Source organism: Hesperophylax consimilis, chromosome 4 (genome assembly GCF_061612785.1).
Source record: "Hesperophylax consimilis isolate HC1 chromosome 4, BYU_Hcon_1.0, whole genome shotgun sequence".
Taxonomy (NCBI): Eukaryota; Metazoa; Arthropoda; class Insecta; order Trichoptera; family Limnephilidae; genus Hesperophylax; species Hesperophylax consimilis.
Genome location: NC_142839.1, coordinates 36,396,562 through 36,468,650, shown reverse-complemented (window position 1 = coordinate 36,468,650; position 72,089 = coordinate 36,396,562). Strand labels below are relative to the sequence as shown.

The 72,089-nt window shown below is 33.4% G+C and overlaps 1 protein-coding gene across 1 annotated transcript; it reads left to right on the top strand.

Annotated features, from left to right (window-relative positions):
• Positions 1-30,168: 30,168 nt before the first annotated feature.
• Positions 30,169-63,244, top strand: LOC149424637 (trissin receptor-like). The gene is made up of 5 exons (XM_089631084.1): positions 30,169-30,370; positions 40,976-41,120; positions 42,408-42,567; positions 59,138-59,335; positions 63,239-63,244. Exons 1-5 carry the CDS (start codon positions 30,169-30,171, stop codon positions 63,242-63,244), a joined length of 711 nt encoding a protein of 236 aa, XP_089487210.1.
• Positions 63,245-72,089: the final 8,845 nt, after the last annotated feature.

Sequence of the window (72,089 nt, the reverse complement as noted above, 5' to 3'; positions counted from 1 at the left end):
ATATTACTACTATATAAGTGTACATATGCTTTAATTATCATGGATAGCACTTTTTATTAAGAGTGAAAGGTATTAAAAATGTTTTGTCGCTACGAGCGTATTTAGCGAAAGCAAATTTTGATCGAACCAATTATTATTGATTAAGTTTATGTCTAACTCGGCCATTCTCTGAGTTTCGTATCTGGTTAAACCCTCACTTAATATTGCTGTGTCTTCAGCATATGGGATAATTTGAATTTTTAAATCCTGCAGGACTAGGAGGGTAGTGCAATCCCAGTCTGCCATATTACATTATATATGTATACAATGTACACAAGAAAGAAATAATAACAATGAAAAATAAAAATAGTATGAAAAAAACATTATAGGGTACCTATTGGTAACACACAAAAAGTATTACATGAACATGATAAATTAAATGATCGCCCATCAGGGAGGTCGCCGCATCGCCTGCATCCATCGCTCAATAAGTGGAGAGCTCAGCCACTCGGAAGCAGCCACGATGATGACGTTTGTTGATTTTCTTGTCCTGCCCCAAAAGCTGGCTAGTCTGTGGCAAAGTAAGAGAATGAGTGCACCCTCCCTTCTGTGAACATCGTGGAGGCACTGCAGAACCTTTTTCCTAGGGCGGTAAAGTGTTCAAGGGAAATATGATATAAATCGGCTAGAAATCGGAATTACGGCCCTTAATTGCACCCAAAACCATTTCAGGAGTATCATTTATGAGCAGGTCATCATTGGCCGCAGGTGGACGTGTTATTACGGTTGGTTTCATGGTATCTTCTTGATCCTCGCTTAAATAAAAGAAATCTCTGAATTCGTTTGCTATGTTTTCATCCCCCATAATGTAGTTGACGCTTAGTGGAACTTTGCTCTGGGATTTTGGCACAATTGACATTTTTCGTCTTTCTTTCTAAACTTTCGAAATACTTTGCCACGCATAGAGGTACCTATGCTATCCACTCGTGCTTTGTTTTCAGAGTGTTTGCATTTTCGGAGAGCAATTTTGAGGATTTGAAAGTTTGTTTTGTCAAATTTGAAAGGATTTCTTTTTTTTTTATTTCATCTACAATACAGCCTTCTGCAGGCTTTCCGGCTTGAATCCAGCAAAGGAATGCATGCCTTGAATGAAATACAAAGTTGAAACTTGATGATTGTATTATTTTTGCATCCTATAATTGATCCCGTATTATGGCGGAGTTTCTCATTATTTTAAAAATAGTGCCGTTAAAGAGAATTGAATTCTATTTTGTGGACTTTAGTGTAATACTCTCGGTATTACAGTTAAGTGTCTGAAATTTTATGGAATTTGGTGGTTTTATTAATGCCAATAATTTATTAGCCAGGGCGTTGTAAATTTTAACGTCATTTTCGGAGTTCGCCGCCTATTTCCAATATTTCTTGGTCGATTTTGTCTGTTAGATATGATGGGGATAAGATCCAGATCTAGTTCTACAGTTAGTGGGTAATGATCTGACCACGTCGAATTCGATGTACGTATTTAAACATTTTCGACACTTTAATCTGTTTTCAAAAAAAGAATTTTTATTTTGACACATTAAAAACCAGCAAATATAAAAAAAAAGTGGGTGTGTCAAGCCTACGCAAGACAGAAGTGAAACTTCTAGTTTCAGCTGATGCTTGGCGTGGCGCAGTTCGCTGGTGTCTGAGAGAGAGGAAAGAAGAGAAGAGAGAGAACGTTCGTGAGCGGCTCCCCCACCTCAACAAGGTTTCACTTCAAAAATGCCACAGCCGAGAATCGAACCTCGCTTAACTGATTGAAAGCCAACCACGCTGAGCACCAACTGTAAGCAAAGCCGCATAAATTGATTATATTATGTAGGTTCTGAAAATATGAGAGCTTGTTATGTTTTATAATGTTACCTACATCACACCCAAAATATAATATATTTTTAAAAATAATGTACAATGTACAGAAATAGAATCCCACACAAGATCGCGTAGTGCGCTCTAGCGAACGGATATTTTATCAGAGGGAGATAGTTTTAATTTTTTTTTCTGTAAATTATTACATATTATCAAAATAAATAAATTAATTAAATAAATGTAATACAATTATCATAATATACGGATTAGATAATAATTTTAATCCAACACAATAACGCAAAGCGCGCTCTAGCGGAGTAATGTTTTATCACAGTGAGATAAGTGTTTTTATTATTTTGCAATATTATTTTCTTTTAAAAAATGTTCTGACCTACTAAAAAATAAGATATTGAATGAAAAAGGCGTTAAAAACAAAAAAATAATGTGCGATGGCCGAGAATCGAACTCGGATCAACTGCTTGGAAGGCAACTATGCTGACCATTACACCACCAACGCCAGTTGTCGGGATGAGCTAAGAAGCATTTATATGTTACTTCAAAACTTTGACTAGATCAAATGAACTTTAATCGGTGGTGGGGGTACCCGCATTTTCGTTTCGGTCATGAGTCGGTTTTACTCCGGTCCTCGAAATTGCATGACGCGCGTAAAGAAGTTTCACTTCAAAAATAATGTGCGATGGCCGAGAATCGAACTCGGATCAACTGCTTGGAAGGCAACTATGCTGACCATTACACCACCAACGCCAGTTGTCGGGATGAGCTAAGAAGCATTTATATGTTACTTCAAAACTTTGACTAGATCAAATGAACTTTAATCGGTGGTGGGGGTACCCGCATTTTCGTTTCGGTCATGAGTCGGTTTTACTCCGGTCCTCGAAATTGCATGACGCGCGTAAAGAAGTTTCACTTCAAAAAATTGAATGTCAAACTGGAATATTTGACGACGTGGAATGATTTTGTTTAGGCCCGAGGGGTTGAATAAATAAATACAATAATGCCGTTTTTAGAAGGATACTCTCAACGTTGGAGAAAAAAACGTACTGGAAAATAAGTTTTTATTTTTATTTTCTACTCAACCGATACAAATATGGGAAAAATATCACTTTATCGGGGTGTTTACTGCGTACACCCTTAGAGAGAAACGGACAAAGCATATTTTATAAAGGGTATAAGAGACATACCTGGTTTTCTTTGACCTAAACTGATTTGGAGTAAAATATGGAGATGGAATGTTGCCGTCCGGCGTTTTTACTTTATATTTTTTATTCATCTTAAAAAATTAAAATACCGATCGTATTGAAGAGTCGGGATGTGGGGTTGAACCAGAAAATAAATAAAAATTGAATTGTTTAAAAAAACAAAACACCATTTACATTTTTACTTCAAATGAATTCAGAAATTCCTTGTTTAAAATTTGACAAGGTTAGGTAAGGTTAAAGTAAGTAATTAAAATCAATTTGTGGGGGATCTCTCAACGAAACAGCAGAATTGAAAAAAAAGAAAATATTAAGTGAAATGCTACGCCGGCACCTGCGAAGTAATTTTCAAAAGTGGTCGATTATGTTTTAGTATATAATATATTATAGTGAAGGAGTATTTTGGAGTTCGAACTTGCCACTACCAATCAGCCAAACAATATCACTGTTTAACTCATTCTCATCATTATTACCTTTTTGAATTTTTGAACTGGCTGTCAGACTAGAATATATTATGAGAGTATGGTTCTGATTTTGTAACTGTAAATGACAACAATGGATGTTAATAGAATAACGCTAATGTTGCTCTAAATACCAACGACTCTCGTAACATCAAACGTAAATTATGCAGAAAACGATATTTCCCTGAAGATGATAAAACGAAGATGATGTTTTCTGTGTGTGAATTAATTTTAATTGTGTTGGTTGTACCGTTTACTGTTTGCCAGTAGGCTTCAATGCTTTATATTTGCAAAATAATGGTAATATCTTCCGAAACATTGATTTCTTTTGTACCGAAACTAATTCAAACTGTTATCGTCTTTTATTTTCTTCGTATTATCTTTTATTTCTCTTTCTCCATAATCTAATTTCTTGTGGTTTCCACAAATAAGAATAAAAAAAGTAATCTTATTTTTTTTTCGGAAAATGATTTAACAATTATTTTGAACTACTACTATTTCGCAGTTCAAGCGAAAAGTACATAAATGTTTACGATTATTTCTTAGGATTTCATAGCTTACGTACAATTACTTCAAAACTTTTCACCTCTTTTCTGATAAGGTATAATTGATGAAGACTGTCCTGAAATGTATTTTTTTGTAAAACGTATCTGTAAAATTTTGTGGGTTTTATACATTTTAATTAAAAAAGGATAAAAATGATGAATTTAAAAGGTAACTCAATGAAATATTAAAACCTTTGTAAATCCCCTGAAAACTCACCCTAGGTTTTAATTTATCTTACAAAACAAAAAAATTTCCCCTTTTGACACATAGAGGTGATATTTTAAATCAAACATCTAAAAATATTTAATTTATAAAATCACCAAAATCCTAAAATAAGTTACGGCACCCTTTTGAAGTCCTGAAACCTTTTCTCGAAAAGGGGTGTGACATTTCACAAGTAAGCAGAAATCCTTCCAGACATTTTGTTAGGTGCCAGCGGCAGGACGAAAGAAAATAATCTGATTAAAATATATAGTTTGGACAATAATTTATTTCTTGTACAAAGTATTCCTATTATGTTTATTTGTCCTTCCTAAAGTACCCACAATAATGATGAACAATAATAATATGAAAAACAAAATATTTGGTGAATTTTAAAATATTATATAGAACATAATATTCGAAATCCGGTAACCAATAAACTAAATAAAGATAAATCAGGGATGGTACATAAATGCGTATTATTACATCCGTTATTAAAGTCATTTTGCGTCAAACCTATAGGTTCACTAGCAATCAGTTATACATAAAATTTAATGTACTCGATGTTCGTTAAAATTACATAAAAAAGGTTATTATTCAGGTACAAAAAAATCAAGAAATATATCACAAGAAGTCACACCCGAAAGGATCTCGTGGTTCCAGGGAACAATACGGCAAAGTATCAAAGTCATATTCATATCTGGGACCGAAAATAAATAATAAAATCCCTAAAAAATTAAATATTAAAACATGCAAAATGTCCTTAATCGGTTCAATAATAACTTAATGGTTGACTGGCTTGGGGAGGGTTGAATCTGAGAAACTATTAAATAATGACACTTAAAATTTTACATGGTTACCTATTAATGGCTCATTTATTAAATACTTAATATATATTCAATTTCAATATTCAATTATGATAAAAAAATATAACAACGACAACAACACTTTATTTTTACATAATAAATTTTAAGCAATTTTAATAGCATTTGGTTCCGTAGAACGGGCAATCTGCCTAGCTAGGAACTAATATCGACCTTCAACTCATAATAACACTTGTACTTATTTTTAGTATACTTACACAGTTTTTTTTGTTATTTGTTTTTGGGGTATTATGCCGTGTTGCGCTAACTCCTTCTTTAGCCAACGTTTCGGACAGCATTGCAGTGTCCATCATCAGGGCAGATGTCTTATTTGCATTACAAATAAGACATCTGCCCTGATGATGGACACTGCAATGCTGTCCGAAACGTTGGCTAAAGAAGGAGTTAGCGCAACACGGCATAATACCCCAAAAACAAATAACAAAAATACTTTTGGCCGTGAAAATCTTAAATCATATTTAACTTACACAGTTATTGCAATATTATTATCTTGTCATTTTTGCTATATACATGTATCTAATGTTATGTAATAAATAAATAAATTAAATAAAATCACGTCACGGGATAAAAATCCCGTTTCTATCTTTGAATGCCACTTTCTTGCTATCGATGATTCCCCCATTAGAATTATCTAGAAGGTTCGTCTGCATTTTATAGCTGGTTAAGATGTCCTTTGTTACCTGGTACTGTCCATGTAACATTTATTACATATGTCGAAATCAATTCTTGAAAAATAAACAACATATTTTAATCATGCTTACGCACGAGAGTAACATTTACGCACGAATATTGTTTTACATCCGAATTTACCTATAAAATATATATATTTTTTTATGATAAACTAATGTTTATAAGACGAAGTTTTTTATGCATTAATACAGATATTTCAGGCGAATAATTATTGCTTATAATAATTTGTTATAAAATATACTTTAATCAACCCAACAATATATAATAATTTATTTTTGGATTATTGTGCCGTGTTCTATCAAACAATGCTGACCCAAATATTGGCTAAAGAAGGAGTTAGCGCAACACGGCATAATACCTTAAAAATAAATCACTGTAATACTTTTGGCCGTGAAAATCTCAAATTATATTTATTTATTTATATTGGGGTTTTACAGACGATCTCACTTACGTGAGAACAATTCAGTTATAAAAACTCAGTTATTACACAGAAAGGTAAAAGCTAAAATCTGAAATAAAATTTGCTAAAAAACAATACATGGAAAATGTTCAGAATGGGATCAAAGACGACATAAAGTTTTTCTGGAACTATATTAGGTCACAAAAAGTTAACCCAACCTCACCAACATGCTTGATTGAGGAAGGCGTAACTTTTACTAACCCTAACACAATTGTAAATAAGTTTGCTGACTATTTTCATTCCGTCTATAGTCAAGTAACCCCTAAACTTGAAACCAATTTCCCAACAGCATCACCCTGGAACGTTGGAGATATCTCACTCGGATTGACCAACATTCAGGAAATAGAAACTTGTATCCGGAATCTCCGACCTGATAAGGCTACTGGTCCGGACGGTATTCCTCCTTCAATAATTATAAAAATCTCTCCAAATATCTGTGTTCCCCTTGCGTACATATTTAATCTCTGCATCATGTCTTCCACATTTCCACAGTGTTGGAAACTAACGAAGGTCAGCCCCATTCACAAAGCTGATGAAAAGATTGTTAACGCTGAAAGCTGTCAACAATTCCAAAAATTTTTGAAATGATTATCTGTGATAAAATCAGTCCACAAATCACGCCTTTCTTAAGAGGTAATCAACATGGCTTCTTACCGAAGAAATCAACGGTAACCAACTTACTCTCTTTCTCTCGACGCGTAGCACAAGGCCTAGACTGTAGGCATCAGACGGACGTAATTTACACGGACTTCGCAAAGGCATTTGACCGAGTAGATCACGATATTCTAATAAAAAAGATGCATAAAATAGGTTTTAATCAACCCTTACTGACATTTTTTGCGTCATATTTAAAAGATAGAAGTCAGTATGTAAATATAAATGGATACGACTCCCATAAGTTCGCAGCTCTGTCAGGAATTCCTCAAGGATCGAATCTCGGTCCCATGTTATTCCTCATTCTGATTGATGACATTCAGGATTGCATACGTCACAGCTCATGTCTACTATTCGCAGATGACATGAAACTGATGAAGGAAATCGAATCAGATTATGATTATTCGAAACTGCAGGCCGACCTCGATTCAATCATGATATGGTCGGTAGAAAATAAACTTAACTTCAATATTAAAAAATGCGTTGTTATGACTTATAGTCGTTCACAAAATCCGGTATTCTGCCAGTATAGAATGAATGGTGAAGTACTTACACGCGTAAACATCATCAAGGACCTTGGGGTGATCTTTGATCCCAAGCTGACATTTTCAAACCACATAGTCCAGCTTACCTCGGCTTGCTCCAAAACTCTTGGTTTTGTAATTAGAACTTGCAAACAATTCAATAACAAAGAAGCAATGACCTCCATGTTCAACGGAGTGGTCAGAAGGAAGCTGGAGTACGCCAGTACTGTCTGGATACCTTATCAACTTAAATACATAAATATGATTGAACAAATTCAAAAAAAAATCCTAAGGTATGTTTACATGCGATCATACGGAATATATCCGAAATTCATGCATCACGTGGAACTGCTAAAGGAGACAAATTACCAAAGCCTGGAGACTAGGCGTAATGCCGGACTCATGGTATTTGAATTAAAGTTACTAAAAAACCTTATCGATTGCCCATATCTCCTGTCATGCTGTGGATTATTCGTTCCTGATAAATACTGTCGAAATCGTAGCCACGACCTATTCTGTATACCGCAGGGTCGGACAGATGTCATTGCCCGACATAGCATGACAAGAGGTATGACCTTACTAAATGCCCTACCAGCGGATATAGATGTGTTTAATATCACTATACCATGTTTTAAAAAATATATGTACATGTATTGTTAGTTTTAATAAAATTGTACCATAATTGGACTTACCTGTCTGTCGTACAATAAAAAAAAAAAAAAAAAAAAAAAAAAATTACAAAAATCTAATCAGTTACAGGATACATCACTTTTCATAGATCTAAATAAAGATTTTAAAATTAAAAAAAAAAATAGAAATTCAAGATTATAAAACTACAGGAAAGCTCACTCAAATAAATAAAATAAATAAAATAAAAAAAATATTACCTCAAAAAAAAAAAAAAAAAAAAAAAAAATGACAAATGGTACAAAAAAGTAACAGAAAAAAGTGGCACAATTAAAGACACAAATAGAGACAAAAGTAATACATAATATAATCAGCACAGCATATTTTTTAGCAATAGCAGAACATTTTTTCTGAATCCATTTAAATTATCGTTAAAATGTCTACTCCAGCACACTCTATCTTATTATATAGTCGACGAATTTGGGTCAGAGGGCTAAAATTCGCAATATTATAAAACAATATTATTTTTATCCTGTATTTTGAAATAAGTAATATATTTAGATTTTATAGAAACTAATTTTTTCAGATCGTATAGCAAGTCATCTTAAACACCGCGATTTAAACACCAGAATATTATTGTTTTCCAAGAAAAAATATAATAAAAATATGGCACTTGATAATTTTAATTGGGTATTAGGGTATTGCCAAATGGAAAAAAGTTTTTCCAAGAATACAATTTCTATAATACGAATATGAAAGTTTTGATGACTTTCTAACAACTCTGAAAACTGAATGCCTTCCAATTTTATTTATTTTAATTTTATATTTTCTTTCGCAAATTTGCTACCACTGAGCACGACCGCACATTTGACTGTTCAATCACTCGACTCAGTGATCAGGGCCATAATATGCTTATGGCACTCCCCGGAGAAATGCTTGATTTAAAACTACACTTCAACATATATCCAGTAAATTGTATTGTAATGGATCTTTGTTGTCTAGACGACGAAACGAATATGTTAAAATGGCAATATACCACTTTAGGTAAGAAGCACGCGTTCATTTATTTCGATAGCTGGAGCGGAATAATCAACATGGCTGAAGAAGAAAAGGCAATAATATAAAGATTTCCAATAATCACGAAATAAAACATTTAAGCGGCTTTGTTGGACAAGGTACGCGGCGTGGTTAAAAAAGATATGTTTTTATAATAATGTTACAGGATGATGGAGTGTTTTGAGGTCTATGAAAGTGGGTGATTTGTTTTTGGGGTATTATCCCGTATTGCACTTCCTCCCATGAACATCACTCCCGTGAGCTCGGGTACCCTATTAAGTCACTAAACATAGCAACCAACTTGGGATGACCGATGAAAGAGGTGTTGGTAATCCAATTAATGGTTTCCTGTGCGTTACGCAAATAAATATGTATTTACAATTTTGTTTTCAAGGAACGTATCAAACACTCATTAGGCCATTCCAATCAATTCCTGCAACAATACGGGTTTCGTCTAAGGAAACATTATTTTGTTTTATGTTGTGTTCGTACAAACAGGTCTCTAACTCGTCTTGGAAGGAGTTAATAAATTTTATTTTATTTTATTTTATTAATATCAATAGCAAAATTTGTACATTATGTAGGTTTAAAGTATAATATAAGTATATTTTTTGTATTTTTTTCACAGTCCTCCTCACTAGGGTTTCCTGTTCTGAGGCGGCCTGTAGTTTTTCTTAAATTTTTGTATTTAGTTTTGAATTGTCTTTACATTGTCTTCATAATGTTTGTAAGTCGATTATTACTTTGATCTCTAAGCCATGTTTTGACTTTTGTTTTAAATATACTCATTTCGTTTATTTTTTTGGTTTCATTTGGTAGAGCATTGAACAATTTTATAGCATGGAATTTATTATTTCTCTGTCCAAAGGATGTGTTCAAACTGGGAGTAATCAGGATATTTTCGCTTTTTGCCCTGGTTGTGTATTTATGTTGGGCAGTGGAGTATTCGGATATGTTTTTTTTCAGTTTAAATAAAATATTTTTTGAATATAGTTTCTGTACATTGTAAACATTGAAATTTTTGAATATTTCTTCTGTCGGAGTTCTAAGCGGAACTTTCAGTATAGTCTTTAATACTCCTTTTTGTGCTATATTGAGCCGCTCTGTGTGAGTGCTCAAGGCAGACCCCCATCCAGTTATTCCGTACTCTATTTGTGATTGACACAAAGCATAGTATACTTTTTTAATATCGTTTATATTGAGGATATTGCGAATGTTTCTAAAGAAGTATATGTACCTGGTTAGTTTTTTTGTAATTACATCTATATGTGAGTTCCAACGGAGATTATCATCAATTTCAATTCCAAGATATTTGATGCTTTTGGAGTGTGCTATAGTGGGACAGAGGCATGATAAGCCTTGATTTTTTTGATAAATTCCTTAGCATGAATGTAATTTGAGATTAAGGTCCTCTGACGGCTGCCCTCTGGCTGTTTTAGAAAATGTCAGATATTTTGTTTTATTGACATTAAGCGTCAGGGAGTTTCTTTTAAGCCAGTTTTGCAGGAGACCAAGTCCGTGTTCAGCTTCTTTGTAGGTATTTATCCAATCTTTTTCTTTAAATAAAATTACTGTGTCATCAGCAAAACTAATGATTTTTCCTCTTGTTTCTAGGTTACAGATATCATTAATGTATATTAAAAATAATATCGGACCTAGTACGCTTCCTTGTGGTACTCCATGGTTGATTAGGAGAGGTTTGCTTTTTCTCTTATTAATTTGGACGCTCTGTGTACGCTCCGTCATATAGCTTTTTAGTAAGTTTAGTGTTGTACATGACATACCAATTTTTGAAAGTTTTGAAAAAAGTATTTTGTGATCTATTGTGTCAAAAGCCTTTTGTAAGTCTATGAAGATTGCCAAAGTTTTTTCTCCACTGTCTAAACTTTTAGTGATCATATCGGTAATTTTTTCTATGGCGTCACTAGTACTTAAGTTCTCCCTAAATCCATACTGAGTTTTTGATAATTTTTTATTGTCTTCTAAGTAGGATAAGAGTTGTTTTTTTAGTATTCTTTCCAATATTTTTGAAAATGTATTTAGTAGGCTTATTGGTCGGTAATTGTTTATGTCATTTTTACATCCTTGTTTAAATATTGGTATAACAATCGCTTTTTTGAGGGCTGTAGGGAATATGCTATTCGTTATAGACATGTTGACCAAGTATGTAAGTGGTTCGATAAGTTCTTTACAGAGATATTTTATTGCGTTGGTTGAGATTGTGTCCTCCCCTGAAGAAATATTTGATTTTAAAGAAGAAATTGTGTTTTTGATATCGTCAGCTGTAATTTGTTTAAAATTGAGCTGATTTCCTTGTTCAGGTGGTTCGTTTATTTGTACATCTTCATTACATTTTGTAACTTGCTTTGCTAGATTTGATCCTATATTTATGAAAAAATTATTGACGTATTCAAGTATTTGGTCAGGATTATCAGCGTATGTCCTGGGAACATTGTTTATATTCAGCACGTCAATTGATGTAACGTTGGCAGATTTAGAACTGGTTATTTCATTTATTATTTGCCACATTTTCCTGGGATTTTGTTTACAATCTACAATTTTTTTCTTATAGTAGGTTTCTTTTGTACACATAATAACTTTTTTGCAAATGTTTCTGTATCTTTTGTAGTATCTTAACATGTGTATATCGTATGGAATTTTTTTAAGTTTCTTGTGTAACTCGTCTCTTTTTCTTATGCAGTTTATAACATTCTGTGTAATCCATGGTTTAATATGTACATTTTTGTGTGAGATTTTCTTAGTAATTTTTGTGGAATTAGATAGTATGTTATTCTGAAGAATATCTATGAAATAATTCCATGCATCATTTGTATTGTTCATACTTTGCAGTTTTTTCCAATCGGTACATTGTAGATTATGTTTAATGATATTCCAGTTGATTTCTGTTTTTTCTGTTGTTAATGGTTTTTTCTTCATTTTATTTGACTTGTTTATTTTTATTGAAAGCATAGTTGTATAATGATCGGTTATAGTTGAATTAAATACAACAGTTTGAGTAATGTCTTTTGTTTTACTCATTATATGGTCTATGCAACTTTCACTGTTGTCCACTTTTCGAGTAGGAACATTTATTAAGCTTTCCAGTCCATGGGATGCTAGCATCTGCAGATATTGAATTCGCTTAGGGTGTTCATTTAATAAGTGGTTCTTTTAGATTAATCAGGGATTTATTTACTCCGCGTATTATAAATGTGACTCGATAGTCGACCTAACTAGTAGCTGGCTAATAGGAATCTGAAACAGTAAGTTTCTCTGAGAACTTTCCCACTGACCCTGGCGACTACTGGCCACTGGCTCCATCTTGCGGATTTCCATGCAAGCTATTATGCACTGCTATCTGTGCGTGCATATATGAAGCTCTTACTTCCCAACACTTTATAATTTATTGATATATTGAAACATTTTTTTTTCACACTTATTTTATAATTTACCGTTAAACTTTTTATTCCGTATAGAAACTATGGTATATATACGAAACATTTCAGAGAGTAGGTGGGGGTTAACAGGGATGGTATACATAATTCGTTGCCTTGTGGAATTTCACAACTGAATATCGAATTATTTGATATTTACAACCAGGAATAAAATTAACTTCTTATTTATAGATCTGTATAACCGAGGTAATTGCTAGTAATAACCAACTAATTGGAAATTCAAATGTGAAACACCTTATAGTAATGAGGATGGGAAAATCCATACGATTGCAATAAAATAATTTTATACCATCTCCGTCAACCCCCTCCCCAAATATTGGGTATATAAACCGGAGTTTAAGGGATAATTTGTACCTGTCGAAAATTAAAGTAGGTGGAAAAAAGTTAAGAATCTGCCCAGATGATGGACTCTCTAATGCTTTCCGAAACGTTGGCTAAATAAGGAGGTAGGTCAACACGGAATAGTACCTCAAAGTAAGTGGAAAAGGTATACACATGTTTTGATATGTCATTAATAATGAAATTCACAACGAATTGTCAGAAAATCTTTATAAATAATTTTTTTAGTTAAAAATGTTCGTTTGTTAAAAATCTTAAATCTCAATGACAGTTCTTCACTGATTGCTTTGAAATTTGACACATCGTTGTATTTGAATACAACGTGTATTTTATATAACAACTGTGACAGGTAAAAATATTATTTTTTATTTTTTTAAACAAGCGCCATCTGTTGGACGTAAAAGCAACACGCGCTATTGTATCTGCACAGACCAAATGAACCACAGAAAGGCGTGGCGGGGTACAGCTAGTGCTACTCATAAAAAAATATAAAAATATATTTGAATAAATCTCTCCCACTACGGTGTAAGGCGATGGGTCGAGAGAGTCCAGCTGGATAGGTCAAACGTTCTCCCTCAACCAGTCTCTTCCGATTCGATCCATCACGGTAGGTGGGAAAAAGTACCCGCCGTCAAGACCTAAACAAACCTCACCCCATAAGCCCGGGCACCCCTGTTATGTCACCAAACGTAGCAAACTACTTCAGGGTTTCCTATGGCTGGTTATCCAATAAATGGTTCCCGGGATGGCGGTACCCTTAATATTTAAAGTGAGTCCTTAATTTATTTATTCTTTCATAATTATTTTGTATCTTTTTTGCTTTGAAATAGACAATCCCGGCACCCTTTACGTAAAGGATACGAAACGATACGATAAGAGCACTCCTGTCCCGGTGAGACCAGTACACCAGTGGGCACTCTTTTGTTAGGACTTGGAACTCGTGCTCGGAGGATTGGAAGGAGGTTGGAGTTTAATCAAACGGTATACATGGCAACCTAATAAGCCAATATTGGAATTTAGGATGGGATGGAATAAAGGATTAAATTGATTGAGCGTTTTTGTTTCTTCTTTATGGCTTCCTTCTTTTTGCCTCTTCTTACATTTACTTGCCTCTTTTAGGCTCTTCCTGGTTCATTTTGTCTTTTCTTGTCTCTTCTTGTCTCTTCTTGTATCTTCTTGTATATTCTTGTTTCTTCTTGTCTCTCCTTGTTTTTTAGAATTTCTTTTAGTAGAAAAAAAATATTTTTCTGTGTGAATATTTTGATCTGAACCCTCCGCACGAGTTCCGACTTTCGAACTTACCGAACTCAATATTCCGCTACTTACTCCGTCAAATAACCATTTAATCGTATTTTCAATAAAAAACTGAAAAAAAAATCGTTTAAAACATATAAATCAAAATACATAAAAATAGATTGGAATTCCTCATTGCGAAATCTATTCTACGAAAGCAATTACAAAATTAGGGCCCATTGGTATTTAAAATTCCATTGGTTAATTTACCTCAAACCACGGCACGAAACTTTGACGGAAACAGCCGGGAGTGGGAGGAAACACATTTAAATAAAAAAAGGTTAAAAAAATCTATGATACGTTTCATAAAACCCACGTATGTTATATAATGGGTATAGAGGGGCCTTTATTGCTACCTTTTAGCCCATGATAACAATTTAAAGAATAATCATGAAAAATACCCTTACCACACGACTCCCCTAATTAAGATATCTTTCAGGAATTAAATCTACCATCCGTTGTACCCTTAATATACGTTCACTTAATCTAAACTATCTAGCATTTAAAAAAAATAAAACAAACCTATTGTTACTTTTTCTAAAACTAATTCTCTAAAATTGTATTTATTGAATCAAGTTTGTAGTTAATTTGAATATTGAATTATGTTTATTTATATGTTTGAATATTGTTTACACATGGCCTTTTAAGCATTAGTATCTTTTTATATGTAATCTCCCCATAAATATGAGGTCCTGGAACTCATCTTATGGAGTAGAAGAATAATTATGGAAAAATAAATTATTTTACATTATTTCAAATGTTTTATTATTTGGTAATATAAATTAAAATAATACATCTTTTCGGTTCAAAACACAAATTATTTGACGAGATTTTTAAATAATTTTAAAGTTAGTGAAATACTAGTAAATAAATTAATTTCTTCTCCACATGAAATATTTCTGATTAACTAAAAACAAGTACATTAAGTAAGGCACTGTAGATTGATGATAATACATTTATAACGCGCTAATACATATGTATTATACTGGTATTATACATTAATGATCGGGTAATGTCGAGAGATGACCCAGATGAGCAGGACACCTGGGTATCGATTCTCCAATCCAGGCCGCACGCAATTGCCGTCGAAAGTACGTACGTTGGTCGACATTCTTCGAAGGCACATAATTAGAAGCGCCAAACTTCAAAAGTTCACACGTTCGAGTGGAATGACTTCGTCGAGAATCGAGGCCCTGTGTATCTATTCTCCAAACAAGCCGCTCGCAATCGCTGTCAAAAGTACAAACATTGGTTAAATATTTGTGAGTCTCGTAGAAGGTACATACTTACATACGCCAAACGTCAAAAGCCATTCAGTGGGTCGAACCACTCGTAGTTCGAGTGGAATGACTTCGTTGAGAATCGAGGCTCTGCATTTGCAATGTTGAAGAATCGTAGCAACGCACGGTATGAAGCACTGTAATAATTGCAGTGTCCTTTGTACGTTCATTTTGCCTTAAGATATTACGCGTCACTTTTTCAAGTATTGTGTTGTCGACTCTGTTGTCGACGAAGTTTTTTCTCGTCCTACGGGTTAATATATGTTTGCGCTAAGTCAACGTTGTGTGGTCTTGCAACCTCTCTTTATTCTCTTGTTGAGAATTTTTTCGTCATCTTATTATTATGTTAGGTTTAAAGCTCAGCTGGGCTTTTACATGAATTATAAGAACAGAATATTATTTGCGAGATATCGAAAACTATACACTAGTTTTTAAAGCATGAAAGAACGGTAAACTGATAAACTAAACATGAAACAATCTTAGTAAAACATGTAACAGTAACAAAATGGAATATAAACTAGAACAATACTACATATAAACAAATCACTTAAACTACATTTCCAGCGATTCTATAATTTGTAGGATTCAACAAAGTGCCGGTATGGATTACGCTTAATTCTGTAAATTTAGTCAGTAAATACCTACAAATATCAATAGAACCCCCAAACTTGTTGTCAAAATTATGCATTCGATTGGTTAGTGAGTGTGATGATTGTTGGATGTTTTGCAGAAGAATGTTACGTTTTGTCTTGTATTCCTATTTGGTTAGTTATTGCGTGTAGTTAATGATTAGTTAAGTAGTAACAGTTGAACATGTACTGAAATATGATCATCACTTGCAAAAAATATATTTTTTGTAACTACCTTCTTTATAGACCCGACGCGACGTGTAGATCATTATAGGCGTGTAGCATATCGGTACATTTTTGATATAACCTAATACTTTTTATAAGTAAAAATATATATTTGTAGGCTTTTAAGACAGTTAAAATACATTTAAATTAAAATAAAAACTATAGCAGACTTAAGATCATGGGACGACCAGTGTTTTTTGATATAGTGTCCTCTGCGTGCATTTCTGTCGTTTATAAGCATAAACTTTTTAATATAAGTGTGTTTGTCGGAAGTGACTTGCCAGGTAAGTATGTTTTGGTATCTTTTCTAAATAACAAATGTACATCCTAGGAAATAAATTGAACAGCGCCCTTGAGGTGATTTTTCACAAAAACGGCGCTTTACAAATTATACAATTTTTTTTTTTCTTCCGATTTGGTTGTCCGGGTTAAATCTTCCCCAAAGGAAAAACTTAACCCTTCCACTCACTTTTCCACAAATGATCATCTAGTCAATCAACATTATGTAAGTGCATTATAGAAGCAAAATAAATACAAAACAATACAAGAACAACACGTCAACTCACCAGAGATCAAATGGGAAAATAATTCACCGACTCCAGATATTTTCATATCAGAGGGTTCGGCTCGGTAGAACTTCTAACAGGGCCTATAAATCCTACTGATCCCTCAACATAAATATTTAAAAAATCTTTTGTTATCCTACATGTATTCAAAATGACCGACTTTTGCATCTTTATATATAATTTTTTTGATAGATCTAATACGCCTAAATTTTTAATTAGAGAGCTAGGTATAATGCCAGTAGCCGAAATAACGAATGGTAATATTTTTATAGTCTGAGAATGCCAAATTCTTTTTATTTCATTTCCTAAATCTGTGAATTTTCTTATTTTTTCACTAAAAGATTTTTGAATATTACAGGAATTTGGAATAGCGACATCAATGATATAAGTTATTTTTTTAATTTTGTCATGTAAAACTATATCGGGTCTATTATGACTAATCGCTCGGTCTGTTAGTATAGTTTTATCATAATATATTTTATAAAATTCGTTTTCTAAAAATGAATTTGGTTCGTATTCATAATATGGTACTACATTACGGCAGTCAATCAAGTTATGTTTAATTACCAAATTTTGTTGAATTATTTTTAAAACTTGATTGTGCCTAAATTATTATTATTATTATTATTGAGAATATTCACCCCAAAAAAACTAAATTCAAGAAAACATAAATTTATTATTCACATCTGTCATGATCTATCATGATGGAGACTGTTACGCTGTCCGAAACGTTGTTACGTTGGTAAAGAAGTAAGAAGAACAACATGGCGTGAAAATCAAAAAATAATCACAATCACTTTTTATTGTTGAAAATTTTTTGCATTCTTATGTTCGACTGAAGAATTCTAGGATGGTAATATATTAAAATATCTAAGGGCAATTGACCTAAGATGATTCAAATGGCATTTCGGGTCTTTATGGTCGGTTAAGGGTTAAATAAACACCCTTAGCAATGTGTAAATATTTACATGTAAATGCTTGCGATAACCATTTTGTAAATAAAGTCACTAATGAGCAAATATGTGAAATGCTTTCTTGTTATTTTACAACTTCCCATATACAAAACAGTCGTAATAACGGATTTGAGACGATATAATTTACGAATTGCGTAAAATTAATCTCAGCAGTAATTTACGTCAAAGTGAGGTATTCCGTTCTTAGTATTATAATAAATTAACTCACAAACACCCTAAATTTGATCTTAGTGCGTGTTATAAGTTGTATTATAAGTTGCAAGAGTCCAAATTATTACATTTAAGTGTCGATAGCAGACATTGAAATCGAAATGACTAGCACAGGGGCAAGTTACATCTTGGTTTTAAAAAACTGATATTAAAAATATGTTCTGAGTATAAGTACTAAACAAGTTATTAAAAACTAATTTGCTATGGGGATCTGCTGAGTCAGCAGCAGCCGACCGGCTGCCGCCTCAGGGTATCGAGGAATACAAAATAACAGCACATCTGTTTGGCGAAAATTTCGTTTAGGTTAGTGGGAGAACGCGATTTTACATGGCATCAAGAAGTTTTTAGTTATCATTTATTGAACGCCCGTAGAGCTTTTACAGACATAATACAAATATACATCTTATATAGTTCAGAAATATCATGTATATTTAACACAGATATAGAAATACACAGTTTATCCAACTTTTTCTCGTTCCAACTAAATTAATTATTTTTGCTTTGATATAGGAGAAGGGTTTTGAACATAACGAATAGATATGCAGTCTGCACCTAAATGTATTGGCAGTTCGGTAAAATCTCGCTAGTGGTGAGTGTTATGAAAAGTTTCTTACTGGTTTATCACAGCGGAAAAGATTGTGGAGTCTAGTAGGTTTAACAGGGACACAGATATTTATAAATTTGAAGGCAGTCGATAAAGTTATTCAACCAGTTATTTAAAACAAGATAATAATAACGTTTTTAGTTATATAAGTTCTCCTGGAAGAAGGTAGTGGTAATTTAAGATTATACATTAATGTTTTGTAACAGATCAATCACATTTGTCTTAACTTATATTGAACATATAAGAAACTTCCATTGTACTTTCTCCAAACGGTGTAAGTTACAAGCATAAATAGGTGACCATACAAGAGAAACATTTTCTAGCAGCGATCTCAAGGGAGCAGTTAAATAGTTAAGTTTCTACGAGCATCATTTGAGAAATGGTCATTGTCACAACTTTCATTTATGTTTTATCCAGTAAGAGAATATTCTTTAGATTTATGACTCCCATCTGCTTTGTAGTGCTAATTTTAGAGTACCATTTAATTATTACTTGAGATTGAAACTGACATGGGGGATATATTATATAGAGCGTACAGTAATAATATATTCTTGTTTCAAAGATCACAGTCCAATTATAGAGTAGGAGTACGAATACAGCAATGGACAAAGGGAATGCGGAGCGACAAAGAAACAATTTGTTGACTTATCTGAATCTGTGATGGTTGGGCTGTATTTACATCACCGTGCTGTTATTTTGATAAATCTCCATTATTTGATGTTTCACAAACACCAGACCCACTCAGGAATACGTCAAAATAGTAGATAATCTTTCTAGAACAAAATGAGATAAGAAAATTACTCGTTCAAAAAACACTTGTGAAACAATAGAAAACATATTACAGTCATTTATTTTCGATGTATTATGCCGTGTTGTACTTCCTCCTTCTTTGGCCAACGTTTCGGTCATTACAGTATCCATCATCAGGGCAGATGTATCACACCAATATGACACATCACAACATGTGTCATTACTGTAATGTTATCCGAAACGTTCGCTAAAGAAGGATGTAGGGCAATGCGGCCGTAAAAATATATATTATAAACTTTTTTGCCGAGGAAATCTCAAATGATATCCAATGTAATACATTTTTGTCAATGCCCTTAAAAATAAATTGTTCAAGATAAACATATTTCTAATTACACCGCGATTCCAAAGTCCTAAATTTGGAATTGAATAATATTACCCAGAAATTAATAAATAATGAAATTATACACATAAAATGGTAGATATCTGGGACGCGCAATTAGAATGGATTAAAAAATTTGTGACTGTGTATTGGTACTCATGTAGGTATATGTGTAATGTATAACCTTCCGTCACGAAACGTCACTGAGAAACAGCATTTTGTCTATCTTACGCCTACTTATTGTTTTTAGCGAAAAAGGAAAAGTAAGTGATTACGTTGATCGAATTTAAATTATTATTATTTTTTGCATTTATGTTGGTACTTATCTATTCCAAAATTGTTTATATTTGACTAAAGGTCTAAGGTCGTATAACAAGTTTGAAACGTGTTGTATGCAAGCAATGCATCCGTGTGTTTACTGTGTATAGTGTATTTTCGTGATTTTATTGTAGCGCGTCGGGTAGTATGCAATAATACTCTTAGATGATCTATGTACTGGTATTTATTGGGGAGCTGTTTGTAACAAATGAGAGCACACAACTAACGTGCATCGCCTTTTATAAGATCTTGGAAGCATTCCATCTCGCTTGCACTCATCCACATTATTTGTACAGACATCACACTGTGTTTGAGTCAACTCTGGCTACGATACCTAGTATACCCCGCTCGATTGCGTTGCTCCAGCGGGCAACTGTTGACATGGTGCATTAATTAAAATCTACTGTATTTGGCTTACTTTGGTTAACGGATGTTCTGCTAGCGGAACTGCTGTATCCCCTTCCGCCGTGTAATTTTTACTGCTATTTATTAATTTACAACGATAGTTATTTGGTCATTTTAATGTTACCTACTTTATTAAACACTAGAAACACCATAGCCGTCATTTTGACGGCTATCAACTTTTAACTTAAAGTTTATTGTATTAATTTGTTTTTTTTTTCTATTAATGGTTTTTGTTTTAACGACTATGGTGTAAATAATATCTACGTAACTTATATACTTTTAGAATTATAATTATTTATTTCTACAAAGACCGCCGCCGTCAATACAACGGTTAGAACCATTAAGCTTGGTTTTTTTACTACCGTTTTCCTTTAAGTTTACAACATACCCATTCCACCTTGCAAAAATAAATTACTACTTTGTCTGTCTCTTTCTTTCGGTATCGCACATCATTTTAACATGATCTATTTGTTGATTGGTCACTGTCATTGGTGTCAGTTGTTAGTATTCTATCTTAAATTGATCTCTGTGTACGCATTTTAAGTCACTTAATATTCTTTTCGTTAGTGTTTTTGTATTCTTCCAAATGTGTACCTAATTAAATAAAGTAAGCTATTTCATTAATTATTGTTTCATTTATTTAATATTTTACCAAAAATCACATTCACGTGTGATCAGCCGTCAATATGATGGCCAGGGTCTTTATAGGTATGAAGCAGTACCGAGTCGTTGAGTTAATAATATAACACATTCCTATACATCTCTGAATAATATAATTTTAATAATCAAAAAAAAAATAATTTCGAGTTTATCATATTAAAATATATAAATTAAACATAAGACAAATGTATTACAAACATTATTGTCACCTTATTGTTTCGCCTTTTCATATAAAAATAATGAATAGTCCCAAATGTGACCGTTTTCTTTTCTGATTTTTCTGTTTCAGATTTTCGTTTAGAAATCACTAATATTGTCTTCAATATTTAAATATTACAATTTGAGGTTTTACTCAGTAAAGTTATTCCGAAAAAATAAATATTCATTCTAGACTTGCAAAAAAGTCAACATATGTCGCACATAAAAAATAAAAAATAAGATAGGTTTATCTAAAAAAGACGTTGTCTGGATTGCATTTAGTTCGGGTTGAATCTTGCGATCATACATAAAGATAGTTGCCAATAAAAATGTGCGGTGAAAAAATGAAGACAATGTTAGTAGTTCTTATTCGAAGTATGATACAGTTAAAAGTGACCGAGTGGAATAGGGTCCCATTAGCTCAGTCGGTAGAGCACTGTCCCGGAAAGACAGGGGTCCTGGGTTCGAGTCCCAGATGTGACCGTTTCCTTTTATGATTTTTCTGTTTCAGATTTTCGTTTAGAAATCACTAATATTGTCTTCAATATTTAAAAAAAAAATCACTTAATTTCACTTTTTTGCGGTGTATTTTTTAATTATTCTGTGGTTAATTTAGATAGAACATTTGAATACAAAGCGTAGTTTTTCTTGTTATAACACCTTTAAGATAAAATTTCTCACCATAACAAAAAAAAGGAAACAGAACAATTTCTATGAGACCAAATCAGCTGTTCCCGAAAGCGAACAAGTTAGCCGAATGGGTTTATGTGTTTACAAACATTAAACAAGTATTGGTGTAATTGATACATTAGCAGTATTTTGGTGAGTCTTTGACAAATTAAACGAACATAAATGAAATATTAAGATATAATTTTTTTATCATTAAATTAAACAAAAATATCATGATTAATGGCAGTAATAAAAAATTAGGCAATATGTATGTAAATATTTTTACGTTTTTTTAATATTAATATGTGAAATTGTATTTTTTTTATTCTTTTAAGACAAATTTTTCCATTTTTGTTTGTCAATAACTTAATTTTATAAAAAAAAAAAAGTGGGTGTGTCAAGCCTACGCAAGACAGAAGTGAAACTTCTTTTGTTAAACCGTATGAACCACAATCAATTACGTATTTCACTCGTATTACACTCACGACGCAGTATACTAACCAAGCAGCTGATGCTTGGCGTGGCGCAGTTCGCTGGTGTCTGAGAGAGAGGAAAGAAGAGAAGAGAGAGAACGTTCGTGAGCGGCTCCCCCACCTCAACAAGCGCATATGGTGAGAGAGGGACAGTGAACGGTGAGCGGTGGTGGGGGTACCCGCATTTTCGTGTCGATCCTGACTCGGTTTTACTCCGTCCCCGAATTACGCGCCTAAAGAAGTTTCACTTCAATATAATATATTTTTAAAAATAATGTACAATGTACAGAAATAGAATCCCACACAAGATCGCGTAGTGCGCTCTAGCGAACGGATATTTTATCAGAGGGAGATAGTTTTAATTTTTTTTCTGTAAATTATTACATATTATCAAAATAAATAAATTAATTAAATAAATGTAATACAATTATCATAATATACGGATTAGATAATAATTTTAATCCAACACAATAACGCAAAGCGCGCTCTAGCGGAGTAATGTTTTATCACAGTGAGATAAGTGTTTTTATTATTTTGCAATATTATTTTCTTTTAAAAAATGTTCTGACCTACTAAAAAATAAGATATTGAATGAAAAAGGCGTTAAAAACAAAAAAATAATGTGCGATGGCCGAGAATCGAACTCGGATCAACTGCTTGGAAGGCAACTATGCTGACCATTACACCACCAACGCCAGTTGTCGGGATGAGCTAAGAAGCATTTATATGTTACTTCAAAACTTTGAAAATTATTACATATTATCAAAATAAATAAATTAATTAAATAAATGTAATACAATTATCATAATATACGGATTAGATAATAATTTTAATCCAACACAATAACGCAAAGCGCGCTCTAGCGGAGTAATGTTTTATCACAGTGAGATAAGTGTTTTTATTATTTTGCAATATTATTTTCTTTTAAAAAATGTTCTGACCTACTAAAAAATAAGATATTGAATGAAAAAGGCGTTAAAAACAAAAAAATAATGAGCGATGGCCGAGAATCGAACTCGGATCAACTGCTTGGAAGGCAACTATGCTGACCATTACACCACCAACGCCAGTTGTCGGGATGAGCTAAGAAGCATTTATATGTTACTTCAAAACTTTGACTAGATCAAATGAACTTTAATCGGTGGTGGGGGTACCCGCATTTTCGTTTCGATCGTGACTCGGTTTTACTCCGTCCCCGAAAATTCATTACGCGCCTAAAGAAGTTTCACTTCAAAAAAGTTTTTTGTTTCCTTCTTTTTTGTATCGAGTGTAAGATTGTTGAATGCTTTTTTGCCCGGTATTTACGGTGTCTTTGACCAAAGGTCGTGTTTATCGACACAGCTTTTACCCTTTGTTTGTTTGCTCATCTAATTGGTTTAAATATATATATATCTTATATTTTATTTTTTTTGGTTCAATATTTTATTACATTTCATAGTTATCCAGTAATTGGCCTAACTGGGAGGCTTACCCGTGCTGAGGCCTTCATTTTCTAATATAAAAAATAATCTACATAATACATTTGAAGAGAAATAAATATAATCTTTTGTGTTTGTGAGTGATGTTTGTTTTATATTGGTTTTGTGTGTTACGTGTAGGTTTGGTTATTTTATTTTGTGAAATTTTGGTAATATTGTCTTTTTTGTTCTATCCATTTTGTTTCTGAATTTATTTTTGTTTTCCTCATATTAGACCCTGGTTGTTGAAATTTGGTGTTTTGGGTAAGAATGCAGTTAAGTAGTATATTTTGCTTACATGTAGGATGTCAAACAAGTTGAATATATGATCAGTGTCAGAAATTCTATTTTTTTTCTAAGTATTACTTTTTATTAATGACCTTTCTTCTTTATTTTTGTACTGAAAATTTTATGCGAAATTAACAATTTTGATGTCCGGGTTAAAATATATTAGGGGGTTTGAAAGGTTTTCATATTCTAAGAATAAATATCATTATTTTGATTAAGAGTTATTCCTAGATCTATTAAGCAAAAAACATTTTTAAGAATAGAATTATTAATAACTTAAGAAAAATACTTTACAAAATTATGATACCTACCATTACATATTGTTATCATAATGAATTTTATTTCATCACTAGGCTCACAAAAACCGAAAATTTATCAATGTTTTTTATCATTAGCAGCATAATTGTTGAAATCCACAAGTAACCACTTGGCAGCCTCACCCGAATGAATAATTTCACGATCGCATAATTATTTATTAGTTCTTGAAAGGCTCAATAGCGGCTTATTATGTTTCATCATGATTTGTGATGTATTAATCTTGTTTTATGTTATAGAAATGTAATGTTGCGAAAAGCGTGATTGCGATGTGGGCGTTTGAAGGGGAGTTCTACACCCGAATCAGTCTAATTTAAGCTTGGCTTAAGTTACATATTAAATGCCACAACTTTGTTACTGGTGTTTTAAACAAATAACGGATAAAACAATTCGACTTTGTCTCAAAATCAGATCGGACAAACTTTTAAGTCAGTTGTCTCGATGTGGGGGAGCACAGCAGAACAGTGCCACATGGCAACTGTGCCAGCTTATTCAACTGCAAAACATGTTTTAGTAATAAGGTAAGGGTTGTTGCAAAGTTTGAGCTACAAAATTGAGATAAATATACCCCATTCAGCCAAAAAAAGTCACTTTCCATCAAGATAACGCACCGGTTCACACGATAACTGTCGTGATGTCAGCCTGTGTGGTCTAGGAGTAAGGCTCTCGACTAGCAATTCGAAGGGCGTGAGTTCAAATCCCGGCGTGCGCGAGTAAATTTAATTTAATTATTGAATACCCTTGCCTTGCCGAGGCACTGCTTTGAGCTATTGGGACCGTCGGTATCTCCTTCGGTCATATTTAACTGTATCATACATAGAGAGATATAATGTCATATAGAGCAGTGCCCCGGTAAAGCAAGGGTCCTGGGTTCGAGTCCTAGATGTGACCGTATCCTTTTCTAATTTTTCTGTTTCAGATTTTCGTTTAGAAATCGCTAATATTGTCTTCAATAATTAAATATTACAATTTGAGATTTTACTCACTAAGTTATTCCACAAAATAAATAAATTTTATTTGATTCATTTGTGTTAATTCACAATTTTATAATTAAAAATATTATAAGGGATATTTGCAGCATGTTCCAGAGTAGAATATACTCTCAGAATTGCCCTTGCTTAAGACCACCATTCAGAATTGAAACGTTGTTTGAAATAGCTTTGGCCGTGTTTGGTTACCAGATCATCATTTATATCACCTTCATCTACAGTCTCACAACATACTCCGATTCGAGATGCAATAGTCTCACGGACTCCAGACGGTTGGGAGCAGTTGGAACTATTGTGAATTGTTCACATAAAAATGGCCAAAATCCATGAATTGGGCTTCGAGCTATTGTCTCGTCCACCTTATTTGCTACGCTTTGACTCTATGCGATTTCCGTTATTTTTATTCCCCATCTCAGAAAATGGTTAGTTAGAAAGAAATCAAACATAATAATTCTTCGAGCTAATCACCTTAAAAATACAGTTTTTAGTATTCAGATACTTTAAAAAAATATTCAATTTACTTGAATTTTATTTAAAAGTGAACATTCACAAAAAAACTTACAAAATTCACCAGCATCCCGAGGGGTTCAAAAAATATTCTGTAAGACACGGTGCATGTATGTCTGCTTCCTCTAAACTAAGAATGTAATTATTATCATACAACTCTCTCACAAGTGTTAAATACATGAAACACCGTTGCCGTTGCTTTAGGGATTAAAAAGCACCCATTGGCTTTCTTAAAGAACTTGAGCAGTCGTTCTACTAGAATCGTAAATATAATGGCACTTGAAAAGCGTGGACAAACCTGACCCAATTAACCCGAGTACCCCTGCAAAGTCAACAAACACAGTGAATCACTCGGGGTAACCTATGGCAGAGGTGTTGGTTATCCAGTGAATCGACGGTACCCAAACTCGCCTCTAAAATATAAAATTATATTTATGAAATATGTTAAATTTCTCATGAGATAAAGATACTAACTCCGTTGGAGTGTTAGTTGTACGATGACGTATTTTTCCAATCGACTACGTCTAAAAGTTACTTAGCTAAAAATGTAAACGTGGGGGAACGCTTAAAGACGTCAAGTTAAACACGTACGTAGCAATTAATGGTAAAGTGTTTGCCATTATTTCTCCACGCAACTGCCAGCTATATAGACCCAGAGAGAGGTTGTACCATACGTCATCGACGATCGTCCTCTTCTTTCTCACAAGTTGCGTATGAAAACGAAAAAGACAGAAGATGCTTGAGCGATGACGTTACGTACGACCTCTCTCTGAGACTAATGTGTGTATGTGCCGGATTGATAAATAATAGTGTACTTTAATACATGAATAAAAAATCACATTTTATCCGTCAAAACTTATTGAACGAAAAGGAACAGCACGAAAATTCGATAAATTACGATATGCCGGAAAAAACGACGATAAAATTATTACATTTTTTTCGAAAAGGTTCTATTGGGAAATTGAAAATGTTTTAGAAATAAACTGCGCCAATCCGAGGAAAGAAATTGTCACTATAGTTTATCTGGTTCATTTATATCGCAGCCATCATGTCAGTAGTCGCCAGATGGCCTGTTGGGCGGGCGTTTGAAGCAGGACGATTTCCAATGCTCGGATCGTTTTGTGGCTTTATAGCTATTGAGCTTATACAAAATGATTGAATGAAAAATATGTATTTTTTATGATAAGAATGCGGCACAAGAGTCCCAAATGCCCGGAGCCAGAGGCGCTATTGCATATCAAATTGGGGTATGTCGGGCGACTGAAGGAAGTGGGAGGGAAAGGAGACGGGGAAAACAAAGGATGATTGGGAAGTAGAGGAAAATAATTTTAAAGAAGTCACGTTTGAATGTATTTGGGCACAACGATAGTATTGAAAGCTTCAACATCGTTTTAGAACTAGTTTGGAACACCCGCCCGCAGTCCTCTCTTACTCTGGAATTTCCTAAAGATACAGCGACGTTAATCACGGTTCAATTCGACAATTTTCTTTTGATGTTTCTTTGTCTCTTTAAGAATCTCTTTAAACCTGTACCTGTATTTACTTATTTGTGCACGCCGGGTCTCGAACCCGCGATCTAAGGTTCCTATGCGTAGAGGTGGTCGTCTACGCAGTTACCAGAGAAAATCAGAAAATTCTAGTAAAAGCAGAAAATAAATTATATAGGTATGATAAAATTCTGCCTCTTACGAGTAAAAAGATAAAGTTATTAAAATTTCCCAAATTTATTAATTTATTATTTATTTTATTATAACGAAAAATTGTAACCAAATTTTCATCAAACCGCATGGAAATACCAAACCTTTGCATTTGCTATGAATGTTTAACTGTGCGAAGCTTCCTTTTTAGATTATTAATTAATTTTCGGGAATTCGACAGTTTACATTTATTTAAGTTTGTACATAAGTATTATTTGGCCAAAATAAAACCAATTATGGATTTCCTCCTTGCGACTTTACCTCTACTGAGACAGCATAATAGGAATAAGTTATTAAATAAACCAACCAGCGAGTTAAAAAGTTACTCACAAAATATTAACGTCGCCCAAGGGAGTTGAATTACGGGTATTGTATTGCATGAAAACAAACACAACAATGTATTGACAAAAGTATCATTGCAAGACGACATCATCATCGATTCGATGAGCTCCGTGATCTAGCGGGGTCGAGAGTTCGTAACCTGACATTATTACTATTATTGACAAAAGTATCATTGCAAGGCGACATAATCATCGGTTCGATGAGCCCCGTGATCGAGCGGGGTCAAGAGTTCTTAACCTGAAATTATTACTATTATTGACAAATGTATCATTGCAAGACGACATCATCATCGGTTCGATGAGCTGACATTATTACTATTATTGACAACAGTATCATTGCAAGACGACATCATTATCATCGGTTCGATGAACTCCGTGACCGAGTGGGGTCGAGAGTTCGTAACTTGACACTATTACTATTATTGACAAAAGTATCATTGCAAGACGACATAATCATCGGTTCGATGAGCTCCGTGACCACGCGGAGTCGAGAGTTCGTAACCTGACATTACTACTATTATTTAAACACAAATTCACCAAAATTTAAAACAGTAAATCACTTTACGCCACACAGAACCGACTGAAGCTATAAATTCAGAATTTACTAAATTAAGGCTAAGAGAGAATTCTATGAATGTTAACAAGTTTTTGAAATACTTGTCTGCTTTTAGGTCTAGGCTTATCGTGTGATTTGGGATCTTATGTTATTGCCCGTCTTTGAGGAATGAACATTATTAGTTATCAGATATTATATTACAACCCGTTGCTTTTACATTGAGATAAATTGAATTTTTTTCTTCATAAAACAACATTATGTGTTAAAAACTGAATGCAGAGAATTGATGTTCTTTTTCATTATAATGAATTGAATAATTGTCTAATAATAATAATAACTTGTCATAAAGTCCCCTGTAAAAGGTCACAAAGAAGAATAATTTAAAAGCTTCCATCCCCAATTTGATATTACCATTTTCTTAATGCCTGTTCAGGATTCTTGTGAACGAAAGTGGCGCCCTCTGTTATTTAAAAAAAGAATCGTTGAAGTTTTCAAATAGCAACCCCGAGAACATGTCAAATAAATTACAAAACTGAAAATTTCTTAGATTCAAAAACATTACACAATTTCACCACCCCATTTGCCAACAAATTTTTTTCTAAAAAAGCCATCTACGTGGCTTAGCAGCAAGAAACTATTTTTTTTAAATCTGCTAGTTATTTAAAAATATATTTGCTTAATTTTTTTATAATGTCACACCACCATTCGCAATATTTCTTATTGTTACTATTTGTAATCCATAATTCTCATTATATTATTTTATTGGTGTATTTACCCAATTTGGGAGGCTGGTATGGGTACCGCCGCCCCGGGAACCATTTATTGGTTCGCTACATTTGGTGACTTAGCAGGGATGCCCGGATTCATGGGGTGAGGTTTGTCCAGGTCTTGGTGGCGGTTGCGTTTGCCAACCTGCTGCGTGGCGGTCCGGATTGGGATAGACCTGTTGACCTCGCAAGCCGGACTCTCTCGACTCACCATCTCGCACCGCGGTGTGAGTGATTCCTACTCCCAGATTCCTACCCACCCCTCATACATTTTTCCTTACCAGAACTTCCTCTCTCTTTATTTTTCTAAAAGACCCTCCACACAGCATCCCCAAAGTTGGCATCAGCCCTGACGGATTTTTTCTTTAGGGTCTCCTGTTTGGCGCTAATGTAATAAATAGGTACAAATTATTAAAAAAGAAATACAGTGCTTCAATACAGACAATTTCCAATGTTAATACAGTGATTTTAAATAAACATTACATAGTGACAAACAAAAAGAATTAATTGTAAAACGAGAGAACAAAATTCTTGTGACAATTTGTAAAAACTCTGGAAATGGGAAAACGGGGATTTGACCACTTACAAAGTAACCATGTCCGGACTTGAAGTCGTGACAAATGTTTAATAAAGAAGATAAGTAAGACTTCAGATTAGTGTAAATCGGTGTCGAGACTATGCATGCAAATGGCAGTGGGCCCCCCGGGCACGTGACGCACCGGGAGCCCGAGGTGCAGGCAGCAGCGGACTACTATTGGAACCACTCTTCTCTGGAGCCCAACTCCTCACTGGCGGCCCAGGACTATATCTACGACAGGACCAACGTGCGGGCGCTCTTCATCACCCTGTATACGCTGGTCTTCTGTTGCTGTTTCTTTGGTGAGTATGCTGCTTTGCAATTATTTTATTTATATGTAAACGTAGTTATGTTGTGTTTATTTAACGTTTGGAAGAGCAAGGTTTATCTGACACGGTAATGTAGTGCAATTATGATCTCTAAAGTACCTTTCTCTAGAGCCCATTATCATTTTACACTGCTTTGTCAGATGGAATCTTGTTAATGTAAGCGATCGATAACCAGAGTTTTAAAAATGTGGAATATTTCGTCACATATTTGATGCCTATGTAATTTTTTAAACGTTTGAATGGTGCCCGTTAAATGCTGATTTAAGGCCTGTTTTAGTATTTAATCAAATTGTAATTGGTTATCTAACATAAAAAGTTGACCGTTCAGCCTGACAGCATATTATATTTTGATCAAAAGCTGAAACAGGCCGAGAATTGCCGTTCAACGGGACCCTTCAAATGAGTTATATTCAAAATGGCACTGTACGTAGATTTGTTTATATAATATAATCATAACTTTATGGAGTTTAAAACGCCTCAAATCGAACAAAACCGTAATACTTTAGACCGGTAGGTGGCTGAGTTAACATCGCATTTGGTTCACACCCAAGTTTAGTGGGTTCAATTCCTCCATCACAACACAAGCAACATTTTCCGCTTACTGTGGTGGTAGTAGGAGATTTTCAAATAGTGTCAGGTTATTCGTAGCCCGGGAATCTTTGTTTAAAAAAAAAAAATTTAATCTATGAAATTTGTTCGTCTATCGATCGGTTTCAAAAGAACTATTCTGTCGTCATGGCGAAACTAATGCTGTAACGTATAACTTTCGCCCGGACGAAGGAAATGGTCTTTCAAAACCTATCAACACTAGAAATAAATTTATTTGTTCGAAACAAAGACTTTGTTTCATTTAGTGTTTTATTTATGATCAGCACTGTCCCTTTAACCTTACACCTCCGTAGAAAATGTTTAGATATGTTGTCTGGAATTGGTGCTGTATATTGCCATTTCCTCAATCCTCTTTATATTTGATAATTTGTAATAAACATTGACTTCCACAGATAGAACATAGCGCATACAATACACTACTTGAAATCTAACGAAATAAATTTTAGATATTTAACAATTGATATTTTGTTCTTGTTACCTACTTAGTAGTTTTATTACCACAAATAAAAGATAATCTTTGTAACAGAAATTGGCGTCAGCACTAAAATTTAAATTTAAATTACAGATTGCGTTTATATATTTTTTATCGCCTTTTAAGCATTTGACTTTGTGTAGGCATAGAAATATGCTTTGCACGAAAATATGTTTGCTACTGGAATAAATGGTGCAATGTTTGTGACGCGGAACCAACTTTGTGTACCTACTGCCCACCTGCTCTATGCCAATACAGTAAAGTTATGTGTATTGTGTTTGCATGCGAATCTACAAACATAGGGGAAACATTCGTTGGTTGCAGGTTGTCACATCAAAAGAGACCTATTTTGCAACCGAGAGTTTTTTCATTTTTTCATCCATAAAATGTACTCTGTACAAATAAAGTGTTAAAGTAATATTGTGAGGTTTTTTTTAGTACACATACTTTTTTACGATCAGCGGTGAAAACAAAACTGGAGACAATCATTTCATGAAAACGTTGTCGTTTTCGGATACATTTTGAAGAACTTAAGCCTATTTTTCCAGATATTTTCCATTGCATGAAGCATTTTAAACGGTAATAAAATTCACGTATATACTTACGTTAAATATCGATGGATATATCTAAAAATTCAGCCTTGAATTCTTAGAAAAAACTCCTTATAAAATAAAACAGATGCCTACAAAATTATCCTTTATATTCGTAAAATCCTTTATATTGGAAAATAAGATTATTTCACGTATTCTTCTTTGACATGCTGAATAACCCACAACATCAGCCTAACCCGACTGATAACCGATATACTAACTGGAAAACTTCAAAATACATACGTTTTTGGCAATATATCCCCCGAGTTTTCTGCAGTAGTGAGTGAACAATTTGCACGTTCAAATGAAATGCCACCGTAGATACTGAAAGAGATTGAGAAGTTAGATGTCAGGCAATCTCCTGGGACCCCAGGGAAAAGCAGTAAATAAGCTGTCTGTAGCCCTGGAGATCTGGATTCTAAATATTTCCTACGCTATCACACCTTTCTTCTACACTAGAGAAGAAAATGTACATAGATACTAAATAAAGAATTGACTTTTATTCTTACTTTGAATTTGGTAGTAAATGGTATTTAAGTTAGGTTTCTACAAATTATGAGAAATACTGCTATTCCATGGAAGCGTTGGCTTATGGTTGGAAGAGGAGAATACAATATCTATCAGTAATTACTTATATTATAGATACATGTATTATTTTTTTTTTTATTATTTATTGAGTTAGTTAATACATTTGAATATAAACTAATATAAACAAGATCATATTTCATTTTGTAATTTTACATATTTTTACAATAAATATAACATTTATTTTTAAATACATTCATTCTTCCTTCATTCTTCAGACTTTCAGGCATTTCATCATACATTTTTAGTCCTTTGTACATTAGGCAGTTCTGTGATTTTGTTTTTTTCATATGTGGCAATCTAATCCTATTTACATTTCTGGTTTCGTAATTATGAACATCTCTATTAAAAACAATTTCATCCTTAAAATATTTTGGCATTTGGTTGTTCATGATTTTATGTACAAAAATTAACACATTAAATAATAGTCTCTTTTTTATAGAAATCCAATTTAGCTGTTCTCTCATTTGATCTATGTTTGCGTATTTTCCTTTTCCTAGTATACATCTCATAGCTCTATTCTGTATAACATCTAGCTTGTTCAAGTTTCCTTCATTGGCCAAATACAACACAGTAGAGCAATAATCTAAATGTGGAGCAACTATAGTTTTATAAATCAGCTCTGTAGTGTTTCCATTTAGTTTATTTCTTAATCTTCTAAGAAAATTGACTTTTTTAGATACCTTCTTTAGCACATATTCAAAATTTGCTGCGAAAGTTAGTTTTGAATCTAGTATCACACCCAGGTACTTAATTTCATTTACTTTTTCAATTTTTTCGCCATTAATTGTCAATTTTAACTCTGTGTTATGCGTTTTATTGCCTATTTCCATATATTTTGTTTTGTTGACATTCAGTTTTAATTTGTTTAATTTCAGCCATTTCGCTATATTTTGTAGGTCTTCATTTAATTTATTGATTGCATCTATGTATTCTTCACATGAAATATAGATTAATGTATCGTCTGCAAATAATCTAATTTTGCAATGTTTTATGGTTTTAATTATATCATTAATGTAAATAATGAATAGAATTGGACCTAATACCGACCCTTGTGGAACACCGAGGTTGTTTTCTATCGGTTCTGATTCTGAGCTTTCCACTTTTGTTACCTGTTTTCTTTCATGGAGATATTCTTTGCAAAGATTTAGAGCTACTTCAGAAAGACCTATATCTTCCAATTTTTCCAAAAGTTTTTTCCTTTCTATCGTTTCAAATGCTCTTTTAAAATCTAAAAATGTTGCAATGGTGATTTTTTTATTATCTGTTTCTTTCTTCCATGTATCAATCACAATGTTTAATGCAGCTTCACAAGAGTTATTATTACGGAATCCTGATTGTTCGTCACATAATATATGATGTTTTTCCAAATACTCAACGAGTTGTTTCTTTATTACAATTTCTAGTACCTGTTCGTATTTTGGTAACATATTTATAGGTCTAAATTCTTCGCATTTTCTGGTATTAACAACTTTCGGAATCGGGATCACAATAGATGTTTTCCATGTGTTTGGAAATTTTCCACTTCTTAACGATTCATTTATTATGTTCAGTAGATGAGGTCCTATCACTGGCATTGCATCCCTTAAAACTGTAAAGCTTATTCCATCTGGACTCTCTTTTGATTTGGTGCTGTTTAGAATCTGTAAAAGATATGTTTCATCAATCTCTTTAAACACAAGTTTTTCTCGGTTTAGGGGAACATTTCTCACGCGGTTGTCTTCCTTCAGTATTGGTATACTCTGATGTAATTCCGTTATGCTGTTTACAAAATATTTGTTGAAGCAGTTCTGTATGCTACCCTGTATCTGATGTGGAAATTCAATGTCATGTTTCATCCCTTTATCTTCAGTTTGCATTAATCCTTTTATGGTTTTCCACATTTTTTTAGTGTCTCCTTTTTCACAGATAATTTTATTTTTGAAGTAATCGTTCTTACAAACTTTCAGTTGTTTTGAGTATTTATTTCTTGCATTTTTGAATGCTTTCCAGTCTTGTGAGTTTCTTGAGATTTTTGCAATTTTGTACAGTCTATCTCTTTCATATTGTATTGATTGTAGTTCTATGTTATACCATTTATTTGTTCCTCTTATTTTAGTAGTTTGGATTGGTATTAACTGGTCGATTACTTCTTGAAGGTTATTTATTAATGATTTAGCCTTTTCATTAAATTCCATTTGATGAAGTTCATTCATATCACCCAGAAGTTCAATTAACCTTTCACTGTTATATTTTTTATAATTTCTGTATTTTATTACTTTGCTGGTTTTCGTATTAGTTCTTTTTGTGTTATCTGTAATGTGGATAAGGTTATGGTCGGTTATTTTTGGCTCATCTAGAACTTTTACATTCAAATCTAATCTGTTGGATATGACAATGACAATTATGTGCTAAGTATGTATGTATTATTAACTATGTTTAAGTAATTATAAAACATGTTTGATAAATGTGATTCAAATGTAATTAGTATGCTACTAGTAGTTATAACGGTCTTAAAATAATGTGATTAGTAATAATACAAAATTAAATGATGTATATATTTGGAGAAGAAATTGTCACTCGTGGAAAATAATTTAGATTTTAGAAACAACTTTTTCTTTTAACTTATTTTGAAGGATACACCCATCAATGTAATATATCATTGAAGAAGAAGATAATTCTAATAAATATAATCGAAATTTCAAAAAGAACAAGACACAGAAAAATAAAAATATATAATAGTCACAGCTTTTTTTTAATTTTTTTTATAGTGAATACCTCACAAGAGTCCCAACTGCTCCCGTCTGGAGCCAGTGAGACTATGGCATCCCCAATTGGGGGATGTTGTGAGGCTGAAGGTAAGTGGGGAAGGGAAAGAGGAAGGTGGGGAAGTACCTGGCTATTCAGATCTAGTCACTAAACACGGCTAAAGCTATTTGGAGCAACGTTTCAATTCTGAATGGTGGTCTTACACCAGGGCGATACTGGTAGTATCTTCCACTCTGGAACGTGCCGCAAATATACTATATATTATTTTAATTAATCAATTGTGAAATAACACAAATTAATCAAATAAAATTTATTTGCGCACGCCGGGTTCGAACCCGCGACCTTCGGAATGGCAGTCCAATGCGTTACCACTGGACTATGCCGGCCGTCAGGAATCGAAATCAGGATTTCTCGTCTTACCGGGACAAGCGTCTTAAACCACTCGAAAATTCGATTATATTTATTAAAAGTCATATTTGTCGATATCATATTTCAAATTCAGAATTAAAAATCAGAAATGTTTATCCGAGACCATATTATCTAGGTTAGAAACCAATTTCATTAGAAACTTTGTAATCGTTTAAAAAAAGGCAGAGACCAAAAATATGGGAAAAAACTAGTTGCAAAATGAGATTTGTTTATTTTTAAGACTAATTCAGGCGAAAAAAAAAAATTTTTCATCAGATTGTATTATTATTATTATTAGTATGACCACAGTGAAGTTAAGTCCCATGAAACACAGTTAATCTTATAAACTGTCTATTCATGTTTAATGAACGTATTTGTTTGTTGTTTTTCGTTTTTAGCTTTTTGCTTATCATTTTTATTAAATACATTTATAAATCAAATAGAGTGCTAAATGCCAAAATAACGAGAGTAGAAAACTTATAAATGATGCTATATTTTGATTTATTTTATTGAAGTTCGATTACAAGTGATTAATATCCACCCATTTTTGGCACATGGCGTTGTGTTAGTGCAAAATAACGAGAAATAAATTACATATCGAATAGATCAAAATCTAGTACAATATAAAGTAAATAATATAGTAATATAAAGTACAATATAACACTTTGCTTTATTATTTGCATGATTTCGATGAAAACTGGGACTGCAGGCCTATTAAGAATGAATTGAAAGAGTTCCTAGCAACGTATCAGTCAAAAACGAATGTTTTATGGATACTACGTATATTCTCTTATATAGATTACGCATAAGCCTCTTGCAAAATTAGTTTTTTCTACACGACCGCTCCAGGGAGAGAGTTATGACAACACTACTTTCTCTTATAAATTCGGTCTAATTTTTGCCAACAAGGTCAACAGCATGTAGCATGACTGAATCGCAACAATAACACAAATTCTATTACATGTTACACCAATTGACTCTTCGAAATTGAATTTTTTTGAAAAAAAATTTCCAGACGATAATTATTTTTAAATGTTCAGAAGATAGCAAATACAACACAGTGCGCAAGCTATGCATAATTTATGAGCAATATAAATTAGTTAAGTGAAAAGAACAGAGTGGGTGTTCTCAATACACGTGTTTTTATACTTTCGCTTCGGATATTCTTATTAGGACACTCCATAGCGGCTATAAACAGAAGTGGGCGAGGACAGCTTCTTAGATCCGACTGTTAGGGTAATCGGGTTACTCCGGAATGCGGTCAGGACGATTGTGTTGCAGTCCTATTACATTATGCGCAACTCGGCTAAGGCGTAATTATCTCCCACTGATGCAATACCAGAAGCAGTCAACAAATATCATTTCGGTAAATATCAAAAAACCTAATTTAACAAAACAAAGATGCTTTATAAAATGATATGGTTTTATTAGACTCTTTGCGATTTGATGAGTTTAAAGCATTGTTAATTTATTCGTTTAAATTTAATTTTTGCACATGTTTGACATTTGTCATGTGGGAACGGGTCATTCCTTCCACCTGTTCAGTTCGACAGCTTGGCTGTGGAACCATTTGTCGGCCTCTGTGTTTCCTCCCTACAACATGGGTCTCATCAAGACCCATGTTCACTCCCACTTCTTCTCAAAATATTCTCCACAAAGCATCCCCAAAGATGAAAGAGGCCCTGAGGAAAATTATTTTCCTCAGGACCTCCCGTGTGTTGGATCCAATTGGTGGAGAAATATTAGTCAGTGGATACTAATTTACACAATGTATTATCTCCTTATATATTATGTATTAAAGTCCTTTCTTCTCATTCGCTCAAGCCGTCTCTAGTCGTTAAACTATTCAAATAAGCTTCTGGGATACTCAGTTTGATCAGTGACTGCCATGCAGAGGCGTGCATTCCTTATAGTAGGTATGCATATAGGCACTGCCTACCCTACCTCACTCACCTAAAATTATAAATAATATTAAAATGTATAAATTGTTGCAAGGAAAGAGAAGTCTCGTTTTTATACCGTTCGGTGGCCGAGTTGACATCGCGCTTGGGTCCCATTCGGGCGTAGTGTGTTCAATTCCTCGGCTGGCTAAGTCCTCCATCACAACACAAGCAACATTTTCAGCCTACTGTGGTGGTAGTAGGAGATTTTCAAATATTGTCAGGTTATTCGTAACCCGGGAATGTTTGTCATTCTTTTCAAGAATAAAAAAAAAATGTTAATGTCGAAAAAGGCTGTGCCTTTCGGTACAAATGTAGCAATTAGTGACATCTGTTGGTACATCTATGAATTAGTACAACTTTACTAACGAAGCGTGTATTATATAATATTAAGTTATCTTTCATTGAGATATGTTATTCAGTAATTGTTTTCTAACATGTATAAATATTTGATGTGGCTATATTCCCAATCAATCATTAAATGTTGCAACTTATACTAACAAGCATGTGGTAAGTTTTTTAATGTCAATTAACCCTGCTAATTATGAATTTCACTTATAACTTACAACATCAGTCACTTATAAAAATAATAAATTAATGCATGTATCTATTTAAAAGCGAGCTTCTTTCTGCACATTGGCATAGGTGGCGCAGTAGCATATTTAGCCGCCAGTAGCTGGAAATTGAACCCAGAATTTTGTTAAAAGCTCCAGAATTTTTTTTGGCTTATCTTTAAAAAAATCAACCAAATAATTTTAAACTGTTGATCTAGCTAAATAAATTTTTGGTAAGTACCTCTGATTGTTTTTTATCCACTACATATTTTTTGTATTATGAGGTACCCCGCTGAAAACTGTGTGCACGCCAATGCTGCCATGTAGCGCATTTTATTATTAGATTATTAAAGACTAACAACAAAATATTGTTTGATGTAGTTTCATAAATTTAGTTGCTTTACATTTCAAAACCGTTAAATCATAGCGGCCGGTATTCCATTGCAGGTACAAATTTGATTAAAAAACTTTATAAAAGCATAATGTAATTTTATGAAACAATTTTACAAAGTTTTTCAATCATCACATTGTTACGTCTGCAGTTTTGTTTGTGAATGTGTACTATAACAGTTACGATTGGTTAATAATTAGTTCCGCCATAAAGTTACTAATATTTCGCAAAGCTGTTCATTTAAATTTTTTCATAAACTGTTCAAAAACATTTGTTCATTTGTGGGGATGGACTTTCTGGTTGTTTTAATATTATGGTTGGAATTAATTTATCATTTTTCAGAAGATTTTTATTTTCATCATGGCAACAAAGAGATTATAGAAATTAAAACTGTTGAAGTGTACGAGGTTGCTGATAATTTATTAAATTGTGATGTTTATTGTTATTGAGTTTACCAAAAACACGTAAAAGTTGTGTAATGGTATGTACTATTTTTGTGTTCCTACGCTTTCATCAGTGATGTCTTTGCGAAACGTCATTGAGAAACAGCACTTCGTCTTACTTACGCCTATTTTACGCGAATTGGAATATTCGAAATACATATTTTTTGTTTTAACCCCAGTTCCAAATGTATTTAATAAACATTTATTTATATATATATATACGTCTAAAAAGGATTACACAATAACTTCATTCAAAAAATTTAAGGTTTGATTGTTTATCATCAAATGTACTAATTTAGGTTATCTGTGCTATGTTTTAGTTAGTCCCGCGTTAAATCTGGTTCAATGAAATAAAATTTGCTTTAAATTTAAATTTAATTTTCAAAATTGGAATTTTGAAGAATTCAGACGAGCAATAAAATTGGCAAATATTTAATTACCTATTGAATAATAGTTTAACAGAAAATTATTTAAATTTTCATTTTTAAAATCGTAATCATAATATCCCGTTTTTTTCACGAATTCGAATTCAGACTCGATTTTTATGTTCTGAAATCGGATAGCACGTTTGAAACGTGCTGTATGCAAGGAATGTGTCATATCTGTGTAAATTTAGCTATAACACTCACTGTCGCCGAGATCGAGGTTCTTGAGGGAATAAATCATCAGGCCTGTGGTTTGTAAAGGGGCCCGGGGCCGAGCAATCGCAGTATCTATTATAATTATCCGTTAAAAAAATACTGTTATAACGCATTTTGTACTGGCCTGCATACGTGTGAGACATGGTGTCACTAACGACTCCGAATTCAATATAATGACGCCTGTAGAATCATATTTGGATACCGAAGATACAGCAGCGCATTGACAATGTTCACAGAATTATGACTAAATGGATTTGCCGGCCTGATGAGACGCCGGGTCACTGGAGCCAGGATGCGCTAATGGCCTCCGCCAACACGTTGGTGACCGCAGCCTACCAGCACCAAACGCCACCACTGAGTGAGCGCTGGGCCCAAGCTCACTCAAGACCACGCCCTGCATAGTTGTTAATTACTTTGTTGTTAATTTATTCTTTGTCATATATTTTTTCAATTTCACATACCTACTGTACAAAAAATATATACATCTGTTGGTACATCTATTAATTAGTACAACTTTACTAACAAAGTGTTTATCATATAATATAATGTTATTTTTCATTGAAATATTGAAATTTATATGTTATTCAGCAATTGTCTTGTAACATGTATAAATATTTGTTTGGCTGTATTACATATTGAACATTGTATTCAAACATTAAACGCCACAGCTTAGACTAAATGTTGTTTATATATATATATGGGACGTGTGGGATTGCACTAACCTCCCCACATCCTGGAATAAAAATTATTATTATTATTAAGCTCCCTCTAGATTTTTTTTTAATTAAAAAAAATGGCACATGTACAAGATAAATGAGCTTTGCCTTAACATCACTTATCGGAAATTATGGGTATTACCAATATATAAATATATTTATTCAAATTATTTGTAATCCCGTTAAAAACAGGATTGCAGACAGTTCCTGATAAACTTTTAGTAAACTCCTAATATATCGAAATACGTGGTTATGCACCTGTATTGCCCTTGATAATATATAATAAAGAAATGCAAAAATCGTGATAATATATTCGTATTTTACTAACAGTTTATCAGGAAACCCATTCGATCCCTTTTTTAACCGGATCACCAATATTTGGAGAGTTTCAGAATAAATTAGCAATACTCATTTTTCTAGGTGTGTGGTATGTATTATGCTCTGCATTAGTAGACAAAATAAAGTGGGCATTTTTTTCCAGGAAACCTCTTGGTCATATTGGTAGTGACGCTCTCCAGGAGGCTGCGGTCCATTACCAACTTCTTCCTGGCCAACCTCGCCCTAGCCGACTTCTGCGTGGGGGTCTTCTGCGTACTGCAGAACTTGTCCATTTACCTTATGCCCAGGTACTAATCCAGCTACTTTACCTTGATTTTTTTTTTCTTCATATGGTGACGGAAAGCTATTGGCAAAATAGGGATGCTCGAGTTATTCAGCCAGTTGACGGCATCGGCAAAACTTAATTAAGCACCATCTTACCTCTGGGAAACTGGCGAAGGTGTATCCCGTAAAGTTTACACCATGAATATATACATTGAAATCTATAATTTCCATTCCTTATCGTCAGGCAGCTACGTAAAAGATAAAATCACCAATAAATTGACATTGTCGAATTGAAATATTAAACTTAATATACTTTGGCAGTTCGAATGTACTTATTGACTCTAAAAACGGAGTCAATTAGTTCATGAGGTCATTAGTCATACATAACTCACAACTTTTGTTTCTCGATGCTGGAACGGAATCATTTGATCGCGTCGATGAATTAATTAAGTCCACGGATCATTAGGCTTAGTTAGTTAGTCCCAATTCATTAAAAAGCCAGTTATTTTGCATAACGAACGACATTATCCAAAAAGTTGTGCATATTGACAGCTAAACCGATATCTTGAAGGCCGCGCTAAAAGTAACGGCTTTTGTCTACCGACTATCGGAGTCATATTCAAATAGGGCTTATTCAATCGCTCGTGTTAGACCTACAGCTGCCCAATAAACGCCACAAAAAGTTCTCGAAAAGGAACTCCTATTTCAATATGTATGTAAATTTCTCTTTGCTTCATCATTTACAGGAATATTTTATAAAGCACCTTTAAGTTTTTAAATCCCTTAAAGATTGTTTAGGTGCGAGTGTGCTTTAAATGAACAATATATACCTTCTCTATTAACATAAAGAAACATTACATGCCGTGTTTAAGATGAGCATTATTTAAGAGTTTTATAATATCAAAAACTTCCGAGTAACACTTGGAAAAACTGATTTTCATGAAAAACGATATTTTGCTTACGAGAGTACAAAATTTTTCAGAAGATAACCTTGTAAAATTAACACTTGGAACGCACACGAAGGTGATAAATAATAACAACATAAAAATTGCAGTTTCTTTTTCAAAGGAATGCAAAAAAAAACATATTAGAATGAAAGATTTTATAAATAAATATTGGCGAAATCATGAAGATCGTAACATTCTTACGATTTTATGTTAAAAAACACGAAGAATGCAAGAATAAAACGATCTTCTCTAAATTATTCCAAATGCTCGTCTGAAATTCCGCCCGTTTTACTAACAGTTGATTGAATCCCCGTTTGTTTGTTTAATTTACAAGATGTTGGATTTATTTTGTTTGCGTTCCAGCTGGATTTTCGGCGATTTCCTCTGCAAGATGTATCAGTTTACCCACTCGCTGAGCTACACAGCCTCCATCTTCATCCTGGTGGTCATTTGCACGGAGAGGTACTTCGCTATCATACATCCCATCACGTGCAAGCAGATCCTCACCCCCACCAGGCTGAGGGTGAGTTATTACTATCTATTTATTTACTAATTGCTTTACTGACGCTTTACACCTCAATGATATCCCTCAAACCTTGTTGAGACGATCTCAATGGTGGAGCGGAAAGCGTCCTAGTTCCGGATATAGAGGACACGGATCCGAGAAGGAGAGTGAACATAATTAAATACGTAAGTCCTGTTATAACTCGACAATTTGGCATTTCATTTTTCTGTTAATTTGTTTGTTACGTTTTGGTTCCGATATCAAAATGGTGGCCGTTTTAATGGTTCAGTAAACATTATTTTTTCAAATGTTTAATCGTCGTGCGTGATGTAGGTAAAATCTTATGATATCAAAGGAAATTTTGATTTTGATTTTAAATAAGAGAATATTAAAAACATGTTTCTTTGGACACGAGGTCAAGTCTTCACAAAATTTTGAATTTTGTATTTGTATTTAGTTATTTGACATATTTTTAAATTTCAATGACGCACTCCTCTTTTTGGAGTTATAGTTACTCTCAAAAACCACCATTCAAAACCAAATTGCTGACGTTACATGTATTGGCTATCGTAGTTTTTAGAGACTATATCTAACTAGAAATTACGAGGTACGTCCCTGGCTTCCCAAAATGGGTCAATAGCTCCCACCTCACGAAAATAAGCACAATATTGGAGATGTACTAATTTGTAATCGTATACGAAAAGATTACGAAAAGGTCTAAATTTATCTCTTTCCGTACCGGAAATAAAACAACGCGTCGGCGCCCGGCTGAAATTTCAAGGCAAGCCCCCTTTTATCGAAACACCTATCACAAACTCGTCAGTTTTACGGTGTTGCGTTGTACCCTTTTTAATAAAAACGTTTCAGTCTTGCCAGATTATCTCAAACTCTCTCTGACTAAACCAACGAGCCAGATAAAATTTATTGTGGCTTTATCATTTTAATAGGTTTATAGGCCCGACCATCTGATACGATCTATCACATTTCCAATACTTTCCCATCTAAAACAGGGTTTTATTTGAAAACAATAACTGCGTCGTTTGCTTCAAAGTCAGTGCTCATGTTGATAAGTGATTAGTTTAGGCAAAAGCTTTCTGACGTCACACCGAGTTACAGCTGGTAATAAATATTATACCCATTTTATGACATCATTTTAATAACCTATAATGTGTTAAGTAATCAAAAGCTTCATTCTCATGCTCGTAATATAAATAAATGTGAACATAGCTTAGGGTGGATTTTTAACAAATCGAAGTCTTTATAAAAACGAGTTTGAAAATTAACTTTTAAAGTTATTACTATCATTAAATTGAGATCAATCTACTTCAATAAATAAATATTATTTCATATTCAATTCTGTCACCGTAGGTTTTCTTAGTATAATTATAATTTCTCACTACGGACGCTCGTTTAAGAATAAAAAAAACTCCTTTTGTTTCTGCAAGTTTTTAAGTCGATTTATCAATGTTTTATAAACGGCTTTGAAGTAAGGGTGGATTCACAAAAATAAGGTGTTATTACGATTTTCCCCATTCATTTTAAACTTTGTAATGTGAATATTTCCAAATCACTTATTTGGAATTGTTTCAGTTAGTAATCGCATTTGGAAAAAAAATCACAGGCACGAAACGATGCACATAAAAAAACAAGACAAATACCTTATAGTAGGCGATCTATCAGCTACGAGTTTACATAATTGCCTTCTGAGGGGAGATTCCGGTTCTACTCAGGAATAAGGATTCGTCCTTAACCTTTATTGTTTAAATTTACTTATTGTTAAAATTAAAAATAAGTTAACGCAGTTAACGAAAAAGCCGTTAATTTTAAAGTCAATTCCTTATTCTTAAGTTAAACCGGAATTTCATTCATTAACGAAAAAGTCCTTAATTTCAAAGTTAAGGAAAATGCCTAGTTAACGAAAAGTCGTTAACATTAAGATTCAGGACAATTCCTTATCTATAAGTAAAACCGTAATCAACCCTTAAAAACATAAAAAGAGAAAAGTTTATGTATATTAAGCCGGACAAAAAATTTAAAATTATTTGTAGTACATAAAGCGAAGTCTTATTTTCATTAACATAGATATAAATAATAAATTTAAAATGTTCACAAAGTTGGGTTGGGTTTTAAGAATAAATTATAATTGTAAACGAGTAAACTCGCATAAAATGAGTTGATGTTGACTGGAGACCTACAAGCCGTGAGCACGTTTAGGAAACAACATTTGTGTTAAGGACGTTTTACTCTTATTTGTTCCACGAGAAGATCCCCGACGTACATTATGTTGCTTGAATTACTTGCGCATTATTTAGGTCTCATTGTGTTGTAACTTGAAGCAAATAGCGGGGATCAGGAGACTCGGCAGGATTGGTTTGCGCAATGGGTGATCCAGGAATTGTGAAAACTGCGCTTTTCGATGTACTTATTTGTCAGAACATATGTATTTCTATTGGAAGTGTTATTTTGAAATGAACTAGGTATCCAAATAAAGAAACTCCATTACCTTGGCCACATAATCAGAAACGACAAAAATATAATATTAACACAGGTGACCGGATAAATCATCAAAATGATAATTTATCACATCTTTAAAAAGTTATATTAAGTCATGGAAAGTGATGAAACAAAAACTTTATTAACTGGGTTAAGTAGGTTAGGTTAGCTTAGGTTTAATTTCTTTTTTTCATAGCTTTTAATGAATATAATTATTACCTATTTTTGCCTGCATAATTTCTAAAGCTAACGCTTCCGAGTTATTAAGGGATAGGCCTATTCCATTTTAATGTAGATCTTGCACCTCTGTATTCTTATCATAATACTTACAGACCATACTTTTGATAAGAATACAGGGGTGCGAGTCCTTAAAATAATACGACAGTTAATAGCATTACGGTCCTGAAGAAGGTTAGTAATAATCGTAATTAGTTAAGTAATTGTAAAATTTTCCGATAAAGCTTTTTAAAACTAAATCATTTTTAATTTAAATTATTCAAAAATATGACTTTCTTCGATATTTTAAAATATAAAAGTTCTCTGAAGATTATATGCTTTTATAGCATTAAAATAGTTTACTACAACAAACAAAAAAACGTGAACACCTTAGCGCAGGTTCTTTTGGTGAGGTGTTAGAGAAACACTATGATAATAATATTATAAATCATTTACGGTACGTACCCAAACTACACATCATAAATCTGTATTTCTTATGATATATTTTAACGCAATAACATAATCTATTCACAATAATTTTACTATATCAATAACACGCGAAGTACTGGTCCTTCTAGTGTTCACGATACCCTATAATATATAAAAAATTTACAGTACACATCATTCTTCCCTTTTACTATACAACATTACACTTATGTATGTATAAGGAAATTTTCATATGTAAAATAAATATATAAACAGTGAGGAGTTAATAGAAAATCATGTCTCCACTAGTAGTTAGGAAAACGAAATTATGAATCGTATCGGACATGTGCCATTTTAATGTGATGTAATAGCAATTAATATCATAGAAATCATTTAAAATTTAAACTACTGTCAAAATGTTTGATGTTTTTGAATTCAAATTCTTTAAAGGTTGCGGGTTCAAACCCTAGCGTGTGCAAGTAAATTTTGTTTGATAAATTTGTGTTTTTCATAATTTACTCATTTAAAATAACATAAAGTATATTTGTGCACGTTTCAGCGTGGAAGATACTTTCGCGTTGGTGTAAGACCACCATTCAGAATTGAAATGTTGCTTGAAATGGCTTTGTGTTTGGTGACCAGTTTTGAATAGCCAGTTAATATCTCATCTCCCTCTTCCCCATCTCCTTCACCTCCCTACAACCTCCAGCCTCACAAAATACCCAATTCACCTGACCCCAGCCAGTTCGGAGCAGTTGGGACACCTTTGAGTTTTCACGTAGATGAAAAAAAAGTTCAAATCCAGAAATCTTTTCAAGTTTTTAACATGCGACTGTACAAATTACCTACATAGATTAGTTTATTCCCCAGGTGAAAGTCGTAAAGATATTTCAAATCGAAAACTTCTCGATACTCACATCTTCGGTGGAAATTTAATCACGGACGTGCTGGAAGCTGTGCAAAGGGCGGTGGTAAGAGGGGGGAGGAAATTTGAAGTTTAGACTGAGACGTTAGGCACGAGAGAAGGCTGTGGCTCGAAAATTTCCTCAGCATTTAATAATCGTCCGCGGGTATTTTCATTAGTTAACCCGTAATAGCTGACGATAAGCGGGAGAGGTTTGGGTTGTAACTTAATCGATTGACAATTTGGTTAATTATAATATATTTTAACCGAAAGTTGAGTTAAAGTATAAATAAAAAAAATATTGGAATTTTTTTAAACAGTCTTTCGAAATAATTTCAACTCAAGGGCGTTAAACAATAATAACATTTTTGACATTGGTATTTTTATCGGCTTTCAAAATGAATTATTTTTATGTTTTGATAAAAATATATGGCATTCTTGGTCATGTATGTCCTTTCCTTATGTCTTGTAAGGGAGTCACAATTCTTACTTCGGTTTGTACATAATTTGACATTGACTTTTATTTTATACATTATTAAGAATATATATATTTTTTAAATAGAAAAGAAAGACAAACATTCTCGGGTTACGAATAACTTGACAATGTTTGAAAATTTCCCACTACCACCACAGTAAGCGGAAAATGTTGCTTGTGTTGTGATGGAGGACTTAACCAGCCAAGTAATTGAACACACTACGCCTGGTTGCGACCCAAACACGATGTCACCAAGTCAAAAGTATTATATTCTTTTGATTTCTAATTTTTTTTATAAAATATTTATATACATCGGTTGTAAATTTTTACTATATTACATTAATTATTTCTGATTGGTTTATAATACCGCAAAATTCAGCAAGGTTTGATTACTTTACCACTCATATTTTTTAAATTTAATTGTTATGAAAAAAGTCAAAATAGTCAACGATAATCCAAAAAACTTTCAACATTTTTGACAAGATTCTTATAATTTCACTTTCGCCAAAATTATGTTTAAATAACGCTCTTTAGAAAAAAAACGAACAAAACAACGAAAAAATCAAAAATATATCTTGTAACTACAAAGCGCATAGACACGCATTTGTTTAAAAAAGTTTCTACTGCAATATAATCGTTACTGTTGTAAAAAAAATAGGATAACAAAAAGGTGTATCAAATTCTACACTACCAGCTAAGAGAAATTTCTTGGTTTCCTTTTTGTAGGGAATTTTAACCAAACGAAAATCTAATAAAATACGAGTAACTTCAGACCATAAATGTAGTTTCAAATGATGATCGACTGCTTCCAAAGAAGAGATAATTCAGCAATCTGTTTTAAAAGTTAAAATACTAGCGCAGCATTTTGGGATATATCAGACATTATTTTCAAACAATTGACCAAGAAGAGATTTACGACTGGTGGCCAATGGACTGCAATGCTTTATTGACTAAGAGACCAATTTAAATTTGCAGAATCCATTTCGAAAAGAAATTGCTTTTCCGAAGAATTCCGTGAAATAATAGACTTGTTTCGGGACGATTAATAACAATAAATATATATTTTGAACGCATTGTATTGCTACTTGAACATGAAAACTGCATTGAAACAGACATTTAAAACACTATGTCAGGGCTTCCCTAACTGTGAGTCGCGACGCCCCGGGGCGCCGCGGGATCATCCCAGGGGCGTCGTGAGGCAATCTTTATAGCGTCTTCCACACGCACACTTCGGAGAAAAATTAAATGATCTCAATAAGTCCTTGCAGGGAAATAATACTCACATATTACACAACTGGCAGATAAAATCACCTGGTTTCAGAAGAAGTCGCTCTTATGGATAAGAAAATTATAAGAAGATCAAGTAAATTCCGAATGTTTCCCTGCTTTACAAGGCATTCTACAAGAAAAATCGACAGAAATTCTCGATCCTTCTTTAAAAATAATATTTACACAGCACTTGTCATCTTTGAGCGAACATTTTGAAAAATGTTTTCCCGAAAATCTGGAGCAATATGACTGGGTTAGAAACCCTTTCCAGTCGACCTCACCATCAACACTTTCGACAGCAGAAGAAGAACAGTTAATAGAATTGTCCTGTGACTCCAGCCTTAAGCTGTAATATAATAAGGATAAGCTACTTGAATTTTGGAGCTCAGTTTATCAAGAATATCGTTCCATCAGCACTGCAGCGTTAAGGGTTTTATTATTGTTTGCGACATCATACTTGTGTGAGACAGGTTTCTCTGCAGTTGCAGTAATTAAGAATAAGTACAAATCAAACATAAATTTAGAGGCAGAGACGAGAGTGGCAATTTCGAAACTTCAACCTCGTTTTGAGAAACTATGCTCAGAAAATCAAGCACATCCTTCTCATTAATACAAAAGAAAAAAATTGTTTTTTTATCATTTTTTTTGCTTCCATTTTTGTTTTTATGTTGTGTTCTTTATTTTCTAATAAAAAATTTAGATACTATTTGGAGTTTTTCTGACAAATTGATATAAGGTAACGTACCCATACTACGTGACCCGTTCAGGGGGGGGGGGCTTCAAAATACTACGCTTGGTACAAATGAGCGGCGGGGGGCTTAGATTTTTAGTCACCGGGGGGGGGGGGGGGGCGTCGCGAAAATATGGCAACTTCCCAGGGGCGTCACAGTTGAAAAAAGATTGGGAAGCCCTGCACTATGTTATAGAAAATTATGTTGAATATGTTGTGTTTAAAATGCGAAAAGATTTTACTCTTTGGTGGAATGCTTAGTCATATTCGATGAATGGTGTTTAGTTATTTGAAATAACGTCTATCTTTTTCGAAAATAGTACTATTGATAAATGGCTTACTAAAATAGTAAAAGTAAAAGTCCGTACTGAAAAATATAAGTGAAGGCTTAACATGGGAAGTTTAATCAATTAGCGGCTAAAATGGGTTAATGATAAATATTTTACGATTTTTAAACATATATATTTAATATTAGTTCCCTGAAGAAAAAAGAAGGAAGAGAGTCCGGCCGTAGAGGTCAAAGAGTCTCCCTCAACCAGTCTCTCCCGATCCGGCCCACCATGCAGGAAGGTAGGCAGAGAGGACGGACCGACAAACAACTTGGTCTTGGCACACACTCCTTGCCTCATTCACATTCATACATACTCTTCTATCATCCAGACTCTTGACATAGCCCAACTCAAGTATATGATTCACTTGATCGTGCCATGTCTTCCTCTGGCGTCCCCGACTTCTGCTACCATTCACATTTGTGTCATATATTCTGCTTTCACTCCTTTTTTCGCTCATTCACTCTACATGCCCAAACCATCTAAGCGTTCGTTTCTTAATCTTACACATTACGCTTACATCAGCCTTGCATTATTTGCGAATCTCCACATCTCTCACACGATCATACATGGTTTTACTAGACATACGCCTCGGGATCTCATTTCTATAGCGTTCAGTCTCTATTTTAAAAACAACTTAAGCATGTTTTACAAAAAGTTTGTTTCATCATATTATTTGAAGAATATTTATATTTAAAATATTGCGATGAATAACTTTTGAGAAAAAAATTATATCTTAAATCAAAACAATTTCGTTATTTTTTCAAAAATATATGTTATTGTTATTTCTTAAAATACCATGTTTTTAAACTTAACAAAATAAATCTTTACGTTTTTTTTAGTACGAGTAAAAGAATTAACATTTGTAGAGCGTAAGGCATCGCGTACATCAATATAAGATGTTCAAATTAATTCATACACCGTGAAATTCACGAAGTCAGGGCGCTTTTATAGAGGCATAAACCAATTTGTCTTAAATTGAAAATTACATAATAAAGTTTTCCAAATTGTTGTGATTTGATGAGTAGGTGGCAATATCTAGGTTGAATGAGAAACATCGCACGTGTTAATTTTGTATACAAATTTCACAAATTCTAAATTCAGAAATACCTTATAATAAGATATAAACGTATTATTGATTATAACCATCTCATGATAAAACCAACATCGTCATATTTGTACCTCGTGCAGACGAACCCTCTTCCCCGACGCCCGACATCGAATCCACAATTAATAGAATACGGAGAAAGCTATGTTAGAAATTTGTAAAATATATTGTAGATTCCAGTGAAACTTTAGTTATGTAACTAATAGAACAAGGAAAGCAAATAAATCATTACTTGATATGGAGGAGGCCAACTGAAAACCATGAGAAGAAATAATGATACGCAGAATTTAAAGGCATACAATGATACAGCGTCTGATTTAATACCAATTAAATACTTGAAAATAAAGAGCTAGCGTTCATTTTCAACAGTTTCAAATGTTGGACAGTCAAAGCTTTAGTATTCTGTAATTGTATTTTTCCAATAATTTTTTTTATGGAATATATAAAAACTAACGAAGTGCTGGAAAAAAACTTTATCAGATGAGATGGAAATAAAACGAGATATTGTGTAGAAATTGTGGTTGTCCAATTTAAGTTAGTATTTTTGTTGATGAAATATTTATTTATTTATTTACGCCTATTAAGGCTTTTACATACATATACAACAATATTTAAGAAATTATACTCGTAAATAGTGCAGGAAATGACTGTTTAAAACACATATAAAAAAAATATATTGTTGAATTTGATCCACACAGTATGTAGGTACAAAATATAAATATAAAATATCCAAAATATTTTTTTTGTTTCAGCCGACAAAATACTGTTAACGTGTAAAATACTGTAATACTGTCAATTTAAATAGCTTTATCAAAACATTCAAAAGATTTAAAAACATGAAAAATAAACAGATTGTTCTAATTATCATAAATATGAAGATTCGTACAGATAATATCTTAAGCAAATGTACTATTTTAAAAAAATAATAACATGTCATAATATTTATCAAATTCACGACATTTACTCAAGCTTTGAATGGTCAGTACGAAATTTTTAGTAACATCCTTAACGTTTCTTACTACCAATTGAGAGATCGGAAAAACCTGGGACAAACCTACACAAATAAGTAATATAACACCTAACTTGATGTAATTTATTATTCTGTGCTTAAGTAACTAGTTTTGGAAATATTTACTCTATGTTTCGATTTTACATATTTTTGTACAGCGCCTAAAGGTGGTTGCGTAATACAAATTACACTTTTTTTTTGTTTAATGTTAGTTCCACACGGGCCCTGAGAAAAATAATTTCCCTCCAGCCCTATATCATCTTAAGGGATACTGTGTCCAGGAGTAACGGACGTACGAATCCCTCCCTGGTACCCTAACTGCGGTACAAGGCGATTGGTCGGGAGAGTCCAGCTGGAGAGGTCAAAGAGTCTCCCTCAACCAGTCTCTCCCAATCCGGCCACCATGCAGCAGGTGGGAAAAAGCATTCCCCGCCAAAACCTAAACAAACCTTGCCTCATGAGCCCAGGCACCCCTGCTAAGTCACTAAACCTAGCGAACCACTTGGGGCGACCTATTTCAGAGGTGTTGGTTATCCAACAAATGGTTCCCTGGGCGTCGGTACTAATACCCGCCTCCCAAGTTGTAAGCTTTGTTATTTTTACCTTAATTAAAGTAATAACTTAAAGTAATAACGGCCGGCATAGTCCAGTGGTAACGCATTGGACTGCCATTCCGAAGGTCGCGGGTTCGAACCCGGCGTGCGCAAATAAATTTTATTTGATTAATTTGTGTTATTTCACAATTAATTAATTAAAATAATATATAGTATATTTGCGGCACGTTCCAGAGTGGAAGATACTACCAGTATCGCCCTGGTGTAAGACCACCATTCAGAATTGAAACGTTGCTCCAAATGGCTTTATCCGTGTTTAGTGACTAGATCTGAATAGCCAGGTACTTCCCCACCTTCCTCTTTCACTTCCCCACTTACCTTCAGCCTCACAACATCCCCCAATTGGGGATGCCATAGTCTCACTGGCTCCAGATGGGAGCAGTTGGGACTCTTGTGAGGTATTAACTATAAAAAAAAAAAAAAATAACTTAGTTTATCGTAATTTAATATATTAGAATATTTGTATGACTGTTGAGGTTAGCAGTCTACGATAATGGATTATCTACGGATCGCGAAGACTGATCCTAACAACATACCAGAATACAAATTCTTATTCATGATCCCTATTAAATTTAATGAAAAGTTTATGAGGGCGTGCTAGTAGCTAACATGGACGATTTTGAAACAGAATTCCTGATAATAATATGGTTTTCTCCGGACTAGCGAGTTTTAATTTAGAAAATAATCCAACTTTGTGCCTCGCGGTCGATTTCACTCGTAAACTGTTTGCAAATGTAGATTTCTTCTTATAATTTGCTCCTTCTCATTTATTGAAGAAAGTCGTATTTATGATTAAAATTTAATGTTATATTATTAAATTCTGACAGTGGAATAATCAATTTCAATTTCTTAATGGCAGGTAGGTATGTAGTTATTTAATAACTGTTATCTCCAATACAAAAATCACTCGTGATTTGTTAATCGCTTCACATTGCAATTGAATTTTGCATATGTGATAGCTGCTTCGCTTTCGGAAAAACATTGTTAAACAGTTTGTCAATACCTTCCTGGCATGGACGATTTTCAAATCAATATTTTAATAAAATTGAAAAAAAATCAATTTTTTAAAACACTTTTACAGCTTTCGTTCAAACCTATAAAAAAGGCAAGCGATTTTAGATTCCAGGTGTACACCGATAATGGCTTTATAAATGCTTCACGTGTCGGTTTATTTCAATTTAGTTTGTGGCGAGAAAAGGATCTTCACTTACTTGTATATAAAATAGGATGTTAGTTCCAGACATGGCGCAGATGTAGTTGTTCGCCGAATTAAGCCAGATCAGATATATTATATATTTGTATTGATCAGATTTGAATAGACAGATACTTCCCAACATTCTTTTCTCCCATCTCATCCAGGTCCCCATTCTTCAGACTCACTCTTTAGCCTGTCAATGTACTCAAAGAATTGAGTGTGCCATAGTTCCACTGGCTTCGTATAACGTTTAACAGTTGTGCGGTATTCACACAAAGAGGTGATAAGAAAATTATAATAAAACAATATACCTACCTATAACACGTTGTAAACGGCTATTATTTTTATTATATTTTTGAAATGTGTAATATTTATCGATTCCTTATAAAAATAACATTTGGTAAGACCTCATAGTGATCTATTTTTATTATTTTCGCCGTATTACGGTACCGCCTTCTTTAGTCAAAGTTTCTCCAACAGAGTTCATAATTACGGCAGATGGGTAATTGAAGATTATTGTAGAGTGTGTGTTTATGTATGTAGATGAAAATCCATGTTACCAGCTATAGTTATCTTAAGAATATCGAGCATGTAAACTTAGCCCTCCTGCTAAATCGGCAATTGCTGAGCACTAATTGAGCTAAATGTGCAATTGCTCGGCCGGTGGCCGAGTTGACATCGCGCTTGTGTCCCACTCAGGCGTACTGTGTTCAATTCCTCGGCTGGCTAAGTCCTCCATCACAACACAAGCAACATTTTCCGCCTACTGTGGTGGTAGTAGGAGATTTTCAAATATTGTCAGGTTATTCGTAACCCGGGAATGTTTGTCTTTCTTTTAAAAAAAAAAAAAATTTTTATTGAATTTGTCCATTAGTTACTGATAGGATTTGTTACTGAAGTCCTGGGAAGACCCAAAATGCATGGACAACGCCTAATTAAGAAGGCAATTAAAATAATAAAAAAAACATTAATATTAATAAAGATGATGAGGCTAACTTCACCAAAATCTTCGATTACAAATCTGCCCCGATGCTGGACACTAAAATGCTGTATAAAACTGTAAAGCTGTGCAAAAGATAAAGGTTGCGCAACACGGCACGGCACTGCCGTGAAAATCATGACATGTTACAAACCGTATTTTTTCACCGGTTCTTGTATTTCATAATTGATCTGAAATATGGTTGTGTAAAAAAGAAAATAAATATTGCTAGACTATTCAACAACTATTTAAAAATCCATCAAAATTCAAATCCAAAAATAGCTGCCTGATTATTTAATGAATTTTGAAATAGGCGCCCAACTGTCGCCGTAACATAAGTCGCTTGTGTGTGTCTAGCTTTGTCGTGAAATTCAATAATTGATTGGATGCTACAATCGAATAATATGTTAATCTATATAACAAATATACAAATTAGTTAATGACTTAATTGATCACCTACATTAATTAAGCTAATAACGTCCCTAGAACCAAATCGTAACACGAGACTTCCCGAGTTGTTCTTTGTTTATTAATCTAAAACAAACTTTTTTTATTTGTTCCCCTGTCCAAAGGCTACACAGGCTTGTTAAAAATAGAGTTCTGTTGATATTTTCATTCAAACCGAACTAAAATTTTTATATGATATTTCTACCACTTTGTTTCGCTAACATTTTTATGTACAATCTGTGACTTACTTTTTATGTTAATATTTACTGTATACCTTACTTTTTCTTTCGATGTAAATTTTTGATATTTTCTCTAGGCACTGGCAGGTATCAATAGCCTTTTTATTTTTTGTCTCTTCTTTGATTTTATGGTACCATTGTGTATAAAGTTGATCTTGTTTTCTTATTCTTTTGTTACCCGTTTATGCAGCTGGGAATAAATAGAATAGAATTTCGTAATAAATAAAAAATAAAAAAGGCATTTTCATGTTCAGATTAAATTTGTGTGAAAACCCGAATTACCGATATGATTTTGAAAATTTCAAAAGGTTCCTGTAAAATGAAAATGGGAATCGTGAACATGTTTGTGCACTAACTTTTCACCCGTTTACCTATTTATAAAAACCATCAGAGTCTGGCATCAGATATATCTGATTTATTTAAGAAACGAGAAAGGATTCATTATTTGAATCAGGTTTCAGTTTTTTTCCAAAGCTATTCCCGGCTTTGACTGAATACGTGAAGAGTTCCAGATACGCTCTTGAACTCTATTATTGACATAGTAAAGAAAGAACTTTGTTCTAGATGAACGTCGTTCCAACTATCCATAAATTTAACTAGGCCCAATTTTTTTTTTTTTTTTGTTATTTGTTATCTTAACATAAAATTAAACGTCGTAAAGGTGTTCAAAATTGGGCCCATGATTTCAGATTTTCACGGCCAAAAGTATTTTTGTTATTTGTTTTTGATTATTTAAATGTGTTATTTAAATAACACATCTGCCCTGATGATGGACACTGCAATGCTGTCCGAAACGTTGGCTAAAGAAGGAGTTAGCGCAACACGGCATAACACCCCAAAAACAAATAACAAAAATACTTTTGGCCGGGAAAATCTGAAATCATGGGCCCAATTTTGAACACCTTTACGACGTTTAATTTTATGTTAAGATAGTTTTGGGAATAGGTACCTTCAACAATAAGGTACTTGTACGGGACGTGTTTGCCTGCACATTAAAGGACTGTAAATAATAAGCACCGGCACACATCAGTCCTCAACCTGGGTAATGATTTAAGTAAAACACCGTGAGGTGTTCTATCCAAACCATCATAAAAGAAAGACGATTCGAATCAAAATTCACATTTTAATTACAAGTATTATTTTGGTATACAGAACGTACAAAGGGGTGTAGCTTATAGGTACTTCCTATTTTTTACAGCCAGCCCAATTCACAAGAAATAGTTATATGTATTTCAATACAACTGGGATTTAAAACACAGATAGAAAACTGATACAACCGGAATTCTTTCAGCGATAATTTCAGATTGGAGCACATTGTGCATCATCGCGCCATACGATACAGTCGATGGCGTGGGCGACTGCTGCAGCAGTGGCCAGTTCAATTGGTAGCTAGGAGGAATCGGCCAGCTTCTAGGTTGTCAGCATCATTGGCTAATTTAGTCGGTAGCCAGGAAGAATTGGCCAGCCTCTAGGTGTTTAGCATCAATGGCTAATTCAGTTGGTAGCCAGGAAGAATTGGCCAGCCTGTAGGTGTTCAGCATCAATGGCTAATTCAGTTGGTAGCCAGGAAGAATTGGCCGGCCTCTAGGTTTTCAGCATCAATGGCCAATTTAGTTGGTAGCCAGGAAGAATTGGTCAGCCTCTAGGTTATCAGCATCAATGGCTAATTAAGTTGGTAGCCAGGAAGAATTGACCGGCTTCTAGGTTTTCAGCATCAATGGCCAATTTAGTTGGTAACCAGGAAGAATTCTAGGTTGTCAGCATCAATGCAGCGGGGATTGGCCAGCCTTTAGGTGATCACCGGCAGTGGGCAGTTCAGTCGGTAGCCAGCAGGTATTCGTCAGCCTTTAGGTTGTAAGGTTGCAAGGAGGAATTCATCAGAATCTGGATTGTCGGCATCAATGCAGCAGGGATTGGCCAGCCTCTAGGTGATCACTGACAGTGGGCAGTTCAGTCGGTAGCCAGCAGGTATTCGTCAGCATCTGTGGTAGCAAGGAGGAATTCATCAGAATCTAGGTTGTCGGCATCAATGCAGCAGGGATTGGCCAGCCTCTAGGTGATCACCGGTAGTGGGCAGTTCAGTTGGTAGCCAGCAGGTATTTGTCAAAATCTAGGTTGTCGGCATCAATGCAGCAGGGATTGGCCAGCCTCTAGGTGATCACCGGTAGTGGGCAGTTCAGTTGGTAGCCAGCAGGTATTCGTCAGCCTTTAGGTTGTCAACATCTGTGGCTGGTTCAGTCGGTAGCCAGCAAGTATTTGTCAGCCTTTAGGTTGTCAGCATCAATGCAGCGAGATTGGCCAGCCTCAAGGTGATCACCGGCAGTGGGCAGTTCTGTCGTTTGATTATAAGAGCCGGCACACGGAGACGCCCCATTCTTGTAATGATGAGTGATGCGTCTGACTCAGCTGATAAAGTGCCGGCCGTAAACAGCTCGTTAGAAATAGTTGTAATCTTAAAAATGATTGTGCCGTGATGGAGGAACAGAAGCGACTACAGATTTCAGTTAACACTCAGGAATTTATAATTATAATTAACAGATCGCTTTTTAACTGTTAAAGGTGTTCCGTCCACTCGTGTTAATTTTTGAAATTTGACTGCCGAATATTGTAGTGTTTTTAGATATTTATAATTTCTCTAGCAAGCCTTCTTGTGACGTCAATATCTTTACCACAACTTGTTTTCGTTTCAGACGCAGGTGTTTTTAGGTGAGAATAATAATTTCGCACAGTTTGTCAATATTTTGATTTTTCTCCGGCCCGATTCGCTTAGTAACCGATAATTGTGGTGCATTTTTCAACTCGTAAACATTATTTCTTGGAAAAAGGGGTCATCAAACTTGCCAGGTGTTCAATCTTAGTCGCAATAGAGTTAAATGCAGTAAATCTTGTTTTCACGTTCGATACAGTACCTATTCACAAAACTATCATTTTTACACTCAAAGTTTAATATCGGATGCATAATGTAGGGAAATTGTTATTTTATTTATTACTATATTTCTTTGAATAAAATAGTGCCCTGATGCCAAGCTCCGATATGAGAGGGCGTCAATGCATTAAAAACACTAACAAATTGAACTTTTCCATTTGTCCGTAAGCAAGACTAATAAAGTAATTCTCCAATTAAATACATAAATTATGTGCGCACTACGATATCTTAAATAATATTCATATTTAAAAAGCGAAATCCAATTTACCAATAATTATTGATGAAGTAGGGCAATAATTCGACTTGTGCGAGCTTGTGTCTATATCTCATGTTCCTCTTGTCATTTTATTTTTTCTGATTCATTTCTGCATTTCGAAGAAAACTGGCAGAAGCAGCTTCATACAAATAAAAATAAAATTGATTCACTGAGTGTACGGAGGCATCATAAGGATGCACTATTCCTGTTTAAAGTAGTTAACAATAATATTCAATGCCCAGAGTTGCTAAACAAGATTCCATTTAATGTACCTGCGCGTTCAACACGCTCTTATGTCCTGTTCAGGGTTGATCAAAGCAAAACAAACTCTAAGCAGAATTCTTGCCTTAACAGACTTTGCAATAATTACAATAGCGTATTATCCAAGGTTGATATTTTTAGTTGCGAAGTTACCAAATACAAGAAGTCCATAAAAGAATATTTCTCTGATGGTTCGTGAATAATTTTTATGTCTCTATTGTTTATAATCTCTATTATGATTTGATTTATATCTACAACCTCTCTCTATGGCTATAAATGTATTGTTTTGTAAATTTTTCGTCTTAGATATTCTTTTATTTTGTATTATTTTTTCAACTCATATTCCTTTCTCACAAGTTTTAATAACTTATTCCGTATTATGCTGTCTCAGTTAAAGTCACAAGGAGGAAATCCATAATTGGTTTTATTTTACTATAAAATACTTATGTACAAACTGATTAAATGTAAACTGTCGATTTCCCGAAAATAAATAAATAAATAAAGCATAATCTCCGCCATTAATTTACTCACTCTTACAGTATGTTGTAAAAACCGTTATCAGTATCATTTGTTTTTTTATAATTAACAGATAAAGATCCTGCTTATTAATGCCAATCTAATGTGTTTACTTTTCCGATCCATGCAGATATCTGTAGAGGGAGAACATATATAAATACCATAATTTAAAGGAAATATTTGTATTATTCCCCAGCTGGTGATAGTCGGCGTGTGGATAACCAGCGCCCTGTACAGCGCACCCAAGTTCATCTGGATCAAGACCATTACCAACGTCCTCGAGGACGGGCAAGAGGAGACCATCTGTATCTCGCAGAGGAAGAAGTTCGACTCTGAGGCCTTTGACATGATCAACTTTGCCATCCTTTACGTGGCACCGCTCTGCGTTATGACGGTAAGTTGTTCCTTTATTTTACTGAGAGTTAAGCGGGCCACAGATAGCTTTACACGAAGTCCACTGTCAAGAATGACACTAAAGCTACGTGACTTGATACAGCGATGTAGTTACACATTACTAGCCAAGCTATGCCACGAAAACGCCCATTTTTAGGATACTTTATTAAATATTTAAAAAAGTGTGAAAGGCATGAGTAGTGAGCGGGGGGAGAATCTTCGCTCGGCCGGCGAATTCGCTGCATCCCATACGTGTGCCCCTGATGTCACGTACCCACGTATTCATGCGTAGCGTGCGCATGGTTCGCTGTGCGTTGATATGTATGGTAGTTCATAGCAAACAAAGCTAAAGTCATGTGTGAAACGTAGCCGTGCTTAGCTGTCTGTCGCCGGCCTAATAGTTTATATTTATATTTATTTATTTCTATACATACATTACAGTGTCTACCAAATATTTACATTTGTATATAATACATAAATTTAGAACTGTTGTTAATATGGTGTTTTATGCTGGGTGTGGGGTAGGTTTGAGTAGGTGACACTGTGGTGGATAATGTTATATGTTTCGTGAACACCTCACTAGGAGAACCTGTGCTGAGGTGTTTACGTGGTTATGATTAAATGGTACATGTATTTATGTGTATTGGTTAAATTTTCTTATATAAGTGTAACTTGAGATTTTAAATTATTATTTTTTTTAAAATGGTTATTGTACATTGTTATTTAAAGAAAAAAGGAAAAAAAAATATTTATAGGCACATATATATATACACCGATGTATACATACATATATATATATATATGCAGTTTACCCAATAGAAATAAGGAGGATGGGCCGTGAACCATTTTTAGTACGAAACCGCACAAAAGTGTTGCCAACATTGTGCACCCGTACTACTGAAAATTGCACCTATGTACTGCGGCGCCCACCTGTTTCTACTTTCATTTGATAAGCCGCGACCTCATTGATACTCCGTGCGATTTGGTAGAAGCTTGGCGGCATTCGCACGCTTTCATGTAAATATCTTTTTGGTAATATTATTACCTAGGTAAAACCATACTTAGCCAAACCATATTTTTGGTGTACGTGCTACTTTCAATTTTACTGAGTCGACTTTTTTAGAATTTAGAAATAGTTTTTCAACTATCGCCGCGACTAAATTCTCCAATTTTTTAAAGTGTGGTCATGACGTATTAACGGAAAGTGGGCCCGTCTAGTTCTGGAAATGGTTCATTGTGGGCTCAGAATTCACATATTGGCAAAATAAGAGAATTTTTACATACCCCTGGGGTGTTAACACATATATCCTACAAAATATATATGATGTTTGAGCTTTAATGTTCAGGTCTAAGAAGAAAAATAGGGATGAGTGAGGAAGATTTTAAAACCAAAAATAAAACCATAAATCAACTCGCTTGTGGTAAAAATGGGTGAGTCACATTTTTCACACTGTTTTGCACGATAACTCACTTCCGGTTTATTTTGGATGTAAAATGAGCTTGTATATAATAAAACGTAGCAAGGATATTTTCTGGCGTTTAACTATTTAGGCTCGTGTCAAGTGTGACGGTAATCGGTATAGATAGGAATAAAAGAAAAGCGAAAAAACATTTTGTAATACACTACTTTTTATTTGAATTAATAATGATAACCAACCGGGTTTCGCTTATGTCAAGCTTCATCAGGGCAAGTTAATTATAATAGGTAATAAATATAATATGCCCTGACGAAGCTTGAGATAAGCGGAACCCGGTACGCTGTGTCATTATTAATTCAAATAAAAAGTGATGTATTACAAAGTGTGTTTTTTTATTTAATTAATAATGTTATTTTTAAATAAATAAAAATAATACTTATAATTTATTTCACATAAAAATCATACAAAAAAACATGCGGAAACTTTGACTAGCCAACTAGGAATGGATCCTCTTTTAGGCCAGTCAAATTAACAAGTTAAGTTATATCATAATTTAGCACATTATAAAACAAAACCGGTAAAGTAAATAACCGCCAGATAGAAGTATTAAAAAGATAGATCGCAGGAGTTGTTAGGTAAAAAAAATGCTAAGGGTAGTGCATATTTTACTAGTATGTTTCTAACGGCATGGATTAGTAACCCGTTATCACGCCAAATTTGATTGATTTTTGAGAAATTGCATTCAAGGCTCCATAGTAAGTGTTAAAAAAAGATGGTTTGAAAGGGAGATATATAAATGTGAATATTAAAAAATATACACATAATAATTCAGCGAAAATTGGGAAAAATCTTTCATAAAACTCAACTCGTTTAAAATTCAGCAAAAATCTCACGACGAATGCCGATAGTTACAGTTAATGATAGGTACACTGTAAATTTTCGTCTTACATATAAAATATTAAATAACACAACAATGTGTGTTTTTAATAAAGTTCAAAGAATACTTTGAGATATTTAATTTAAGGAAATTTTATGTAATAATCGTTTTGGCTCTACAAATGTATAAATAATCAGAAACAACATATATTTTTAAGGAACTTAAAAACTTAAAGTGTTTATGAGAAATACGTTATAAATCGGAATGCGGGTGCTTAACTAGAATGATTTATTTATTTGTGTGATTACTTCATCCCCATTTAAGGTACATTGCGAGGCTAAAAGGAGTGGAGAGGGAAAGGAAATAATGAAAAGAAAGGTGGGCAAGACCTACTTATTCATATCAGTTTACCAAAAACAGCTGAAACCATTTTAAGTATCTGATATAAAGTATTTCACCTGGGCGATACTGAGAGTATATACCACTCTGTTAACTGAATAAATATTCTCTTATCTTCGGTCATGGTTACTCAAACCTTACACGAACAAAATTATCATGCCCTAGTGTCAATAATTTTATCAAAATCAGTGGATATGAATTTGTACATCGTTTATTTCAACTTTCCCAATATTTGAGAAGTTGTGTGTAGAAGTAAATTTATCAAAGTCCCTCGCAAATACCAATTGGCAGATTTTTTTATAAAAGGGAAAGCGTGTTAAATTAGGCTTGAAAAAGGTAGGGATGTGATATTGTTCAAAACTCTTCTACGGGTATACAAATCTATGCGAACCAAAAGCAATAGTGAAAGACTTTGTCATGCAAAACATATAACAACGTGACGGAAATCTGAATAGGTTCAGCTGATTTGTATTCCGGAAACATTTTTGTACGAAAGATCGTGTGTGTAAAATATCTTTTACATTTCTAAGAATGTATGAATATCACGAAATATCTTACACCTTACATCACTTACCCTGAAGATTATAAAACTAGTTGGCAACAAAAAATAATCAAAACGAAAATCTTAAACAGAAAAATCAGAAAAGGATACGGTCACATCTAGGACACGAACCCAGGACCCTACCCTGCCGGGGCACCGCTCTACCAACTGAGCTAATGGGACCCTATCCCCTTCGGTAACTTTTTAACTGTATCATACTTCGAATAAGAACTACCAACAAAGTCTTTTCACCGCACATTATTTATTGGCAACTATCTTTATGTATGATCGCAAGATTCAACTCGATTTAAATGCAATCTAAACAGCTTCTTTATAGATAAACCTACCTAATTTTTTTAACTTTGATTCCCTTAAATTTTACTTCAATTAATTTAATTTCCCATTAGCTCAGTGGTAGAGGGATGCTCCGGCAAGGCAAGGGTCCTGGGGTCGTGTCCTAGATGTGACCGTATCCTTTTCTGATTTTTCTGTTTCAGATTTTCGTTTAGAAATCGCTAATATTGTCTTCAATAATTAAATATTTACAACTTGAGGTTTTACTCAATAAAGTTATCAAAAAAAAAATCATATTTAAAAAAATGTGAATAAAACAAAGATATTTTGTAATAATTTATAAATATGTTAACTAAGCCTTGTTTTTATTTTCAGACCTGAAGAGCCAAGTATGTTTAAACTTCACTTTCCCTTTCCAACTATATTAAGCCCCATATCCAATTACGGATGCCATAGTCCTTCTGTCTCCGGCCAAAAAGATTAAGAATAATAAACTCTAAATTTTTTAAATGTAAAAATATTTTCGTAGGACGTGAAAAGATCTGCTAAAGTCCACAACATTTTACACAAACGCCTTCGGCTGGAAAATATTCAATTGGATATGATTTTACAAAGAATATTATTCCACAGTCTGGTGTAAATCTTAGTGAAATATATTAAATTTGCTTTTTCTGTTTTTATAATCACAAACACGTTTTATAAAATTAAAAGTTCCTATTTATAAATTATTATTTTATTATGTTAACATTTCAACAGAAAAAAATTCAATACCTTATATTTATTTATGAGGTTTGAATCTAAAATACAAATAAATTACCGGAATTAAAGATACTCTTAGAATCGTCCTGCTGAAAGAATAGCATTGGCTACAAAAAACATTGATTGAAATGTCTTTACCCATGTTTGGAGACCAGATATGAATATTCCAACCATTCTCTTTTCTATATTTTCCCTTCCGCACTTCGTCCACAATATACTCCGATCAGGGATGCCATAGTTCCACTGGCTTAGAAAAATTAAAAATCTTGTGCGGTACCTACTCAAATTTTATGAATATGTTGAGGTATGTAAAGATATGAAATTGTGATCATATTATCGTAATAAAGATTTTAATAAATAGGACAAATATGTGGTCTACATTCCTTGAAAGGATTATTTTTCGGGTCTTACTTTTTTTCCTAAAAAACTGCATTCATGTTGGCTGAAACATTCCACTATTATTTTACAAATAATGCTGGAAAGAAATACTTAATATGATAATAATGCTAGTATTTTATATTAAGTTTTATGTACCAACATCTAGTGGTCAAAGAAGAAAGGTATTCAGAAAAAAAACTTATTCATTCTATGCTCACATGTTTACGAAAACCCCTGTTCCTTTCATACAATATTTATGAATGAATGTTTTTTTCGAAGGTAATGGGGAGAACCCTTTAAAATTGACTTTTAAAAAGCAGGTCGTTATTTGTAAATATAAACAAAACGTCTGTAATCAAGTGGTTCTTCCGACGACCCCATGAATTTTCTGTCTTATGGGCTTTTGAACTATAAAAATCCCAATTATTCAGTCAATTATTAATGGTAACTTATGTATTTGTGCAGGAATACGTAAAATACTAAAATTATATGTCAAGCTAATAGAGAAGCTAATTTAAACTAAGATAAGGAGGATAGTAATTTTGGGTACTACCTACTCCCCACTTGGCTGCGGGATAGTTAAAAGTATTGAAATAGCTAAACCTTATCTTATCATTATCTGAGCATCGTCGAGAGTATAGGACATAATCCAGAATGTTGTGTTGAACTGGGGTTTATATATATATATATATATATATATATATATATATATATATTTATGTAGAATAAATTATTGAGTAAAACAAATTGTAATATTTAATCATTGAAGACGGTATTAACGATTCTCAAACGAAAAATGTGAAACAGAAAGGAATAAAAAGATTCGGTCGCATCTTGGATTCGAACCCAAAATATCTTACCTGTAGATTGCTCTGACCACTGAGCATCATATAAAATTCCGTTATATTAACATAAAACACATGTAAATCTAACCCAAAAAGCTCTTTAACCTAGTTCTTGTTTCATCACTTTTCATGACTTTATGTCATTTTTTGAAGATTAGTTGAATTGTTATTTTGATGAGTTATCCGGTCAACGTTTTTATTGTATTCAAAGATTGGCCACCTATATTTTTTCATAGAATATAAACATGAAGATGTTTAGACAAAGAACTAAGAAGGGAAACACCACTCAAGTGTACGGGGTCTTAGCTTGCCTTGCCGCAATACAATATACAAAATTGTTCAAGACAATAATAGAAGCTGACAACATCCTACCCGGTCTATTGAATTCTGAGTGGGATGCTTTTCATTTCCTAGTCAAATTTTCTAGAATAATCTCGACAAATTTCAAATACAACTTTTGCGTCCTGTGATCTAAATGTAGTACCATATTTGATTAAATTAAACAACGTCCCATTTAATTGGAGATTATGGAAACACTAAATAAATAATATACACAAGATAGGCCTAGCATTGCTTTTTTTACAGTAGCTCCATACAGGAGGCCCTGAGAAAAATAATTTCTCTCAGGGTCTATGTCATCTTTGGGGATGCTGTGTGGAGGGTCTTTTCAAGGAAATGAAGGAGAGGAAGTTCAGAGAAGGAAAAAGTTATGATGGGTGGGTATTATTCGTAAATATTAGTCATTCAGAATATATCAAGAACACGTGTTCTTTTCCTAATAGATTTCATAGCGGAATGTGACAGAATCAGCATGTCAATATCAATATCAGTTTTTGTATGGATACGTCCGCCGTCCTCATAAAACATTCGCTTTTGACTGATACTCTTTCAATTCATTCGTTATAGGCCTGCAGTACAGTTTTTGACAGTTTTTGATCAGATTATTTAATAAATTAACAGTATTTGACATCAAACAGTTTTCTTCGTATGGCAAGGCACAATATAACTGTCCTCATAAACATTCTAGTAATGCCAGGTTACACTTACTCATAGGAAAATGGTATATGTCAAAAAAAAATTTATTGTTGTTTATTACACAAGGTACCTGGAACACGATCAATAAAACAAAATGATCCACAAAAGCAACGTTTTAATCATAAACATTTCCTGTAAATAAAATAAAATGAAATATTTGAATACAATACAAGGAAGGTATTATTCTCTGTGTAGGGGTTTATTTTAGATTAACACAACGGGTAATCAATTAGTTTGGCACTCTCTCGAGACGATATAATGGACTATTATAGACCACCCTCGTCCGGGCCGCGCCGCTCAGTCGCTCTTCGGAGGGATCGAACGCAATCAAATTTGTATTCGTCACTGTCACAGAGAACAACCTTTGATTTAGAGATGCAAACCCCACTCACCGCAAAATATATTAACCTACAGGCCACACGAAACCTTAAAGTCCTACATAATTACTCTAAGAATTTAAATCGGAGTTTCTTTATATAAATTGATGGCAATATATTATTCATTTCAGGGTCTGGAGATATAATTATTTTATCAAAAACTAATGCGTTGTATGGACCGGTTACTAGCCTAGTGAACAAATGCATCGAGTCTAACCCAAGCGTTGTGGGCTCAATCCTCTTCTAGCTAAGTTCTCCATCATTGCACAAACAACATGTTAGTATTTTGATACCCTACCTTAACCCGCCTTTCTCCATCTTAACCAAAGCTCCCATGCTTTTACACTGTACAAACAGGGGCTTGTTGTGAGGTGTCATATAAAAAAAATTAATGACTGTAGGAGGAAATCAAACAAAACTTGGCAATATGTCTTTCTTAAAAAAAATAAACATTATTTTTTTGGCAAGTGTGTATTAAAAACATAATGATTCAATTTTTTTGGCAAGTGTGTATTAAAAACATAATAATTCAATTTTTTTGTACATTTTATCAATGCATTACTTTATACGCATTAGCGAACTAAAATATTGACAATAGGCTAAAAAAGTTAATTTTATAAGCAATAATTATTAGCCTGAAACACTCATTCACATTGAAAAATCTCCTGATACATGACGCCAACGGGAATGTATCTTTTATCAGGAGATTTTTCAATGTGGATGAGTGTTTCAGGCTAATAATTATTGCTTATAAAATAATTGTTACCCTTTGTGCTATGCATAAAAAATCTTGTCTTAAACATTAGTCTACCAAAAAAATAATAATAAAAAAGTTAATGCGAGAAAGGTAAAGTGCCGTATCAAATTAAAGTAATTAGAAATTTTAAATTTCTTGCTAAATGGTTTATTAAAGCAGAAATTCCGGTTTATCGTTTGGACACAGTTGACAATAGATCTCTGAGTGAATTGTTAATTATTCTAACCGCTATCCTTTGCACCGAGACAAGCTGGTAAATCAACTCTTGGGATTCTAGGTCAGAGGTAAATACTATAATCACCTGTCTGATGAAATATATATCTTATCAGGGTCAGTAGCTGGTCACTATTGAAGATTCTGCTATCTCTACGTGAAATTTTAGCTTTTTAGTAGCCAGATTTACTATGCCATCAAAATAACTTCGGTACTTACTTATTTTGTTTTTGGAATAACTTAAAAAGTAAAACCTCAAATTATAATATTTAATTATTGAAAACAATATTAGCAATTTTTAAACGAAAATTTGAAACAGAAAAATCAGTAAAAGATACAGTCACATCTACCAACACCGCTCTACCAACTGAGCTAATGGACCTCCTTCGGTCATATTTAACTGTATCATACTTCCCCGTGCCCCGGCAAGGCAAGAGTCCTGAGTTCAAGTCCTTGATGTGACTGTCTTTTGCTGATTTTTCTGAAAAAGATACTAATAAAAGCATTTTAAAGAGTCTTTATTCGAGAGGATTGAACATATTTTTTTACCGAGATCAGACATGCTTCATGTTTTGAAAACTTTAAATCTCTAAAAATCTATAGCGTTTTGAACAGATTCGGAACAGCATTTTGAACCAATTGAAACGTTTGAGGTAAAACTACAGAAATAAATTGTCGCCTGTGTTATTTCGTCTGAAAGAGAAGCTTAAAGTTACGCCACTGATCGTAGATGGGTTGAATTTTTTCAGTTTGAGTTTCAAACAAATGTTAGCTGGGAGTTTTTCAAATTTCTGCGTATAACTTGTGATTTTTATATTTTAATAATGATCGGAAGAGTTGTACCTATTAAAAATGAAAATAAAGACGACAAGCGGCGAGTTTGTTTTATGAAGCTTCTCCTAAACGCGTTTATTTTATTTTTAATGTTTTATCTTTATTTTTTATTTTATAAATATAAAAAAAAAATTGTATCTTTCTTAACTACCACACTATGCTCAAGCCCGTATTAAAACAGTGACACATAAATAACAATAATAAAAGAAAAATAAGTTTTTATGGTAAAACTAAAACTAAAAAAAATACACATCATTATAGAAACCATCTTAGAAATAGAAATAAATATAAAACTGAATAAATGATAGAGTTAAAACTTTTGTTTTTAAACAGTGTTAGGAACTTATGCATTCCTTAAAGAAGGCTCGTCCCCTTTCAATTCGCAAATGTTCAACACTGTACAAACTGTTTGAATGGCCACTTAAGGTAGGAAAGCTATACATCATTTTAAGGAGAAAATTAATTTTGACGAATCTCTAGATCTTAATTTACAGCACCTTTTTAAAAATAATATACGATCGGACGATTAGATTCGTTAAACTGTCGACAGTTTTGTTTTCTGACTTCATTGTCAACATGCGCATTATTCATATGAAAAACAGCTTCACCAGTTATTTACAGATTCGTTAAACTGTCGAAAGTTTTGTTTTCTGACTTCATTGTCAACATGCGCATTATTCATATGGAAAACAGCTTCACCAGTTATTTATAGATTCGTTAAACTGTCGGCTGTTTTGTTTTCTGACTTCATTGTCAACATGCGCATTATTCATATGAAAAACAGTTTCACCAGTTATTTATAGATTCGTTAAATTGTCGGCTGTTTTGTTTTCTGACTTCATTGTCAACATGCGCATTATTCATATGGAAAACAGCTTCACCAGTTATTTACAGATTCGTTAAACTGTCGAAAGTTTTGTTTTCTGACTTCATTGTCAATATGCGCATTATTCATATGGAAAACAGCTTTACCAGTTATTTATAGATTCGTTAAACTGTCGGCTGTTTTTTTTTCTGACTTTTATTTTTATTTATTTATTTATTTATTTATTTAGTACAGGTGATGATACAATGACACATGTAGATAAAAAATACTTTGACTGCCCAACTAGGAGGAATTCCCGTTTTAGGACAACATGCAACAACAACTTCATTGTCAACATGCGCATTATTCATATGGAAAACAGTTTCGCCAGTTATTTATAATCATGAAAAAATAAGTATTCGTAATTAAGAAACGTTAATGTATGAATTGTAAAAACACAATCGCTTGATCTCAAAAATAATAATTCTAGCGAAAATCAGTGAAATATTACAGGAAAACACATTTCTTGGGATCATCAATCTACTCTGTGTAATTTTCTGTTTTGTACTTATTTAAAACTATACGATGAGTTTTTTAATTATACTTTATCATATAAATATCTACCATTCACAGTAGTTTTAATATTTTTTACAAATACTTTGATTACTTTAACTCTTCACAGGATAAAATAAATTCTCTCAGGGCCTAAATGATATGATTTTATATACATATTTGATTCAATACCCTCTCACTGCGGTGGAAGGCGTTATGTCGAAGCTAGGTGCTAACCTCACACCATAAACCCGGCACCCCCGCTAAGTTACCAAACGCAGGGAACCATTTGAGGTGGTCTATGACAGAGGCGTTGTTTATCCAATTATTGGTCCAGCGTTTAATACCCGCCTCCCGAAATGAAAAATTATAAACCATAATTTGTATTGAAGGTATTAAAAATGGATTCGGTAATTTTTGCTTACTATGCTGATTCATATTTACCAAATTTTCAGAGAAAACACAGTTACCTACCTTTACTAGCTACCCATTTCGTAAATGTGTTGTCTGTTAAAAATGTGTCCCAAAATTCATAAAATTCCGGCTATCTCGACTCACGCAGACCCCTCTTAAAATGTAATCGACACATTATTAATAATGCAGCTATGCCTACCAGTAGGGTCAACTCCAGAAACACAAAACGTTCACAACGCAAACCAGATTTACACAAAACCTTTTGATACCTTAAAACTAAACTAACAAGGTCCCAAAATGTCCCCATTATACAGAAATAGCCGAAAACAACCTAAAAGACGGAAAGAATCCGCTGCAAATTAAAACAATGCATAAACTATGAATCGCATTAAAGAAGAATAATTGTGTTCAGGAATCAATTAAATTTATTTCGGAGGCTACTAAGGACGGGTTGTTTCACAGAATTTGAACAATGCATCAAATTACAAAAAACGATATTATATTACGAAAAACGATATTAAAGGTAATACTCAAAAAACATAAACTAACCGACACAGACCAAATATTTAAAAGCTGTGACGTACTTGATATACGCCAATTATATGTTAAAACACTACTAAACTACATTTTCGACCAAAAAAACAAACCCCAACAAACACAAAATATCACTAATAGACCGGTCAGACAAGCGTACAAAGAAAACATAAAAACTCCGACGGTAAACACTACCTTTGGACAAAGACACCATAAATACCACGCTATTAAAGCATTCAACAGTCTTCCACTTGAAACAAAAATTGAGGAAAATAAAAATAAATTCAAACACAAAATAAAAAAATGGATTAAAGAACAAAAATACATTATTACCAAAATACTATAACATAAAAGAATAAAACATATACACGCAACACAAAAAAAAAATATAAAACACACAACACACAACACACACAAACACATATATCATTATAAATGCCGATTTATATTCTCTTTTGATATTTTTCTTTTAGTGTTATAATTATATTTTAATTTTTAATCTTTATTTTTTATTTTAAATTTATCTTTATTTTAATGTTGTTTTTCTTTTCTTTTATTTTTTTTTAAATGTATAAATTCTTAAATTATAACATGGGGGCCTCAGCACGGGTAAACAACCCAGTGAGGCCAACATTACTAAATTGAAATATAAAATATTGTAAAAAAAATGTATCAATAATAATATCAATATCAATAAAAAATTATAAAGTTAATTTTCAATTCAGTTCTAATCAAGTTCTGTTATTATTTCAGTTATGTAAAAAACAACTTTCCAATAATGATATGGTAACAGAACTTTTATTTATATGATTCTATATACGGTGATGATAATGATTTATAGTTCTTTTATAATTTAGCTGTAATAAATTGCAACATGAAGAGCAACAAATCATTTTAACGATAAGTAAATTTGTGAATTCTTCCAAACATTCGAATGTTCTTTATTATAAAGAGTCACGAAGAAAAAATAGTGCTTCGAAGAGAAAATGAAGTAAATGAGATGATAAAAGATAGATATATGTATCTTTCGAAGAATACAAACATTAGGAGAAGAGAACCGCATAAATGATTTAGAACTTGCAGAACAAATAACAGAGGAAAACTGAACCATCGGTAATTTATTTCAGTTGAAATTTTAATGTATTTCAAGAACACAAAATAAAGTACGAATTACTCAAAGTTTAAAATATCTGATCAAATTATATTCGCTGTGGGTAGGTTTTCTCCCGAACTTTGACACAGCATGCTAAAATACCCGTTTTAAAATATATTGTCACTGAAGGCAAACACAGTCACTTTAAATTAAACATGAAAAGGTCCAATTTAAATTTCCTCAGATACCAAACTCGGGGATGACCTTCACCTGAAACGGAGAATTTAAATATTAAAATCATTTCCATTGCTGAAACTTAACTTTCCCCTTCCACGTGCATCTGTTCCCGAGTATGTTGATTAAGTGCTCTCCCCGTACCATGTACGAGTACTTACCAAGTAACTATCCTGAACCTACCCTGTAACTACCCTGTACTTACCCTATACCAACCACGTACCCGCCAGGCCAATTTCCCAGTCCGTTGTCTGTACCGCCTGGTTTACCCGACGTTTAACAAATGAATTTATTTGGTGAAAAATACAATTTTTTAATCAAAGTTACAATTTGAAAATAAAATTCAGGGACTTTTAAATTATTTACGGTTGCCTGACGTTAAGTGGATGTTGGGAC

Bases quoted from the DNA above. Each gene is read 5' to 3' on its own strand.
- LOC149424637 (XM_089631084.1), top strand. From the start codon at position 30,169: ATGCATGCAAATGGCAGTGGGCCCCCCGGGCACGTGACGCACCGGGAG. The intron at 30,371-40,975 runs GTGAGTATGCTG...ATTTTTTTCCAG, and splicing joins CTTCTGTTGCTGTTTCTTTG to GAAACCTCTTGGTCATATTG. The intron at 42,568-59,137 runs GTGAGTTATTAC...ATTATTCCCCAG, and splicing joins TCACCCCCACCAGGCTGAGG to CTGGTGATAGTCGGCGTGTG.